This window comes from Henckelia pumila, unplaced genomic scaffold (assembly GCF_033568475.1).
Source record: "Henckelia pumila isolate YLH828 unplaced genomic scaffold, ASM3356847v2 CTG_466, whole genome shotgun sequence".
NCBI classification, from domain to species: domain Eukaryota; kingdom Viridiplantae; phylum Streptophyta; class Magnoliopsida; order Lamiales; family Gesneriaceae; genus Henckelia; species Henckelia pumila.
The window spans coordinates 5,303,874-5,369,252 of NW_027331833.1; the positions used below are offsets into that span (position 1 = coordinate 5,303,874).

General features: G+C 37.2%; 1 protein-coding gene and 1 long non-coding RNA gene across 4 annotated transcripts; both read right to left on the minus strand.

Moving 5' to 3' along the window:
• Positions 1–20,280: 20,280 nt before the first annotated feature.
• On the minus strand, positions 20,281–26,789 carry LOC140872427 (ABC transporter C family member 10-like). Its single transcript, XM_073275241.1, has 12 exons — positions 26,525–26,789; positions 24,050–26,170; positions 23,652–23,972; positions 23,492–23,578; positions 22,747–23,334; positions 22,488–22,652; positions 22,067–22,361; positions 21,763–21,977; positions 21,381–21,686; positions 21,184–21,247; positions 20,732–20,971; positions 20,281–20,636 (listed from the first exon to the last, which is right to left on the minus strand). The coding sequence occupies exons 2-12, from the start codon at positions 26,069–26,071 to the stop codon at positions 20,530–20,532; spliced, it is 4,410 nt and encodes a 1,469-aa protein (XP_073131342.1). The 5' UTR covers positions 26,072–26,170; positions 26,525–26,789; the 3' UTR covers positions 20,281–20,529.
• An 11,675-nt stretch (positions 26,790–38,464) lies between these two features.
• Positions 38,465–52,323, minus strand: LOC140872549 (uncharacterized). 3 transcript variants are annotated; one of them, XR_012147852.1, is made up of 6 exons: positions 52,170–52,323; positions 51,922–52,039; positions 51,438–51,800; positions 51,259–51,356; positions 50,280–50,366; positions 38,465–39,018 (listed from the first exon to the last, which is right to left on the minus strand). It is a non-coding gene; the product is annotated as an uncharacterized lncRNA (long non-coding RNA). The 3 variants fall into 3 exon arrangements; XR_012147851.1 differs by having other exon boundaries at positions 51,438–51,840; XR_012147853.1 differs by having other exon boundaries at positions 38,465–39,526; positions 51,438–51,840.
• Positions 52,324–65,379: the final 13,056 nt, after the last annotated feature.

A 65,379-nucleotide genomic window follows, 5' to 3' on the forward strand; every position in this document is an offset into this window, starting at 1 on the left:
ATATCATCAATTTCAAGCTGGGTAAATTCAACATTGTTGTTGATCGTGCTACTAGTTGTGTTATCCGACCTAATGCATTCAAGTTGAAAGAAGAGAGTGAAAGTTCAGAGGCACCAAAACAGAAGGATCATGTTGAAGGAAAATTTAGTGAAATGCGCACTAGCCTAAGTATACACTAGGAGGAACCACACAATCCAAACAAAGTGGTAATAGAAAAACCAACTTTTGAGATACCAAGCACATCAGACCATTGTACATAAAGACACATGTTAATGGTCGACATATTTCAAGGGTGCTAATTGAAAATGGTTCCGAAGTAGTCATTCTGCCTCCTATGGTGTTCATGAACTTGGGCAGGGAGGAAGATCTAATGCCAATAGAAGTCTTAGGCTCTACATTCACTGGTGAATTCACCAAAAAAATTTTGGTTATGGTGGAAAGTAAGTCTTCTATTTCAATGTTTTTTGTGGTTAACCCTTGTGTTCATACACTGGATATGTTAAGCCATGATTGGACATATGCATATCAGTGTATATAATCATCAATTCACAAGTTCCTGCTATTCTGGAAGCGCGATGAAGTGGAAATCATCTGAGTCAACTCTCAATCCTTTCAAGTTGATTCAAGTGTCCTGGAAACAAGGTATGAAACTGAGGATCTTTGTACAATTTTGTTGGAAGAAGAAGAAGAAGGACGAGCTGCCTAATTTCGTGTACATGGAAACTCTGAAATCCTATTTATTCATAAGGATTCTCAGTTGACACAAAGAAGAAGACCAGGTCAAAACAGTTAAAAGTTAGTAGAGTGGAGTCGGACACTCAGAGAACCATGTCGAGGAACTGACAGGAGTCAATTTTATGTGTTTTTATTGCATGGTTGTTGTGTCTTTTGCATTCGTTTTGCATCATTTTGTTTGTGTTGGAGTTATTTTACTTGCATTTATTGTTGTCCCATGCATGTTGTTCACTCCTCTAGTTGGTGGTTGATTTGGCAGGAAAACAAGCAAAATCACATATTTTGGGCAGAACAAGAGTACGCCCGGGCGGTGACTTTTTACCGCCCGAGCGCACAATTGAAGAAAAAAAAAATAACAAGTCAGCGCGACCCAGAGCTTGGTCAATCACTTTCTACCGCCCGAGCGCATCTTCGAGAGAAAACAAAGGAACTTGGCAGTGTACCCTAGCGCCCGAGCTGTCAATTCTTACCGCTCGGGCGCTCTCGCGACTTTGGAAATTTTTATTTTGCAGGTGTTTTACATGGAAAGGACTCTTGGGCACTATAAATAGAAAAAATTCCGAGAAATTTTTATATTGCGGGTGTTTTACATGGAAAGGACTCTTGGGCACTATAAATAGAAAAAATTCTGACGTTTTGACGGTTCGACTTTGAGAAGATAGAAGAGGAGGTGGCTGCTGGAGATTGGAGGAGTTCTTCATCTCGTTTTGAGTTTTTCTTCTTCCAAACTTTAAGATTTTATGTTGAAAAACTTTGTTAAATTGATTTTTATTATGAAATTCAGTAGCTAAACTTTATTTTGTTGGAATCTAGGGGATCCTACCTCGAAACATGGTTGTGTGATTAAATATTTTGGACGATTTCAGTTTACTTTATACTATTATTTGATTTTTTAATAGTTTATTATTCTATGTTGAGGAGTAGCTAACTTTAGCATAGTTTCATATGTTGTGAATTTTATCGAGAGATAAATTCATAATTAGGACGAGTGACATGATCCATGGACTTGAAATATGCATAGAGATATAATATTTAGTACATGTTGATAACCATAGGCCACCAGGTTGAAAGTTACGAGAATTAAAAAAGCGCAAGGCATTCGTTAATGATAAATAATCGGAGATATTTGATTATTTCATTAACTGGAATTAGATTGACATAACTTGAGAGAGAGTGTCGATATATTAGGAATTTCTGTCAAAAATATGTTTATAAAAGTGAATTTCAATCGTCCAGTTCAATTAGGATAGGTGAACCAAAATTCCAACAAATTTTTTCATTATCTGTCTTTTCTAAAAAAATCTTTTTTCTCTTTTAATTTAAGTGATTTTAATTAATTTTGTTAGTTTATAATTCGAGTCATAATTATTCTCAAAATTGCGTTACTTTGGATACATAAATAAGATAAATGAATTATTGTTGAATTAGTCCCTGAGGATGATACTCGTACTCGGTACATTTTACTATAACTTGATTCGTGCACTTGCGATAATTTCGAGCGGAATTGAGGATTATTTATATTGATTTTAAGTGTTAGTATTTGTTCGATCAAGTTTTTGGCTCCGTTGTTGGGGACTATTGATTACTTTAATTTGTTTTATTTAAATTTCTCTATACCAATTTTAATCACTATTTTCATCTGTTAACTACAGGATACTCTTGTAGAGCATGCAACATTCATTTGATTCGGAACTCATACCTCTTGACCCTGAAATCAAAAAAACCTTTCGCAGGAGAAGAAGGCAACAGAGAGAAGCAATGGCAGACGAGGAACAATGAAGGTTTAATTATGGATATGCTGAAAATGATGCACCACCTATTTACAAATCCATGATGGATAGTGCCTTGCCATCCATTGAGGATGCCAGACCAAGCATCATCATGCCAACATTAGAAGCAAACCATTTCGAGATAAATCCAGCTATCATTCAAATGATTCAGAACTCAGTCCAATTTGGTGGGACAACAATTGACGACCCGAATGCTCATATTGCAAATTTCCTGGAAATTTGTGATACTTTCAAGCAACATGGAGTTTCTGATGATGCTATTCATTTGCGCTTGTTCCTTTTTTCACTAAGAGATAAAGCTAAAGAATGGCTAACAAATTTACTTGCAGGTTCAATCGCTACATGGGATGATCTCGCAAAATATTTCCTCACCAAATACTTCCCACCATCCAAGTCGATGAAGCTGAGAACTGATATCACAAGGTTTGCTCAAGGCAAACAAGAATCACTCTATGAAGCATGGGAACACTATAAGGATCTATTGAGGACATGCCCATACCACAAACTACCCGACTGGCTCGTGGTGTAAACTTTCTACTATGGTATTCCTCACACTAATCGCACCATTTTAGATGCAGCTGTAGGTGGCAATCTGCTACGAAAATCACCAGAGTATGGCTACGAGTTGATTGAGGAGATGACATCTAGCAGTTATCACCCTCAATCTGAGAGAAATTCATTGAGTAAATCCACAGGAATTTATCAAGTAGATGTGTTTACTTCCGTGGCAGCTCAACTTGATGTTATGAATAAAAATATTGATGAGCTAAGTTTGGGAAACTCTACAATGAGCATTCAAGAAGTGTGGTGCGAAAAATGTAGTGCTGAAAATTTTACTAAAGACTGTCAGACTGGAAATTCATTCTATCAATATGAGGGAGTTATATTAAACCATGTAGGAAATCAAAACCGCCCTAGAAATGATCCTTTTTCGAATACATATAATCTAGGGTGGAAACAACATCCGAATTTTTCATGGGTAGGACAGAAAAACAGGCAGTATGGGAATCAGAATTACGGAAAACAACATCAAGAAGAAAAATCAAGTATGTAGAAGATGATGCAAAAGTTTATATCATCCACTGAGACCAGAATGCAGAATCAGGATGCTTCGATAAAGAATTTGGAGAATCAGATAGGGCAGTTAGCTAAAGCAATGTCTAGTAGAGATCTTGGTACCTTACCAAATGACACAGAAAAGAACCCTAAAGAACAGGTGAAGACCATCAAATTAAGACGTGGGAAGAAAGTAGAAACTGAGAGACAAGAACAAAAAGCGACAGAAGTCGTTGTTGTACCATAGAAAACAGCAGGTAAGTCCTCTAATTCTACACCACCACCCAAATCACAATCAAATTTACTTTATTCCACCACCTTTCTCTGCAGCTCTCAAGAAGGCCAAGCTAGATGCTCAGTTTGTAAAATTCCAAGAAATATTCAAGAAATTGAATATCAACTTCCCCTTTGCCGATGCATTGATGCAAATGCCCAGGTATGCCAAGTTCTTGAAGGAGATTCTCTCCAACAAGAGAAAATTAGAAGAGCATGCATTGGTAAGTTTAACAAAAAGTTGCTCAGCACTGGTTCAAAACAAGATCCCACCAAAGCAAAAAGATGCAGGGAGTTTTTCTATTCCTTGAATTATCAGAGATAATCATTTTCAAAAACTTTATGTGATTTAGGTGCTAGCATAAATCTGATGCCATACTCTGTTTTTAGGAAACTAGGTTTGGGGGAGCCAAAACCCACAAGGATGTCACTGCAATTGGCCGACAGATCTATAAAATATCCAATAGGGATAATAGAGGATGTACTGGTGAAAGTAGACAAATTCATCTTTTCGGTGGATTTTGTAGTACTTTACATGGAGGAAGATTTGGATATGCCGCTTATTTTAGGAAAACCTTTCCTAGCGACAAGGAAGGCACTCATAGATGTCCAAAAGAGAGAATTACCTCTGAGAGTGGGAGATGATAAAATTGCTTTTGATGTTTTTAATGCGCTTAAATGTTCACATCTTGATGAAGAATGTTTTCAGATAGATGTTGTTAACTCACTTGTTTATGGTTATTTGCAGGATACAATTCAGGAACCTTTAGAAGCTGCACTTGAATATCCTTTCCATGAGGATGACATCAATGAAGGAAAAGAAGAAATGATTGCTTATTTGAATGATAACCAACCTTGGCAAAAAGGTGGCAGGCTTAGACTTGAAGATTTAGGTGACATGAAGGATTTAGTCCTCCAGAAACCAAGTCTGGAGGAACCACCCACCGTTGAATTGAAACCACTACCTACTCATTTTAAATATGTGTTTTTGGGTGATAATAACAAATTAATTGTCATAATTTCATCTTCTTTGACAGATACCATGGAGGCCAAACTATTGGATGTTCTCAAAAATCACAAGAGTGTGTTTTCCTGAAAGGTAGCAGATATCAAAGGAATCAATCCATCTATATGATTGCATAAGATCTTAATGGAATAGAACATCAATCTTGTGGTCCAGCCTCAGAGAAGATTCAATCCCAAGATGCAAGAGGTGGTGAAGGCCGAAACGATAAAACTTCTGGATGCAGGTATTATTTATCCAATATCTGATACTGCATGGGTGAGTCCTGTTCATTGCGTGCCGAAAAAGGGTGTATAACTGTTATTAAAAATGAGCATAATGAATTAATACCTACTAGGACAGTTACAGGTTGGCTTGTGTGCATAGACTATAGGAAACTAAATGACGCAACCCATAAGGACCACTTCCCTCTCCCATTTGTTGACCAAATGTTAGAAAGACTTGCTGGGTATGAATTCTATTGTTTCTTAGATGGGTATTCGGGGTATAACCAGATTGCAATTGCACCTGAAGATCAGGATAAAACCAATTTTACTTGCCCATATAGTACGTTTGCTTATAGACGTATGCCTTTTGGTCTGTGTAATGCTCTTGCAACTTTTCAGAGATGCATGACTGCGATATTTCATGACATGGTTGAAAATATTTTGGAAATATTTATGGATGACTTTTCAATATTTGGTCAGTCTTTTGATGCATGTTTGAATAACCTGAATACTGTTTGATGAGATGCGAGGAAACGAATTTAGTGCTGAATTGGGAGAAATGTCATTTTATGGTTAAGGAAGGAATTGTGCTGGGACATCGGATTTCCGAGCAAGGGATCGAGGTGGACAAGGCAAAATTGCAAGTCATACAAAACTTGCCTCCACCAACGACGATTAAGGGAGTTAGAAGTTTTTTAGGCCATGTAGGTTTTTATCGGCGATTTATACAAGATTTTGCAAAATTTTCAAAACCTTTATTGATATGAATCTTGATGAGTAAGATTGGCAAATACGATTATAAATTAAATCGCACCCTCTAACCAATAATCAAAAGATCCAAAGAATTTTTCCCAATCATTGAAACAAGTAAAATTGATAGAATTTTGGATTTTCACCTTTAATCGACGGGACGATTAACAACAGAAATTGCAAAAATTGAAACCAAAGAAAACCTTCAGATAACTTGCATCTGACAATATTCAGTGAGAATTCAATTGACAAACGTTTCCAAGTAATTAACTGAGAAAGATTGATTTGAAAATCCAAAGCAAAGCTTTGAATAAAATTCTAGATAGAATTTTCAATAATTTGTGTATAAACTGAATCTTAATTATTATTGATGAAAATAAACAAAGTATTTATAGTTTAAAATCAAAAATAAAAGATAATGCAAAATATTGCCTAAAGATATCAAAGACATCATCTAGAAAGTTTTCTAGTAGGCTTAAAATACTCAAAATAATCAAAAGTTATCAAAAACCCATGCACACACACAACATGCCGAAGTGTGTGTTTTTCCCGAAAAAACTTGCTCGCTCGAGCAAACACAACCCGTGCTCGAGCAAGAGGTACTCTGTCCCGCAGATTCACTTGAGCTCGCTCGAGCGGACACAACCCACGCTGGAGCTAGAAATCCTCTGCCCGAAACTTTTAAGGGGCTCGCTCGAGCGGAAGAATAGTGCGCTCGGGCGAGAATCCTTCTGTTCGAAATTTATTTTCTTCATTCTTTTTGACTTCCAACACTTCAAGAATGCATAGGAAACTCCCAAATTGATCTTCAAGTGCTCCAATTCCATCTTGATAATTTAACATCAATACTTGAAGTGCCTTCTTGAATTTGTTAGCTCGGCTCCGCATTATTGGCCCACGTGGAAACTCCAATGGATCTTGAACTCTCCTTGCCACTCGATCCACATGCGAGCTATCCATGATCGCATCATCCTCCCCTTTTTGAAAATTATTTATCCTCAAATCTCGTTCATCTCCTACATCAAACAAAGATAAGTCAGAAACATTAAATGTGGTACTCACATTATACTCACCTGGTAGATCTAGTTTGTAGGAATTGTCGTTGATTCGCTCTATGACTTGAAAAGGACCATCCCCTCGAGGTAACAACTTTGAATGTCTCTTCTCCGAAAAACGCTCTTTTCTCAAATGCAACCAAACTCAATCACCGGGTTCAAAGACAACCTTATTTCTTCCTTTATTCGCTTGCTTAGTATACTGCAAATTCTTCTTTTCGATATTCTCATGTACTTTGTCATGCAATCTCTTCACAAATTCATCTTTCTTCTTTTCATCCATATTAACCCTTTCACTAATAAGTAACGACATCAAATCCAATGGAGTCAATGGGTTAAAGTCATAAACAACCTCAAAAGGTGAATAATTCGTAGTAGAATGCACACTAAGATTATAAGCAAATTCAATAAATGGCAAACAATCTTCCCAATTTTTCAAGTTCTTTTTAATAATAGAGCGCAACAATGTCCCTAAAGTTCTATTAACTACCTCAGTTTGTCCATTAGTTTGTGGATGACAACTAGTAGAAAACAAAAACTTAGTTCCAAGTTTACACCACAATGTTTTCCAAAAGTAACTTAAAAATCGAGTATCCCTATAAAAAAAAACAATACTTCTAGACATGCCATGCAACCTCACAATCTCATTAAAGAATAAATCTGCAAAATGCAAAGCATCATCTGATTTTTGACATGAAATAAAATGTGCCATATTTGAAAACCTATCAACCACAACATAGAAAGAATCCCTCCCATTCTTAGACCTCGGTAACCCAAGAACAAAATCCATAGAAATGTCTACCCATGGTTCTTTAAGTACTGGAAGTGGAGTATGTAACCCATGTGGTTGTGATCTAGACTTTGCTTTCTTACAAGTCACACACCGCTCATACATTTTCTTAACATCATGCTTCATATGTGGCCAATAAAAGTGCTAATGCAAAATTTGATATGTTTTAGCCACACCAAAATGCCCCATTAAACCACGACTATGTGATACCCTAACAAGGAATTCTCTAATTAAAGTCTTAGAAATGCATAATTTATCTTCCTTAAACAAATAGCCATCATGCAAGTAAAACTTATCCCTTGGACCATGCATACACGATGCAAAGATCTCACTAAAATCATCATCACTCGCATACAACTCTTTCACATGCTCAAACCACAAAAATTTAGAATCTAAAGTACTTAAGAGCATGTACCTTTGTGACAACGCATCCGCCACTACATTTTCCTTACCTTGCTTGTACTTGATGACATAAAGAAAGGTCTCCGAGAATGCTACCCATTTTCCATGTCTTTTATTCAACTTTTGTTGCCCCTTGAGATGCTTCAAAAACTCATGATCCGTATGAATCACAAACTCCTTTGGCCTCAAGTAGTGCTGCCACGTCTCGAGTACCCTTACCAATGCGTAAAACTCCTTGTCGTAGGTAAGATAGTTCAAGGACGCTCCACTCAACTTCTCGCTGAAGTACGCCACTGGCCTTCTCCCTTGTGTCAAAACGCCTCCAATTCCTAAACCTTATGCATCACATTCAATTTCAAAAGTATTAGTAAAATCAGGCAAAACAAGTAAAGGAGCATTAATCAAATTTTGCTTAATGATATTAAAATACTTCTCTTGCTCCTCGCCCCAATGGAACGGAACGTTTTTCTTGATAACCTCAGTCATGGGCGCCGCCAATATACTAAAATCCTTCACGAACCTCCTATAAAAACTCGCAAGTCCATGAAAACTTCGAATTTGACCCATGGACGTAGGCGTCGGCCAATCCAAAATGGCACTCACCCTTTCTTCATCAACTTTCACACCTTGTGTACTCACAACAAAACCAAGAAATACGAGTTCTCTTGTACAAAACACACATTTCTTCAAGTTAGCATATAAATGTTCAGCACGCAATGTGATTAGTACAACTCTCCAATGACCCACATGATCATCCAAAATTTTACTATATACCAAAATATCATCAAAATACACCACCACAAACTTTCCAATAAATGCACGCAAAACATGATTCATGAGACGCATAAAATTACTAGGTGCATTAGTCAAACCAAAAGGCATAACCATCCATTCATACAATCTATAGTTTGTTTTAAATGCGGTTTTCCACTCGTCTCCCTCTCTCATCCTAATTTGATGATAACCACTCTTAAGATCAATTTTGTTAAACACACTAGCACCATGTAATTCATCTAACATATCATCTAGTCTAGGAATAGGATGCCTATACTTGATGGTAATGTTATTGATAGCCCTACAATCAACACACATACGCCAAGAACCATATTTCTTAAGTACTAATAACACAGTTACAGCACATGCTGACATTGATTCACGCATAAAACCTTTATCTAGAAGTTCACTTACCTGTCGTTGCAACTCTTTAGTTTCCTCCGGATTGCTTCTATAGGCTGGACGATTCGGCAATGCACTCCCGGGTACCAAGTCGATATGATGCTCAATCCCCCTCAAAGGTGGTAATCCTTGAGGTAGCTCCTCCAGAAATAAATCATCGAACTCCTGCAAAAGAGAAACAACAGTGCTCGGAAGATCTCCGGCTATATCACTTGTGTTAAGGAGTAACTTCTTATAAAACATCAATACAAGTGGAATATGAGAATTCAAAACATCTCTCAACTAACCTTTTTGTGCCATATATATTTTTTTTCAGCCTCTTTTCTCTTAATTTTTTTTTTCATCTATATTTTTATCATTTTTTTTTCTAAGGCCATCTCACTTTTTTGTTCACTCTGTTTTTCGGCCTCATCTCTCTTTTTCTTTTTCATGTGATCCTTCAACACTTGCTTTGGAGTCATAGGCAACAATACAATAGATTCTTTTTTCATTAAAAAAGAATATCTATTTTTAAACTCATCGTGCACCACTCTCCTATCAAACTTTCACGGTCTCCCCAATAAAATATGACACGCTTGCATAGGGACCACATCACAAAAAATCTCATCAACATACTTGACAATAGAAAATGGCACCACAACTCTCCTATTAACTCTCACCTCCGCACAATCATTGAACCATTGTGGTTGAGGATGCTTCAAGAGAGGCAACCCCATTATTTCCACAAGTTTGAAAATTGCTACATTGGTACAACTACCCCCATCAATAATAAGACTGCACACCTTCCCATTCACAAAACAACGAGTATGAAAAAGATTTTCCCTCTGGATCTCTTCCTCCTCATGTTGTGTATTTAAAATTCTCTGCGTCACCAATAATTCACCAACAACAGCCCCAAACCCATCCTCATTATCAGGATCTAATAACGCATACATATCATCATAATTTTCCCCATCACTTTCAGACTCCACATCACCACAAGCATTAATAATCATCAACTTCTTATTAGGACATTGGCTAGAAATATGGCCAATACCTTGACATCTAAAACATTTAATATCTCTAGATCGAGTACTAGAAGTTTCAGATGTACCTTTTACTACTTGCTTTGGTTCCTCCAATTTGGTGTCAGATTTTGGTTTGTACACCGGCTTGTTATCCTCCCGTTTTGCAACGTTTGGACGCCAAGATGTCGACGATCCTCTACCGGAAGGTAATCAGCCATATCCTCTTCGCTTGAGCTGATGTTCCACCTTCATGGTCCTCTGCACCATCTCATCCAAATCAATACAGTGACGACGCTTCACTTGATCTTGTATATCTCTATTCAAACCACACAATAATCGAGCCATTGTAGCTTCATTATCTTCCTCAATTTTGGTCCGGATCATCGTGGTCTCCAAATCCTTGTAGTAATCCTCCACACTCCTTGGACCCTGCCTCAAAGTCTGTAGACGCCTGTACATTTCACGATAATAATGGTTAGGTACAAAATGCTTTTTCATGACACGCTTCATCTCTTCCCACGTCTCGATAGGCGGCTCTCCACACCTTCTTCTAGTGGTCACTAATTGATCCCACCAGATTAATGCATAATCTACAAACTCAACTACTGCCAACCTCACCTTCTTAAGATCAGAATAGTGATGACAATCAAACACAAACTCCACACGCTTCTCACATTCCAGATACGCCTCCGGATCATATTTCCCAAGAAACGCTGGAACTTTCATCTTAATGCTACTAATATTCCCATCCTCCTTACTGCCCTCCATATATTTTCCACGCACCGCTTCTCGCCTATATCTACCCCCATGTACTCTTCTTTCCCCATCCCAATCTCAACAAAACTCTCCTCATCATCTTCAAAATCATTCCCTTTCCTACTTTTTTTTCCACTACCACTACTCTCCTCCAATCTACTCATCCGCTCATGAAGAGGCTCCAACTCCGACCTCATCACTTCAGTAAATTGCCCCATCAACGCCTCCATTTGACCTTGGAAATTCCTTGGTTCACACTCTCACTAACATCTTTATTAGGATTTATGGTACCTGCATAAAAAATCGTTAGTAATAAATTTTCTCACACAAATTCTCACAGTTCTCTCCAAACGAATCACTCAATCACTCCTTTTTTTCACTCCAATTTGTGGTAAGGCTTTGCTTTGTAGAGTACAGGATCAAACCTTCAAGTTCAAAACTTTTAAACACTTGAAAATTGACTCATAAAGATTTCACAAACAAAAGTAAGGAATTTTATAGACAAATTAACTTTGACTCGCACCCAAGGATGAACAACGACAAAGGAATTGGCCACAAGTTACTTTTCGCTTCTTTTTTTATGAAGCTTTTTTTTTTGAATTTTTGAATTTTTCTCTTTTTTTTTGAATTTATAACTTGTAGCAAAAGACACGAGACTTGGATAACAAGTTTGAAATAAACGACATAGAAATTTGATATGAGATAGACGAAGAACGAAGAACAAAGAACAAAGAACGAAGAAAGAATATAGATTAAAGAAGGATACGACTTACTTGAATCAAAAACCTTCGCTTTGATATCAAATGATATGAATTTTGATGAGTAAGATTAGCAAACACGATTATAAATTAAATCGCACCCTCTAACCAATAATCAAAAGATCCAAAGAATTTTTCTCAATCTTTGAAACAAGTAAAATTGATAGAATTTTGGATTTCCACCTTTAATCGACGGGACGATTAACAACAGAAATCACGACAATCGAAACCAAAGAAAACCTTCAGATATCTTGTATCTGACAATATTCAGTGAGAAATCAATTGACAAATGTTTTCAAGTAATTAACTAAGAAAGTTTGATTTGAAAAGCCAAAGCAAAGCTTTGAATAAAATTCTAGAGAGAATTTTCAATAATTTGTGTATAAATTGAATCTGAATTATTATTGATGAAAATAAACAAATTATTTATAGTTTACAATCAAAAATAAAAGATAATGCAAAATATTGCCTAAATATATCAAAGATATCATCTAGAAAGTTTCCTAGTAGGCTTAAAATACTCAAAATAATCAAAAGTTATCAAAAACTCACGCACACACAACATGCCGAAGTGTGTGTTTTTCCCAAAAAAACTTGCTCGCTCGAGCGGACACAATCCGAGCTGGAGCGAGAAATCCTCTGCCCGAACTTTTAAGGGGCTCGCTCGAGCGGAAGAATAGTGCGCTCGGGCAAGAATCCTTCTGTTCGAAATTTATTTTCTTCATTATTTTTGACTTCCAACACTTCATAGAAGCATAGGAAACTCCCAAATTGATCTTCAAGTGCTCCAATTCAATCTTGATAATTTAACATCAATATTTGAAGTGCCTTCTTGAATTTTCTAGCTCGGCTCCGCGTTATTGGCCCACGTGGCAACTCCAATGGATCTCTAACTCTCCTTGCCACTCGATCCACATGCGAGCTATCCATGATCGCATCATTTATCTTCCTTATTAATGAAAGATGTCACGTTTAAATTTGATGCAAATTGTCTGCAGGCATTTGAACTTTTGCGAGAATGATTGGTGACTGAACCGGTGTTGACAACACCCAATTGGGACCTACTATTTGAGGTCATGTGTGATGCAAGTGACACGGCAGTGGGCGTCGTACTTGAAAAACGAGTAAACAAGGTATTTTGTACTATTTACTATGCTAGCAAAACTTTGAATGAAGCCCAATTTAATTATGCTACCACTAAAAAAAGAATTGCTAGCCGTAATGTTTGCTCTTGACAAGTTTCACTCATACCTTGTTCTCTCAAAAATCACTGTGTACTCTGATCACTCTACAATAAGATATTTATTGGCTAAGAAAGATGCAAAACCAAGATTTATTATATTGATCCTGCTCTTACAAGGATTTGATTTAGAGATAAAAGATAAAAAGGGAGTAGAAAATGTTGTGCCTGACCACTTATCTAGATTAGAGTGCATTCCTGATTGCTCACAAAATGTAACTGAAGAAATAGATGACTGGTTTCCAGACGAGAAGCTTTTTGTGATAGAAAATTCACCTTGGTATGCCAATTTTGCAAATTACTTAGTCACGGGCATACTTCCACATAACTCGTCTTTTCATCAAAAGAAAAAGTTTTTGTCAGATGTCAAACATTATTTTTGGGAAGAACCTATTTTGTTCAAAATTTGTGCTGACTCTATGATACGGAGATGTGTGGATGAAGGAGAGATGAGAAGTATCCTCAGTCATTGTCATGAACGTAAGGTAGGAGGCCACGCTGGGCCAATCAAGACGGCAGCTAAGGTACTTGAAAGTGGCTTTTATTGGCCTAGTCTTTTTAAGGATGCTCGTGCTTATGTCATTGCTTGTGATAGATGTCAGCGTACAAGTAATATCTCGAACCATCATGAAATTTCGTTGAATAACATTATTGAATGTGAGATATTTAATGTTTGGGAAATCGAATTTATGGGACCATTTCCAAACTCTTTTACAAAAAAATATATCTTGGTCGCCATCGATTATGTGTCTAAATGGGTTGAAGCAGAAGCTTGTGTAACTAATGATGCACGGGTGGTCACAAAATTTTTTGAAGAAAAACATTTTTAGCCAATTTGGTACACCCCGTGAAATCATTAGTGATGGTGGCACCCACTTTTGCAACAAAAGTTTTGACCAAATTTTGAATAAATATGGTGTCAAGCACAAAGTTTTCACTCCATATCATCCCAAAACAAGTGGTCAAGTAGAAGTGTCCAATCGAAAAATCAAACAAATTTTAGAAAAAACTGTGAACACGAACATAAAAGATTGGGTACTTCGACTTGATGATGCTATGTGGGCTTACAGGACATCATCTAAAACTCCTATAAGAACCTTACCATATATATAGGTTGTTGTTTGGTAAGGTGTCCCATTTACCAGTCAAATTAAAACATAGAGCATATTGGGCTATTAAAGCACTAAATTTTGAATTTGCTGTTGCAGGTGAGAAGAGGTTGCTGGAACTTAATCAACTAGAGGAGTTTCGAGATCAAGAATATGATATGGCGGTATCGTATAAGGAATGGACCAAGAGATTACATGACAGACGTATTCGCCACCGAGAATTCAAAGAAGGAGACGTTGTGCTTTTATTTAACTCTCGTTTGAGGCTCTTTCCTGGAAATTTGAAGTATAGATGGTCTGGCCCATACAAAATCACCAAGGTGTGTCCATCGGGTGCTGTTGAGCTAAAAGATGCTCAAAATGAATCATTCACAGTAAATGCTCAGAGGTTGAAACATTATGTGGGAGGTGACGTCGACTCGACTCCAATCACAACCACACTCGCTGATCAAGATTAGTTTGGGGAGGACTACAATCGAGCTCTAGACTCTAAATTGAGAACTCCTTCTCTATCCATTTTTCTTGCGTTTTGTCAGACTATTTGTTTTAAGTTGTTGCAATTATTTTTGTTCTTTTCGGAGCTTTGTTTGATTTTTTTTCACAAATTTAGTTGCGCTCGGGCGGTCGAAAACTGCAGCCCGATCTCCAGAGTGCACGACCTCTTGAAAAAATTTATGCGAATATATGCGCTCGGGCGGTAAAAAATTACAGCCCAAGCGCCAGCGTGCACTGTCCAAAATATATTTTTTTAACTAGGTGCGCTCGGGAGTCAAATTCTACCGCCCGAGCGGGAGAGTGAGCTGCCTCAAGATATATTTTTAAATCAAGGGTACGCTCGGGCGGTCAAATTCTACCACCCGAGCACGAGACACAATCAGCGATTAAAAAATCGTGGTCCCCTTTCTTTCTTTCCTATTTCCATCTTCCACCATTGCAAAACCCTACGCCCCCTTTTCTTCCGTACCCTAATTCTCGATTATTTTCATCAAATTCGCAGGTGCCCTAACGATTTTCTTGAGCTTGAGACGCGATGCCTCCCAACAAAGCTAAGATTTCATCTTCCAGGGCCTCTTCTTACTCCTCCACCATTATTGACGGCAAATTCATCTCCACGAAAGCAAAATCCAGGTATGAATCGGCCAAGCTTCATAGGAATCCTATTGCTGAGAGATGTATATAACTATCACCGGAATGAACCATCTATTTGGGCATTCATATACGGGGTTGGGCTCAGTACCAAAATGAATGCCAAAACGTCACCTTTTCCCATCTTGACTCAATGAATGCCATGATACGAGGATTGCTGTCCCACGTTGGTTTGGATCCCGCAGCCTTTCCAACACCACCACCGTATCCACCTCTGTTCCGTTTCCAATTTGCCGCACCAGCGCGTGATATACCTGAAGAACCTTATGAAGATCCAGCTGGAGACGCCGAAGACCACTAGTCAGGAGAGTTTCTGTTTTTAATTTCCGTTTGTTTTATTCTCTTTTACTGTGTCTAACATTTTGTTTTTCTGTGTTTTAAATTTATCTGTGTTATGTGTTGAATTTAGCAAGTGTTTTGGTAGGTAGCATTGAGGACACTGCTAGTTTTTAGTTTGGGGAGGTTGTCTTTTATGTTTATTCTTGCATCATGTCTTTTTCCTGCGTTTTGTTTGTCATTTAATGCATGTTGTTTATTAATGAATTCATAAAAGCCAATGATTACGAGTAGGACAAAATTTTTTCAAATTGTAGCTTGTGAAATAATAGACCTTTGGATTGAATGTGGACATTCCATTGCACTATAGTTCAACTGGTGAAGTGCACTAAGAAAGACAAAGTTTAAATGGCTAGATCATTGCACGGCACTAAGGGTTTATCAAACTTGAATCAATACTTTGTGATTTCAGTTGATTATACTAATGCACTGATGATTTTGGACAAGTTGAATGATTCATAGCGCACTCGTATTGTTTTTTTTATGATGATCCATTCGGGCTTGACTAAGGATTGAAATCCTAATCCCTAAGCCTAAGCTAAGTCTGCGGACCAAATGGGGCATGAAAAAACCGATCTCTTGCAAAAAGAAATCCAATTTTTTTTATAAATATATTGCATCCGGGCTATAGACGAGGGGATTGAAATTCGAATCCTATCAAAGTTATAGTTAAGTTTGTGGTTTAAATGGGGTATGAAATTTTTTTTTAAAATAATTCCATCCGGGCTTGACTAGGGATTGAAATCCTAATCCCTATGTCTAAGCTAAGTTTGAGGACCAAATGGGTTAAATTTACCGGATGTAAAATCCAATGGTGCGTAAAATAATATCTATGGATCATTCATTTGTGATTGTTTTTTTTAAACTCCAAAGGAGGTGAAAAGGTGGACATAACTGAGAAAACAGGTATATAAGAGATAGATTTATCTTGATGTGTCATTTAGATCTGTTAGCCCAAGTAAACTGAGTCTTATCGAAGTGCATAACACTGGAGCCACTACTCACACACTCACGTTCACATGAAAATCTAAAAGAAATATGATGATTTAACTCTAAGGTAGTGAGGTTATCTAAGACTTGAAAAGTTTGAGTTCATCCATTTTTTTTCCTTTTTGTGTGTCAATGTTATTTGTTTGTCTTTGCATTTTAGTTTGTTACTTGTTTTGCTCGAGGGCGAGAAAAAATTTAGTTTGGGGAGGTTGACAGGAGTCAATTTTATGTGTTTTATTGCATGGTTGTTGTGTTTTTTGCATTCGTTTTGCATCATTTTATTTGTTTTGGAGTTATTTTACTTGCATTTAGTGTTGTCCCATGCATTTGTTCACTCCTCTAGTTGGTGGTTGATTTGGCAGGAAAACAAGAAAAAGCACATATTTTGGGCAGAACAAGAGTACGCCCGGGCGGTGACTTTTTACTGCCCGAGCGCACAATTGAAGAAAAAAAAAGAACAAGTCAGCGCGACCCAGCGCTCGGGTGGTAGAAAGGTCACTTTCTACCACCCGAGCGCATCTTAGAGAGAAAACAAAGGAACTTGGCATTGTACCCCAGCGCCCGAGCTGTCAATTCTTACCGCTCGGGCGCTCTCGCGAATTTGGAAATTTTTATTTTTCGGGTGTTTTACATGAAAAGGACTCTTGGGCACTATAAATAGAAAAAATTCTGACGTTCAGAGGGTTCGACTTTGAGAAGATAGAAGAGGAGGCGGGTGCTGGAGATTGGAGGAGTTCTTCATCTCGTTTTGAGTTTTTCTTCTTCCAAACTTTAAGATTTTATGTTGAAAAACTTTGTTAAATTGATTTTTATTATGAAATTCAGTAGCTAAACTTTATTTTATTTGAATCTAGGGGATCCTACCTCGAAACATGGTTGTGTGATTGAATATTTTGGACGATTTCAATTTACTTTATACTATTATTTGATTTTGTCATAGTTTATTATTCTATGTTGAGGAGTAGCTATCTTTAGCTTAGTTTCGTATGTTGTGAATTTTATCGAGAGATAAATTCATAATTAGGACGAGTGACATGATCCATGTACTTGAAATATGCATAGAGATATGATATTTAGTACATGTTGATAACCATAGGCCACCAGGTTGAAAGTTATGGGAATTCAAAAAGTGCAAGGATTCGGTAATGATAAATAATCGGAGAGATTTGATTATTTCATTAACTTGAATTAGATTGGCATAACTTGAGAGAGAGTGTCGATATATCAGGAATTTCTGTCAAAAATATGTTTATAAAAGTGAATTTCAATCGTCCAATTCAATTAGGGGAGGTGAACCGAAATTCCAAAAAAAAATTTCATTATCTATCTTTTCTAAAAAAATCTTTTTCTCTTTTAATTTAAGTGATTTAAATTAAAATTTTTAATTTATAATTCGAATCATAATTATTCTCAAAATTGCGTTACTCTGGATAGAGAAATAAGATAAATAAGTTATTGTTGAATTACTCCCTGAGGATAATACTCGTACTCAGTACATTTTACTATAATTTGATTCGTGCACTTGGGATAATTTCGAGCGGAATTGAGGAATATTTATATTGATTTTAAGTGTTAGTATTTGCTCGATCAGGAACTAATCAGAGAAAAAGAAGATAACAAGACTAGGTCAAAGCCGTTGCAAGAAAGTGGGGCATGTTGAAGTTAGTGGGACAGTTAGTAGACCAAGTGGAATGGTGCATCAACTCAAGGAACTTGACAATTAAATAAATAATTTAAAAATATTTTGAATACAGGCCATGAATTAAAAGTTACAATTGTAGACCAAGTCAAACAAAATTGGAGAAAGTGGAGAGGTGACATGGCCCATGTTGCTGATTTTGTGGGATGACACTTAGAATGAACCGGCAGATTAAAAAACAAATACAAGGCGTTCTCAACACACACAGTCATTCACAATCAATCACAAAATTCAAGCTCCAAAAATCTCTCAATTTTCAGCAAATATTTCGGCAGATTTTCGAAACTTCATCTCTCTTTTATTTTTTCCGAAAATTGCAGCACAAATTTCCATCACTTTTTCTTAGTTCCCCGTAGTGTCCAGTAGCATATTTTATGTTTTTATGGCAATTTGTTGTCCATATTTGATTTTCTAGTGGCGACGTTAAGAGTTCGATGGCTATTAAGAAATTTCTTTCAATTTATTTCTCATGTTTTTTTTTATGCTTATCCGGTATAACTGAGACCGACGGTGAAATCGAAGCTCATTTTCGCTTGGTTTAGAAGTTAAATTTTTATTTTTTATTTTATTATCATTTTGGTACGCACGTGCCTGACACGCCCGTAACACACCCACTCGCCAATTTTTGTGTGCAAACAGTGTATTTTGGTTTATTCAATTAATTAATAAGTAATAAACACGCAAAAAAATATCAAAATATTGAGATGCATGTATTAAAGATAGAAGAAAACTTTTAAGAAACTCTTATTTGTTACATGACTAATGCCCTTGTAGTGCTGTCAAACTGGTCGCCAAGTCCGTCACGTCTTGGCCCGTTATTAAAACGGGACGGGACCACCAGAAAAAAACTCAATTCAACCCAACCCAACTTGTACTGAATTGCTGTCTAACCCGCCATTTTTTTCCTAAATGCCAATTTCTTTTTCTTTTTTTTAAATCATACATAAATTATTATAAATAATATAAAATTTTCAAAATTCATTAAACAATAACCACATATAAATCATTATAAAAAAAATATAAATGTTTCAAATTCTTCAATTATATATAAAACGTTATAAATCATACAAATATTTTAAAGTCAAATTAAATGAACCATTACTAATATAATATAAATCATTACAAATTTGTCAATCATCTACGGATCATATATCAAGAATCTTATAATAAGTTTTTTTTTTTGCCTTCTCACGGGAGGAATTTTCTTTAATTTGGAGAGTCCCTCTGAACTTGATGAGCAAAGAAGAATAGTGAACCAATTATCTGATAATATATTGTTTCCATATTTTGTAGGATTCTAATCATGGAAGGAATTCTAAAGGAGACAGAAGAGAGACGACAAGAGAGAGAGCAAAATACACAGAGAATAAACGCTGACTACTATAGGAATTCACGAGCTAAAGCTTTGTAGATCTGAAGAATTTCTGGAGTACTCGTCGCTGTTACACAGTGTTGCCGAGTAGTGTTGGAAACACTTGAAGAACATGCGAGTGAAACGTTGTTCTGAAAGTGGTTCTTTGGTTTTTGTTTTTCGGCATATGTGTTGAGAACTTCCTATTGGTTTTTCTATCTAGTTCTTACTAGTTTTTAGGAAGTTATTTATCTTCTCAATTTATTGAGAAAAGTAGTTTTTCATAAACAATCACTAGTTGATTTTTGTGTAAACTGATTTGTTTTCTAGTGATTATTTTGCCATGTACTTGCGCATAAATATCTTTGTGCTATTTACTTTTATTTAATTATTCCGCTGCGTAGTGTCTTTTGAAGTGTTGACAACACTTAGAGGTAACACTTTCTCTGAAATTTATTTCTGGTATTTCCGTTGTCGAGACTGTCAAAACTCTAACAAAGCTCACTTCAAGAATGAAGAACCATGTGTTGAAGATTTGATTAGACGTATTAAGATTCTTATTTTGCGTGGTATGTTTTCGAAGTATGATTCCGTTGGATCTCCACATAGGCAGTGTCTATGTGGTAGCATAGACTCTTCCATTACATAGCATTACAATTACATATCCTTATTTATAACAAAACTCAGCCAAACCTATGCCCACCCACACGAAACTCGGCCCAAACCTCGTACTTGTACATGTTTGATACAAGAATTTTAAGCAGAAAGGAGTTCGGTATCATACAATACAATAATTTCTTTGAGTCGATTGGCGAGATGGTGACTATGATGCATAATCTCAAATAAAATGTGGAAAGATAAAATTTTACAGTTTCTCAACTCACTCTAAAGAGTTATGGCGAGACCAATATTCCTTGACCAGCTGCCCGAACAATGAATCTTCATTTTTCATTAGTGTCATAGGATCATCATATTCCACAACTTCACCTGTTTAGCATAACAAACTCGCATCAAATCTCCAAATTTTCTTGCTAAAATGTTTCATATCATAAGCAGACTCAACTGAAGTAACTGAAGCTCACCATCACTAATGGCCAGAACCATCGTGCAGTCCATCACGGTTGGTATTCTGTGAGCAACCGTAATCACCGTGCAATCAGCAAATTCTGTTCGGATCGTTTTTTGCAAGATCATGTCTGTAGCATTGTCAATGGATGCAGTTGCTTCATCTAGTACCAGAATCTTGCTCCTCCTCAGTAAAGCACGGCCTAAACAAAACAGTTGTCGCTGCCCCATGCTCCAGTTTAATCCATCTTCTACTACTGCAGTCACAAAATTTTTTGTCGGTATCATTCTGCCGTTTGGACAAAATCATCAGTATCATTCAACCATTTGGATAAAGCACACTATCTATGATCGATATCACAGGATTTTGGATCAGGATTCTAGAGACTTTGTGTGTGTACGTGTTGGATTCGAGTCACTATAAGTGTGTGCATGTCAAAACTATATAAGCGGTTTTCCAACAGCTTACCTGGAGAGTCTAATCCCTCTTCTTTCTCCTGAACAACTTCTTTGAGCTGACATTTTCCAAGAATCTTTAAATTTGAACAAAAGCAAGAAAGTCGTCATCTACTTATAGTACAGAAACAATACTCGAAACAACAAAGCATCACAAATCTTTATAGAAACAATTTCAGGAGAAAAGAAATAAAGGCAATAAAATGTTACCTCCCACAGTTCCTGCTCGGTATGTTGTCCCAACGGGTCCAAATTGTACCTCACAGTTCCTTTGAAAAGGGTGGGATCTTGAGGTATAATCCCAAACCGAGACCTCAGATCATGAATCCCAATTGTTGATATGTTAATTCCATCCACAATAATCTTTCCTCCGGCAGGCTCCACCAGACGAAACAAGGCAGCAGTAAGAGTAGTCTTCCCGCTTCCAGTTCGTCCAACTATGCCAATCTTGTGTCCTCCTTCAAACGTGCAGCTAATCCCACGTAGAACAAGAGGTGAATCTGGTCTGTACTTGATCTGTTTCTCCACGTAACTAATTAGTATGTGATACTATACTTTTATTATGATGTAAACTAGATTCAAGAATCTGTACCTGTAAATTATGAATCTCTACTTTACCCTCAGTAGGCCAGTCGACTGGAGGACGATTCTGTTCTATTACTTCAGGGGCCTCACTTGGTATATGCATATACTGATCAAGTCTTTCAACAGAAACAATACAGTTTGCTAATGTGCACTGGTTGTTAATGGAAAACACTAGGGAAGCGTTTAACGAGAGACCATAAGACAGAGCCATTCCAATAAATCCTGCGACAGCACATGAAGGTGGGAAGTGTAAGGAAACATGGTATAATTCAAGTTTGAATATGACCGGCTATAACTAAGCAATATCGCACCAGAGGTAAATGTTCCGGTGGGAAGTAAAACCATGCAAAGGCCTGCAAAGGCAAGAACAGTTGCACTGAGGGTCTCTAGCCTTTGGATCAACCACTCATTTGCCGTGAAATAATGGAAAAAGGGGCTGCCGTTTATGTCAATCAATTCAAGATTCTTGGCAAAAAAACGATCTTCCTGTTGGAAAGCTCTAATAGTAACGACTCCAGCAATAGATTCAGTTAGATGGTTTGCGACAAAAGATTTTGTAGTTCCATTTATCCTCATCAACTCTTTAGCAGTGGAAAAGTAGTATCTCTACAAGAAAAATATGACAACGAAAAACAAGAATATCATCTAGTAAGATTCGAGCAATCAAGAAGTCGAAACCAGAGGTTTTATTACAAGTTTTTCTTTCTTGTTTATAAATTTGATGACAATTACCTGTAAGCGAATAGCCAGAAAGATCATTGGTATGGAGACGAACAATACTTGCCATGTGATAACAGCTAGTACTATCAAGCTAGCATAACAATTTGAGGTTGATCCAAATGTGAATATCAAGTTGAAGGGAACATCTAGATCAACTATACTCAAATCAGAGGAGACCTGTGTGAATAGCAAGTGTGCAAATAGAATATTAGTTTCACTGGTAATTTCACATCATAAAACGGAACATGGGGATCAAGTTTCAAAAACATACCCGGCTCAGGATCCTTCCTAAGGGCGTAGAATCATAGAACGACATTGGTGCACGAAATATAGAGATCAATAGCTGTGAAAACAAAGATCTTGATGACTCCAAGTTCAAAACAACTGTGGATATGGTTCGCGTGAGCAAAAACATTGATGCCACGAGTCCAATAACCAAATATACGACAATCAATCTCAAAGAGGAGACGTTTGGATCATCCACATTTGCAGCCATCCAAGAATTCTGAAATATCTGCCCAATAACAAAGGTAAGGTGGCCGAGAGCAGCAATGGAGAAGAAAAGAAATCCTTTGTTCTGATTTAAATACAGGATATAGGGCTTGAATCCAGTGTCCCCAACTTCCCTTTCTTCTTTCTTAATCAGCTGATCACCTCCCAAATTTTGATCTTTCTTTTCTACAGACGCCTTGTAAATCTCTTTAGAAGAAGCTTCACGATTTCGTGAAGCTGTTACCTGTGAAAGTCTCTCAGAACCTGCAGTTTCTTTATGCGCGTTAACAAGTTCCCTGAATTCTTGGCTCGAAGCTAGCAACTGCGAATAAGGAGAAGCCTGCAAAATTTCTCCATCGGACATCAACTGTACGACGAGGTATACCGACTGTTAGTGTTTAATCATTAATAAGTCCATGCAAAATCTATGAGATACTCCTTATTTTGGGATATAAGAGACAAATTTCTCATATTCGTGCATTAAAAGAACAAACAAAAATGAAAAGCATTAAGGACAACCTTACCAAAACAGAATCAAACATTGGAAGAAAATCAACTTGATGTGTCACGAGTAAGACCATCTTCGATGAGAGGGCTCCCATTATGTATTCCTGCGAAGCCTCGAATCAGCTTGTAATACATGATAAGTAAAAGTAAAGCTTGTAGATGAGGAAATGTTCTTACATTAAACAGGCTTGAGGCCGTCTGCGCATCGACAGCACTAAAAGGATCATCCAAAAGATATATATCAGAATCCTGATACAAAGCACGAGCGAGTTGAATACGTTGCTTCTGACCACCACTAAGATTAACTCCTCTCTCTCCTATCTCAGTCAAATCACCATATGGTAGCAACTCAAGATCCTTTATGAGTGAGCACCTTTTTAGTGCATCTTGATATCTTTCATCGTCCAGGGCTGATCCAAAGAGGATATTCTCCCGAATACTTCCTGTTCGAATCCATGCTGTTTGAGAGACATAGGCAATAGTCCCATGTACTTGAACCTGAAAAAACATATCAGTGAACCACAGATTAGTTTCAAATACACACTCGACTAATAGATAAAAGCGTGAAAACTCACAGTTCCCTCGGTTATTGGAACCTCTCCCAGAACTGAAGCGAGAAGAGTCGATTTTCCAGAGCCCACCTCTCCACAGATTGCAATCTTGTCGCCAGCTTTAACACTCAAACTGATGTTTTGAAGAGTTGGTTTCAATGGATTCTCATCCCACGACAGATTTGCTGACTTAAAAGAAATTTCACTAGTCGTATGAGTGTTCAGAGACTTAACTCTTACATTCTCGGTTTTGAGCTCAGGCGCCTCAAGAAACTTCACTATCCTGGAAAATGCAACATTGGCTTGAATAAACACTCCAATAACATCAGGAATACTTCTAACAGGGTCCTGAACCAGACGTAAAGTAGCCACAAAAGTGAAAACGTTGCTTGAAGATAATGGAACACCAAGGATATAGCAAGCACCAAAGGTAGCTGCAGAAACTAGTAAAGGAGATCCCCAGAAAAGGAAGGTATTGTAAGCTCTTCGTAGCTGAACAGCTGACAACCATTTCTCTTCAGCCAACCTAAGATTCTCTATTACATGCCGAAAATGAGTTTCCCATGCATATAATTTCAACACCTTCATGTTCGCTAGAGCCTCTGACATAGCCTTCAACCTTCCGTCCTGTGCCACCATAAGCTTCGTCTGGAACTTATGCTGTAACTTTGCGAGGGGAGTGTTGCAAAGAACGGTTACAATTATAACAGTCATGGATGCAAATGTTGCGAGTCCTACAGCTTGGAAGAGAATCATGATGGCTAAACAGAGTTGAAGGCTTGTTGTCCATATTTGATGGAACCAAAAGGGGAACTCTCCAATTCTGTATGCATCCACCGTAACAAAGTTCATTATCTCGCCACTTGAATAAATCATTTTAGCAGAATTCGATAACCTCAGTTGCTTCTGGTAAACAGCTGCTGTGAGTAGAGACTTCACCTTTAAACCAACTAGTCTGCTCCTGAAATACCATTGTCTTTGAGATACCGACTCGATGTTCTTCGTGAGAAAAAGTGTCACCACTAGTATATATCTCTCATATTTGAAACTTTCTTTTCCTTCGACAACCTTAATGAAGGCTTGGAGCAACAAAGGACCGGCAGAGATTGTAACAACTTTCAGAAATGCAAAGAATCCCGAAATGAGGATCTCTTTCCAATGACATAATAGGATCGTCTTTAGTACCGACTGCCCTTTTTCGTTCAAAATCTCGGTATATAACAAGTAGCATGACTCCGCACGATCATCCTCACGTAACTTGGGGATATCTTCCTCGTCCAGAGTTTTATCCCTCCCCTTTTTCATCAATGGATTCAACCACCAAAACGTGTACTTTCTCAAGAAGCTAGCTTTTGCGAATCCGGTCACATGGGAACCAGAACAAGTTTTACTTCCGCCATTGGCCGAGCCGAGCAATGGATCATAAATACCATTTTTTTCACCATCTTCATATCTGAAACCTTTATACGTACATAATACCAAGAAAGTAGAACCTATGAAGTACAAAACATCCGAAACCATCTTAACCGACACCTTCTTTTCCAGAATGGCGGTAAACAGAGATAACCCACAAGTGATCCCAGCAATAAGGAACCCAAGAATCGATATAAGCCTCACAGGGGATCTCAGAAAACGCTGCCCCCAAAGGCTCAAGGTTAGCCCCAGAAACAACCAACTCAACCCATGGAAAACGAACAGCATCCACCAATGCAAGGACACAAAAGCTCCGTTTCTTCTCAACTTCTCTTCCAAAATCCAGACTCCAAATGATAAACAAACGAATCCCAGAAGACCATTTATGATAGCCGACGCTATCTGCAATCTTGAAATGTTCCTAATATATGCAGAAATCTGCGAGGATTTGGACGATTTCTTGGACATAATAGTGAACAAGAGCATGACCAGGAGCACTAAATCAAAACAGATAATTAACGCGTGGTTGATGCAAGAAGAAGGGTTCATTACAGAGATGAAATCCACACAAGAACTCTCATGGCTACTCGAACAATTGGACCCACCGCAAAACACAGTCCAAAGATGATCCATCTCTGCTCCTCAACACTTGGTGTAAGAACTAGATATGAGAGGATCAATCCACAGCAGCCAGAATCAACATATAAATGAAGTTAAACCATTTTTGAGCCGCTGCCCAAAATACAAATTCTACAAATTAAGTCGGAAATGATATAAAATAAACCCAAACATGGGGGCAAAAAGCCAACAAAACCACGATCAAAATCAGTCACAAAGCAACGCATGTAAAGACAACGAAGTGAAAACGAAACTGCATGCGTGTACAAGCTCTTTTCTAAGAAGCATTTCAAAATAAACAACCTTTAGCAAATAAACACTCAAACTATGAACACGACATTGATTTTTAATTGAAAAAAAAAAAATGCATACCAAAATCTGAACAGGAGGATCACCAATAAAAATACACAATGGAATTGGATAATACAGACAAACAAACAACGAAAAGTTCAAATGGTATTCAAATACCGGGTAGATAGATATATACATAAAGAAGACTCGAAATCCCCCAATGAAGGAAGCATTTGCTTGTTTCAGAATAGAAAAGGTCGGATTCGATATAAATATATATAGAAATCAGATATATGAAGTCTATTTTCAAGAAACTATTATTCATTGTGAAAGGTGAACTGATATGATATACATCGCAGTTAAATTAAATGTTCGTGTCCGACTGGTTTTTTTATCGGATTTGGCTGCTTTTGAACGGATGACCATTAAATTGTCTTTGGAGATTGTCCGGACTGAACTCGTGACTAATTCGCGATCGAACTCAAACTAGTCACTTCGAGCTGTGATCTTAAAAACGCTATTGCATGAAATGATGGAGTCACGAGTTCTGATGTCAATATGTTTATTTTTTCTTAATCAAGAAATTTTACCCTTAAATTATACTAAGCACCTTGAATGCACGCATTTTTATATGTTTGTAGAATTTTTCAAAATATCGTTGTATTAGTTCAATTTTTATATAGAGGTAATATAATTATTGGAATTGTCAAAGGGATATTTGTTAAAATTGAGACGGGAGTAAAATGGTAATTATTGAACTAATAGGGTTTACATAATAATTACTTAAAATATCCGAAGTTGTAGCTGTGAAAATGGATAAAGATGTCCCTCAAAACTTGAGAAAGAGGTCAGATGATAACTACAAAAATGAATAGGACCGATTTGACGATTCACAGAAATATTCCTATCGATGCTGTTATATGGGTAAGTGGTAACGGTCCATTTTATAAATATATATATATAAATATAAATGACTTTAGAAATTGCTGTCGATATCTTTTTGTACGTATCAGTGAACTAACCCAATAGTTAAGGATGTAAACGAGCCGAGCCGAACTTTTGAATGTTCAAGCTCGATTCATTTATAACCGAGCCGAGTCCGAGCTTATTTAACGAATATATTCATGGCTCACGAGCTTATTCGAATTTTTATCGAGCCTAAACGAGCTTAATATATTTAAACATTAAATTTAAATATTCATTAAATTAATTAAAAAGTAAATTATATATTTGAAAAAATATATAATATTATTATTAAAATTTGTAATTTTATTCTAATAAATTAATTTTTATAGATTTTTCAATATTTTTCAAATGTATAGTGTAAATTTATAAATTAAATATCAATACTATTATTTTTTCGTCTAAGAGATGACTTACGAGCTTGTTAACGAGCCTGTTCACAAGCTAACGAGCCTGTTAACGAGCATGTTCACGAGCTAACGAGCCGAATATTGTAAAGCTCGAGATTGGTTCGTTTGCCTTAACGAGCCTCATTACACGAGCTCGAACGAGCTTTTAAGGAACCGAGCCCCGAACAGCTCGCGAACTGTTTGGCTCATTTACACCCTTACCAATAGTCGGTAAACGGTAGTCAGATAAACTGCACCGAACAAAATCTATGCAACAAGTTAGTTTAAGAAAGTGTTGTTGGAGTGAATTGAACACTCGTTCACTAACCAAAACTTACCTGTTCCACTAACTTGAACACCTCTTGCGACGATAACAGTCCACTTTTGATTCCATTCATGAATATCTCTCATAGAATAAAAAGTGATCGATAAATTTACCTTTATGAACAATGTCTAAAATATAATATCCACCTTTGCGAACATCTTTTATGGAATAAAAAGTGGCCGTCAGATCTAAGCATACATCCCTCTGGTCATATCACCCGAGGGAAATTTTTTATTAAGCATTTTTTAATTTTTATAATATCCACCTTTGTGCAGTAAGACAGTCGTTTGAGAAAATTTTTATTAAGCATTTTTTAATTTTTTTTTTATAAAATTTTGAAATTTTGTGAAGGAAAAGCTGATAAGCGCTTCTTACAAAATCTACCTAACACAAACTAATGATTTTTTTTTATTTTTTAGTTTAATTTTACCAATTTATAATTTTATTTTTTTAATTTAATATCTTGGTTAAAATAATAATTTTATTTTATAATTTGTTAAAAATTAAAATAATAATATTTGGGGGAAGATGAGGAGCAGGTACACGTGTTATCCCCCACATCTACAAACTCAAAAGCTTGGGGGGTGGGGGTAGGGGGTAGAGCTAAGGTAGGACTGGAATCACCATTAGGTGATCTTATTATCGTGTACTCTAATGTTGTACTTGAATACATGTATTTTAAATATATAGATATAGATAGATATAGATTTGAATTATTACAGTTTTCTTGTTACAACAAAAAAAATATCATATTTAATTCATTCATTACTTGAAATTCATCGATCCAAATTAATGTGAAATTTTATATAACATCAAACTAAAGAAGTGTATTTAAATTTTAGAGCTTAATTTTCTAAAATAAATACATTTGATAATTGATATACTTGAAATCCATCAATCAAAAGACAACCTAATACAGTATAATTTGTTAAAAATATTACATAGTTTTTCATACAGCATTCCATAATTTTCTATGTATAAACACAGCAATTTAATCATATTCTTGCAAAATCTATTAATGAAATATAAAAAATTAAACGAAATCTTTACTCTTATTTAAACGACAGATTTCAAAGATGGTACAGGTGGCATATATAACATATCAATAAGAATAGGACAAAATATCGAAACAATATATTAATCTGGTCAAAATTATATATATACATTTTCCCTTTTTTTTTTGAAAAAAGATATATAAATTAATTTAGGTTAAATATCCCAATCACGTGCTCACTTGTCCATGCCGTTCCCCCAATGAGAAAATTTTCTGGTAGCTAACTTTATATTGTTGTATGGTTGTCGTGGTGACGTCATTGCTCACGCCACCCATGCAATGAATGACAAGAATCACGCACTTTTTTTTTTCCCTTTTTAGTGAACCACTCTATCTGACTTGCTCACTCGTCCATATCAATCATCAAATCAGTTATTATTATTATTATTATTATTATTATTATTATTATATAATATGATACTATGTTTAAAAATCATCTCATGAATTTTTAATATAATATATTTGTTATGAAAAGTAAAATTTATTAAACTCAAAAACTCAAAATATTCTCAAACTCCACATTTTAAATTTATTTTCTCAAATTGTGTTTTTCTACACAAATGAAGAGACCTATTTATAGATCTCAATGGGAGATTAGTCCAAAAATTAAATCATCATCATCTACATCATCACACACTAATTTTCAAAATAATACAACTCAATTTTCAACAATTCTAATATAATATAATATATTTTCAACACTTCCCCTTGTGATGATGATCGTCATATGATGATTGTCTTTATTACGTGTTTTATGCTGCCTCGTTAAAAACCTTACTAGGAAAAACCCAGTGGGATAAAAACCATAGCAAGAAAAAAAGAGTGCAGCCACGTAAACTCCCCCTCATGTTAATATGAGTGATTCTTCACATATTCCGTAGATTGCGCATCCCAATGTTGTATATATGTTTTCTGAATATCGTCGTGGGAAGTGCCTTTGTGAAGAGATCTAATGAGTTCTCACTTGATTGAATGTAACAGATATCAATATCTTTATTCTTCTCAAGCTCTTGAGTGTAGGCAAAGAACTTTGGGGGGATATGTTTGGTTCTGTCACTTTTGATGTATTCTTCTTTCATTTGAGAAATACATGCAGCATTGTCTTCATACAACGTCACAGGCTTCTTGTCTACTGATAATCCACAAGAAGTTTGGATATGTTGTGTCATTGATTTTAACCACACACATTCACGACTTGCTTCATGTAATGCAATAATCTCGGCGTGATTTGATGAAGTTGTTACGAGTGTTTATTTTTGTGAACGCCAAGAAATTGTGGTGCCTCCACGAGTAAATACATATTCGGTTTGGGAACGTGCCTTATGTGGATCAGATAAATATCCAGCATCAGCATAACCAATGATACTTTGATTGGTGTCTTTTGAGTACAAAAGTCCCAAATCTGTCGTTCCTCGTAGATAACGGAATATATGTTTAATTCCGTTCCAGTTCCTCTTTGTTGGATATGAACATAATCTTGCCAATAAATTTACAGCAAAAGATATATCAGGTCTAGTGCAATTTGCAAGATACATAAGGGCACCAATGACACTTAGATATGGTACTTCTGGACCAAGAATAACTTCATCATCCTCACATGGACTGAATGGATCCTTTTCTATGTTTAATGATCTTACAACCATTGGAGTACTTAATGAGTTTGATTTATCCATATTAAAACGTTTAAGGATCTTTTCTGTATAATTTGCCTGGTGAACAAAAATTCCACATTCTTTTTGTTCGATTTGCAAACCCAGACAATACTTGGTTTTTCCAAGATCCTTCATTTCAAATTCTTCTTTCAAGTACATCATAACTTCTTGAATTTCTTAATTCGTTCCAATGATGTTTAAATCATCAACATATACAGCAATAATTACACATCCGGATGTTATTTTCTTGATGAAAACACAATGGCATATTGGATCATTTACATATCCCTTTTTCATCAAGTGATCACTTAGCCGATTATACCACATTCGGCCTGATTGCTTCAACCCATATAATGATCTTTGCAATTTTACAGAATAAAATTCTCTGGGTTTTGAACTTTGTGTTTCAGGCATCTTAAATTCTTCAGGGATTTTCATGTATATATCACTATCAAGTGATCCGTATAAGTAAGCTGTAACAACATCCATAAGACACATTTCCAAATTTTCAGACACTGCCAAACTAATCAAATATCGAAACGTAATTGCATCCATAACAGGAGAATACGCTTCTTCATAATCAATTCCAGGCCTTTGAGAAAAAACTTGTGCAACAAGTCTAGCTTTATATCTGACTATTTCATTTTTCTCATTTCGCTTTCAAATAAAAACCCATTTGTATCCAACAGGTTTTACACCTTCAGGTGTGAGGACTATAGGTCCAAAAACATTACGTTTATTCAGCGAATCCAATTCAACCTGGATGACATCTTTCCATTTGGCCCAATCATGACGAGTTTTACATTCACCAAAAGATTTTGGTTCATGATCCTCATTTTCATTTATGATGTCACAAGCCACATTATAAGAAAATATCTCATCAATATCTTCTATGTCTTTTCGGTTCCATATTTTTCCAGTATTAATATAATTGATAGAGATTTCACGATTCTCGTCAGTTTGTGGTTCTGACAGAACATTTTCATCATCAGGTGTTTCTTCTGGAACACCATTTTCTATTTTATGATCATCGTGCTTCTCTATGCCTTTTCTTTTCCGAGGATTTTTATCCTTGGAACCGACTGGCCTTCCACGCTTCAGGCGTTTAATGACATCATGAGTGTCTTCAATCTTTGGAATTTCAATTCGAGCTGGGGCATTTACAGCATGTATATATGATTTTGTCACCCCTTTTATATCTGCAAATGCATCTGGCATTTGATTTGCTATTCTTTGCAAATGTACAATTTGCTGTACATCTTTTTCACATTGTTTGGTCCTTGGATCCAAATGTAACAATGATGATACATACCATGTGATTTCTTTTTCGATGTGTTTCTTTTCTCCCCCTAACACTGGGAATATTTCTTCATTAAAATGACAATCAACAAAGCGTGCTGTAAACACATCGCCTGTCTGAGGCTCAAGATATCGAATGATTGATGAACTATCATAACCGATATAAATACTGATTTTTCTTTGAGAACCCATTTTTGATCGTTGAGGTGGTGCAATAGGCACATACACCATACATCCAAAAATTCTTAGATGAGAGATATTTGGTTCTTTACCAAATGCAAGTTGCAATGGGGAGAATTTATGATATGCACTTGGTCTGATGCGAATTAATGCCGCAGCATGTAAAATTGCATGTCCCCATATAGAAATAGGGAGTTTTGTTTTCATAATCATTGGTCTAGCAATCAGTTGTAGACGTTTAATCAATGATTCAGCTAATCCATTTTGCATATGAACATGAGCTACAAGATGTTCAACAGTGATTTCCATTGACATACAATAATCATTGAAAGTCTGGGATGTAAATTCTCCAGCATTATCAAGTCTTATTTTCTTGATTGTATAATCGGGAAATTGATTTCGAAATTTTATTATTTGAGCCATCAATCTTGCAAATGCCACATTCCGAGTTGACAATAAGCATACATATGACCATCTGCTAGAGGCATCGATCAATACCATAAAGTATCGAAATGGTCCACATGGTGGATGAATTGGCCCCACAAATATCACCCTGAATACGTTCAAGAAATATGGGTGATTCAGTTTGGATTTTAGCTGGTGATGATCTTATAATAAGTTTTCCAAGTGAACATGCTTTACATTGAAACTTATTATTCTGAAAGATCTTCTGGTCTTTCAGTGGATGACCATGTGTATTTTCAATAATTCTTCGCATCATTGTTGAACCAGGATGTCCCAATCGATCATGCCAATTTGTTAATATTGATGAATTATCCATCACCATTTTTTATTCAATTGGAATTATATGTGTATAATGCAATCCAGTAGGGAGCATTGGTAGTTTCTCAACTACAAATTTCTTTCCTGACTTATATGTGGTAAGACACATATATTTCTGATTTCCATCAGTCATTGTCTCAGTATCATACCCATGAGAATATATGTCATTAAAACTCAACAAATTTATTTTCGATCGTGGTGAATATAAAGCATCATTTATCAAAAATTTTATACCATTAGGTAACAAAAATTTCGCTTTACCAAAACCTTCAATCAAGTCTACAGGACCTGATATTGTATTCACCATTATTTTTGTTGGTTTTAGTTCCAAGAAATATCTTTCATCTCGCAGAATAGTGTGCATTGTACCACTATCCGGTATGCAAATTTCCATGATATTATTTTCATGTTTGCTCATAGCATTTTCCATATCAAACTTCACAAAAATGTAATAAAGAAAAATTAAGTACAATACAAATGTAAAATATAACATGCTTTATAATACAAAAATGCATGAAAAATACAAATTTGTTACAATCTAGTCCCACCAATTTTTAATCAATGTCTTCGAAATCATTCAAAAAATCTGCAGCACTGAAACTAGTTGAACCAATTAAATGATCACTATTTTCAACAAAATTGGTCTCTTTTCCTTTCCCCTTTATCGATTCTTTATAGAGCTTACAAAGGTGCTCGGGGGCTCGACAAGTTCGTGACCAATGTCTCGGAGTGCCACATCTATAACAAACACTCTCGGTTCTTTTTGAGTGATTTTCATTTTCACTCATGTTTTTATGCTGCCTTTTTAGTGGGTGGTGCGTGACGCTCTTTTGAGATGAGTTACTGAAATAACTATCTCGATTATTTTCATATCCACGACCGCGTCCACGACCACGGTCATTTCTACTTCCACGTCCACGCCCACGTCCTCGACCTCGTCCACGACCAAAATCTGGTCTATTCCTTTGATTTTGGTTTTCATTTTTCATTACGACATTTGCTTCAGGAAATGCCGTTGATCCACTGGGTCGGGATTGATGATTTCTTACTAACAATTCGTTGTTCTTTTTTGCCACAAGAAGACATGCGATTAGTTTGGAATATCTCGAAAATCCACGCACTCTATACTGTTGTTGTAGAGTTATATTCGATGCGTGAAAAGTGGAAAATTTTTTCTCAAGCATTTCCATCTTTGTGACTTCAAGTCCACAGAATTTTAATTGCGAGACTATTCGATACATCGCAGAATTATAATCACTGTCTTTTTTAAAGTCTTGGAATCTCAACGTATTCCATTCATCACGGGCGGTCGGAAGTATCACTTCCCTTATATGCTCAAATCTTTCTTTCAGCCCTTTTCATAAAGTCATTGAGTCTTTTTCTGTGAGATACTCACATTTCAACCCTTCATCAAGATGTCAGCGCAAGAAAATCATAGTTTTTGCTTTATCTTGTGAGGTTGATATATTATTTTCTTTAATGCTTTCACTTAGACCCAATGACTCAAGATGAATCTCAACATCAAGAGTCCATGTCATATAATTTTTTCCAGTGATATTGAGTGCAACGAATTCAAGCTTTGCCAAGTTTGACATGGTGGTACTAGAAAAATAACAATGCATTTTATTAGTTAATTTCCATTAATATGACAATACAAAATAATGGATAAACGATGAGTACAAGTAAGTGTACAAATAGAGAAAAAGCATGTGGTGGAAAATCGCTGGTGAGTACAAAACTCGTGAGCATGATGATCATAATCATTATGAAAAATATCCTTAGAAAAGCCAAAAACTCCATCTTCTTCTTTTTCGAAAAAAAACCGAGGAGAAAATGTTTTGAGATGACGAATGAATTTTGGTGTGATTGAAAATGAGTTTGAGTGAAAATATTTATAGGCCAAAAACTAGCCGTTTGTGACCGTTGGGGGTAAAGAAAAATCGAGTATGTGTTGAATAAAAATTTGTGATAATGATACAATGCATATAATGATAATCATAATTAAATAATTATGTATATCATATCACATTATTATAAGATCGGTGTCGTAGACAGCCTTTTATATAATATTGTGAAATTATACCAATATAGTTAGTATAAAGTCAGGTATAGTATATCATATCACATTATTATAAGATCGGTGTCATAGACAACCTTTTATATAATAACATGACATTATACAAATATGATTATAATGTTTAAAAACCTTAGAGGCTTTTATACTTGTCGTATCCTTTACCGGGAGTGTGGGATGTCGTCTTAACATCCTCCCAGGATTTATAACAAGTTTTTTAAAAAATTCATAACATGATATTATATATTAATATATACACAATAAAAATATATAAACAGTAAAATAAAAATTCTTACTTGTTGAATATTTTTGACTTCTTTTTGTATTTTGGAGCGTCGGAAATTATAGAAAACCTTCGAGCGATCGTGCTGATAACGTGTTGTGAAAAGTAAAATTTATTAAACTCAAAAACTCAAAATATTCTCAAACTCCACACTTTAAATTTATTATCTCAAATTGTGTTTTTCTACACAAATGGAGAGACCTATTTATAGATCTCAATGGGAGATTAGTCCAAAAATTAAATCATCATCATCTACATCATCACACACTAATTTTTAAAATAATACAACTCAATTTTCAACAATTCTAATATAATATAATATATTTTCAACAATATTAACATTTTTTAAAATGATATTTATACTCCAAAAATTTAATAATACACTTCATTTTTTTTATTATTAATATGTTTTCTTACAAAAAATACGCTTATAATTATTTCATATTTATAGGCGAACATGGGAATAATAATGAATTATGTCCCTAATGTTTCCCTAGTTTTCCAAAAATATACTAACATTTTATTCGTTTCCAATTATGTCTCTCTTTTAACAAAAATGTTCTCTGGTATGTCCTCCAGACTAAAAATTTTCTATAATACCCTTAAATTAAAATGTCATTTTAATTCTTTCCTTAGGCTCAAAAAATGGTATCAGAGCCTAGGTAATTTTATTCAAACTTTATATTATTCATTAAATCATATTTTTCTTTGTTGAGAAAGAGATTTTCAACAAACCATGGATTCAAACGAGAGTTTGAACCAGAAGGATTTCATTTACATGAAATCCCATAAACAAGTGATTCTATTTAAAATAGATTTTTACAACAGAAGTTAAAAAGACTTGGGTCTTTTATACGTTCTAAAGGGATTAAGAAATATGATTTCTAATTCTTAATTTTTAGAAATTACACCAGATTCCTCTAAACTCTCCGGAGATCTTAGAAAAATTCAAAAGACGGTACAATATTACAGCAATCAGCTGTATGAAATACCTCGGCAGATTGAAGAAATTCTTAAGAAACAAGAAGAAATTCTTGGAACACTAAAGGATATTCAAACACAAATCATAAATCTAGAACACACCTCTGGTTCTAGAAAAGGAAATACAGGAGGAAGGTTACCACTCTCGTTTGGTACCGAATCTTTGCTACATCAGAAAGGTAAAACCAAAATGGTAAAAAACCTTTAACTGATGAAGAAATGATGATTAATATTATAAAAGCAGTATTAGAGAAAAACACTATCTGATGACTACTTTAGAAATATTAAATCTCGAGAATCTACAAGATCTTGCAGATTCATTTGCGAATGGCTTTATTCCACCGGTTGTTTGGTTGTATCGATTCATTTTCGTTGTTTAGTGATTATTGCATTTTGTTACGCTTTAAATGCATACAAATCTCGTGTAATGAGATTAATTTTTTTAATGCATTAACAAGTCTCAAAATATTGTGTTTTAATGATTACAAAACTCGGTTAATTATTACTAACAGTTTAAAGTGAGAAATTTGCAGATAATAATATTTTTTTGTATGGACAATATTGGAATCAAGAACCGATAATAAAAAATTGGAGATAAAAATTTTAATGTTCGAATTTGCCCAGGTTCGGACCATCCGAAATATTATTCAAGAATTTAATATGTTCGGATGACAAGCTCGGAGGCCACGAAAGACTGGTTCGGACGATCCGAAGTTAGTTCGTACGACCCAAAGTTTTTCTGGAATTAAATATTGCTCGGAGGCACTCTCGGAGGCCACGAAATGCACACTTCGAACGCCCCGAAGCTAAGTTCAGAGGACCCGAACTCCTTTACGGCGACTGAAAATTTTGACAGAAGAAATTTGTCGGAATGAATTTAATGCAGCCATTCGGACGACCCGAAGACGAGTTCGGACCCCCCGAACAGTTCACCATCCGCAGAAATTTGAATTTGAATCAAAAGAGTTCAGATGACCCGAAGACCCATTCGGAGGATCCGAACCTGCTCGAAATTGCAACTATAAATAAAGACCATTCCAAGCCATTTGAGATATCCCAATTCACTCTCATCTCTTGCAAGCATATCATCTCATTCAAAGTGTTCTATCAAGAGTTATTCAATATATTCCCTAAAAAATCAAGAGTTGTTTGTAAAAATCATTTGTTAGTTGGTTGTGCGATCATTGTAAACACTTGAGTGTGAAGCCAAGTGTTTTGTGTGATTGTTGCGCCTATCCTTGGAGCCCTTAAGGACAAGAGTATCGAGTTGTATCGGCGCGGTAATCGTGTTGAGTTGTACGGCTATCCTTGGAACCATCAAGGCCAAGACGTTCGAAGTGCTAGTGAATCCTTGGTTAATCGATCTTAACCAAGAAGGGGAGACGTAGACGATTTATCGTCAAACTTTCCATAAACATCTCTTATTCCTTTTACTACTTTATTTACTTTACGCTTTTATTTACCGCATATATTATTGATTGCTTTAAGTCTTCCGCTTGCGTATTTGCATAATCGTTTTAAATTGCTAAAGTTGCCAATAGAAGCTAAATCCCCCCATTAGGTTCTAACAAGTGGTATCAGAGCCACATTTTTACAACAAAAATGCTGAAAGACTGGAAAAACGTAGTTAATTGGAGTTGTAAAATCGATGTTAAACGCTATGTAGTTAAAAGTGCGGTCATAGACTATGGTTTTAAACCGTATTTTTTTGTCGTAAAAGAATACGGTTTATAACCGTAGTCTTATGTCGTAAAAGACTACGGTGAAAAAAAGTAGTTAATTGGGGTTGTAAAACCGATGTTAAATGCTATGTAGTTAAAAGTGCGGTCATAGACTACGGTTTTAAACCGTAGACTTTTGTCGACCATAGTCTTTTGTTGAAAAACACAACGGTTTTAAACTATAGTCTTTTTTCATACAAACCGTAGTCTTTTCTGTTAAAACACAATGGTTTTAAATTGTAGTCTTTTGTCATTAAAAACTGTAGTCTTTTGTCATAAAACACAACGGTTTTAAACCGTATTCTTTTGTCGTAAAAGACTACGGTTTTAAGCCGTTGTCTTTTTATATTAAAACCAAATCCAACGCCCATTTAACGATCAATTTACAAAAACTAGTTGTCTATAATATTTAAAACGTCATAAAATGTGCAATTAGTTGATCAAAATTAGGTACAATTTCTACAAATTGATCATAATCTACGTACGTACCAACAACAAAAACACTAGTCATAAACCACAAACGTTCGAGTAAATTAAGTTTAAAACATCAATTTAGACAAAATGATTGTACCAACATTACACAGACAACTACTCCTCTGTTATATCAAGACATCACAAAAGATCTTCTTTCTCTTTGGGACGTAGTGAGGCCTCAAAGATCAGACATCACAAAACAAGGAATAGGCCTACAACATGAAAGAACAAATGTAGACCATTATTAATAAATTTATAACGACAGCAAAACTATGGAGCTAATTAAAGACGGAATCCAATAATATAAGACATCCGTAAATATATCTAAACACCCAGCCTTTTTTATTCATCAGATAATATAAGACATCCTATAAAGAATTCGTCCTATATCTCACTGATCTCAAGTCATAATCCCTCCCTTTCAGTAGTATCAGTAGCATGCTTCAAATCTGTGATATTAGGTAGTGGTCTTGGATATTCCCCTGGATTATTACTGCATCAAAATCCATAAAAACTAAAGATATAAGCAATAAAGTAGATAAATTAGCTGAGACAGAAACAACCAACCTTGTCCATGGTGCGGGTTCATTATCAAAACGAACAAGTAGATATCGAAAAATCTTAAATCTAATCTGGATTTCATATACACATATTTCATCTAATAATCATATTGTCATAACATGGAACACCCATATGCAATAAGGTAAACAAGTCAAAAATAAGAAATAAATAAGTAAATACATAGATAAATATAAACTCTAACAGTTATAAATGATTCTTTCACTATCTTCACCTAATAGTGTAAGTCTTAAGTCTATGGTCCCAGTAGATTTTGGTTGCTCACTTTGCCACTAGGTGTTAATCCTAGTGAGGTAATTATTAAGTATTTCATTAAAGTAATCAAACAACATTTACACTTACTGTGCAAGATGTTTTTGATTTTCTTGAAGTATGTTTACAGCCTCCTGGGGTTCCAAAATATTTGTTGGAGCAACAGAATGCTACCAAAAAAAAAGGTAAAAGTTGGGCAAATATTTCCTCACAGAAAAGTATGCAGAGTGACACATGATTAATGTAAAACAAGGAGAAAAGCATGTCTGGCATAATCATCTTTCCCAAGTCTTCACGAGAAACTTTAGAATTATAAATGATTTTTTCAATATCTTCACCTAATAACCAAATCCACATTTTAAATAAAACATGTTTTTTATCCTTTAAATAAAAACAAGTGTGCTAGATTGAAATATATGATTGAGCATGGAATTTTGAGCAGCATAAATCAGGGAGAAAAGCATGTCTGCAAAATCATCTTTCCCAGGCCATCCACCGGGTAAAACCCATCTGATATTTGTCCATCCAAAGCAACCAGATTGCAAAATTACATTAAAATAAAATCAAATTCATATTCTCACAGCTTCAACACATTTGTTTTCTAATACCAAGCAATTTCAAATATCCTAATCACACAATCAAACAAGTAAAATCAACGCATGCATGTTCTGCGCAACTCAATTCATCATTATATTCAGTTTTTAGACTTGAATGCTACGAATAGGTAATTAATTCATAGCATCTAACAAAAAAAAAAGAGAAAAGAATTTAATTACGGTCAGCAAATAATTAGGATAAATGCAAACCAATTCAAAGAACATCATGCTACAACAATCATGCCCCAACAAAACTTCAATCACCTCAATGTTACAAAACAAAAGATTAAACACCCAAAAGAACACATCCATTCAAACCCAAAATAGATATTAAAGAAAATAGAAACTGCAACGACCCTAACTCTCTAATAAATAAATATGCGGAAATTTTTTTTTTTTTTTTTTTTTTTTATACTACTAAATAAATATAAGTACATATATGCCCATACATATATGCACCAAATAAAAATACTAAAAATAAATTCATGACTAAATAAATAAACAATTTGAATACTTAAATAAAATGCATTCTTAAAAATAATTAAACAAACTGAGTCAACCCTAGAATTAAAAATATACTGCATAAATAAAATAAATAAAAATGTGCATGCACTAAAATATTTAATAAAATATTTCAAACACCTCAACCCAAATAAAATAATAAAATGTATCATAAGACATCAGCACGGTGACTCAGAAGCTGTCACGGTCACGGGGCTACTGCAGCACGGCTCATACATCCTCACCACCGGTAGGAGTAACCTGTTCCTCTACGTACTCACCTGCACCATATCAGTGTAGTGAGCCTAGAGGCCCAACATGCATACTAACAAGGGTTTAAAATAATTTAAATCAATTTAATACTAATACATACATATACATGAATGAGCATGCTTAAAAATTACTTAACATAAATTACATAATTAAACATACATAACATACATAATATCATACATACATAAGTTGTTGAGCATTTATTTTCTGAACATCGAATGGTCCTATCCGTAAGTGTGACCCATAGTGCGACTGATCAGTCTAGGAAACCATCGTACGAGGCTGGTGGCGAACCACCCATACATAAATGGCAGAAAACTGCCCATACATAAATGGCAGAAACTGCCCATACATAAATGGCCACACTACTTCAATTTCCACCTAAAATATTTTATTTGCTCAACCATAGAAATTTAATCATAGCATAAAAAATGGATTTCATGAATGCATGTACTTAAATAATTTGTGTGTCCTTCATATATATTTAATTTAATTTTTCTTACTAAAATATAAATATTAAAATAACTTAAATGCATAAAAATAATTAAATATATAATCAGGACACATGCAATTTTTCTCATGGATGGTTCTGGACTGCTGGCCCTACACTCAAGCCCATTAACACTTAAACTGGCCCAATGGGCCCAAAAACCCAAAGACTGGCCCATTAACTTTTATGGGCCCAAAAGCCCATAAAATTAATGGACTAACTTAATTAAAATTTTAAAAGTTCAAATAAAATTATTTGGGAGTCCAAATAATTTTATTTTAATTTAACTGACTAAATAACCCATTAATTCATAAAATGTTTTAAAAATAAAAAGACTCGAGCCCGGCCCACCAAACCCGGACCCGGACCCACTTAACCCGACCCACTAACCTACTGACCCGACCCGAGCCCCCACGACCCGACCCGGTACTCTGAAACCCTAAACCCGAACCCCTTTTCCTAACCTAGCCTCTCGGCCGCCGAGGGTTTGGGCAGCAGGCCTTCAACGCCTGCTGCCGCCCTGCTCCGGCCACGACCGGCCGGAGCGCCGCCGGCAGGACCTTCCCAGGGTCCTGCCGGTTCGAGCCACACCAGGCCCCTGCCCCCATGCACGCCCAAACCCCCAAGCCGCAGCCCTTTCTCCCAAACCCCAATCGTGCGCAGCTGCAGCCTTCTAGCCAAAACCTGATCGGCCGAGCCCTTCTCAGCCCCAAGCCCTGCCATGGCTCGATCCTTAGGCACCCTAGGACCTCACCTGACCGAACCCTCAGCCCCGAACCAAGCCATGCCAACAAAATTTCGTGAACCATGAATCATGCACGCAAACAACATCCTTCAACAAAATTTTTTCTGAAAAATAGTTAAAGAAATTCGATGCCCACTTATCCTACATATTATACACTGATATAATGTTAAAATGAGAAGAAAATCATGCCTTTCACCGTAGGTAAGGATTTAACACGCGTAGGACGGACTTCGGGACGCCGGAACGACGATGGCTTGCTTGGAACCTTAAAGACCGGGGCTATGGTGTTCTTGGAGCTTGCTATCTGACGAAGAAGGTGAGGAAGAAGATGGAGGTGACGGCTGATGCTAGGGGAGAAGGAATGGATCGGCTAGGGTAGGGTTTGGAATATAATATTTTAGGTTAATTAGAATATAGGTTAACTAATTAAATAAAAAGGTTTTAAAATAATTAAAATACAACCTAACTCTTAAATAAACATTTAAAAATCTGAACACCTAAATAAAATCTCGAAATAATAATTTAGGGGAATTTTAAAAATACTAAAAAGTCAATATTTTGATTAATTTTGGATAAAAATGACCCCTAAAATTAAATAAAATTAAATACTTAAAATTTTGGGATAATAAAATTCAAAATAATATTTTAAGGCTCCAAAAAGGCTCATAAAATAAATTGGGTGGAAAGTTGTCATCTCGTCCGTCCACGGTCCCGTCTACGCGATTAAACAATAAAAATACTAAAAATCATAAAAATCACTAATTATGGGTTAAATGCTTAAAAATAACTTAAATCATGCATAAATACTTCACATAATTATTTAACCCATAAATCATAAATTTAAATAATTAAATATCCTAATTATGCAGGCGGATTTATGTAATTAAAAATACCGGGTGTTACAATTCTCCCCCCCTTAAATTGAATTTCGTCCTCGAAATTAAAGTACTTACCCGAACAACTCCGGGTAGCGAGTCCTCATATCCTCCTCGGTCTCCCAAGTAGCTTCCTCCTCCGAGTGATTCAGCCACTGGACTCTGACCATCGGTATGACCCGTGTCCTAAGCCTCCGCTCCTCTCTAGCCAAGATCCGCACTGGTCTCTCCTCGTATACAAGATCCGGTGGCAACTGTAAGGGCTCGAAATCCAACACATGCGATGGATTGGAGACATATCTCCGAAGCATGGATACATGGAATACGTTGTGCACTGCCGCTAGCCCTGGAGGTAGAGCTAAACGATAGGCCAACGTGCCAACTCGCTCCAAGATCTCGAATGGCCCTATGTATCTCGGATTAAGCTTGCCTCTCCGCCCAAAACGCGCTACTCCCTTCATAGGTGACACCTTCAAGAATACGTGATCACCTACCGCGAACTCCAAATCGCGTCGTCTGGCATCCGCATAACTCTTCTGCCGACTCTGCGCAGTCCTCATCCTATCTCGAATCTGCGTCACTATGTCAGCTGTCTGCTGCACAATCTCTGGACCCAACAAAATCCTCTCACCAACCTCATCCCAATGCACCGGAGATCTGCATCTCCTCCCATAAAGTGCTGCATATGGAGCCATACCTATAGACGACTGAAAGCTGTTGTTATAGGTAAACTCCACTAAAGGCAGTCTAGTCTCCCAAGATCCTCGAAAATCGATAACACAAGCTCTCAGAAGATCCTCGAGAACCTGGATCACTCTCTCGGACTGACCATCTGTCTGGGGATGAAATGCTGTACTGAACAAAAGCCTAGTCCCCAAAGCTGTGTGCAGACTCTTCCAAAATGCTGAGGTGAATCTCGGATCTCTGTCTGACACAATAGACACTGGTATGCCATGCAGTCTAACAATCTCTCTGATGTAAAGCTCTGCATACTGTGTCAAAGTGTAGTTAATCCTTACCGGCAAGAAATGAGCTGACTTGGTGAGTCTATCCACAATCACCCAAATCGCTGTACACCCTCTGGTACTCCTCGGTAAGCCAACTACAAAGTCCATTGTAATATTCTCCCATTTCCATTCCGGAATAGGGAGAGGTCTAAGAAGTCCCGCTGGACGCTGATGCTCTGCTTTGACTTGCTGACAAGTCAAGCACTCTGACACCACTCTCCCGATGTCACTCTTCATCCCGGGCCACCAATACAATAGCTGCAAATCTCGGTACATCTTCGTACTTCCGGGGTGAATGGAGTACGGAGATGCATGAGCCTCTGCTAGAATCTCGGCTCTCAACTGATCAACGCTCGGTACCCACATCCTACCACGGTACTGAACGATGCCATCCTCCACTGTATACAAGAGACTACCTCTGGCCTCATCTCTCTGTCTCCATCGCTGTAGCTCCTCATCAGTGGACTGTCCCTCTCTAATCCGATCTCTCAAAACTGGCTGCACCGTCAACACTGACAAGCTCGGTGCATGGCCACTCGGATAGCACTCCAAACCAAATCTCTGAATCTCGGTCTGTAGTGGTAACTGCACAGTCAAACATGATACCACTGACGACTTCCGACTCAAAGCATCTGCCACTACATTAGCCTTACCCGGATGGTAGCTAATGTCACAATCATAATCCTTAACAAGCTCAAGCCATCTGCGCTGCCTCATGTTCAACTCCTTCTGGGTGAAGAAGTACTTGAGGCTCTTGTGGTCGGTGAAAATCTTGCACTTCTCGCCGTAAAGATAGTGCCTCCAGATTTTCAACGCAAATACCACTGCTGCAAGCTCCAAATCATGCGTCGGATAGTTCTGCTCATGAATCTTCAACTGTCGCGACGCATATGCGATAACTCTGCCACTCTGCATAAGTACTGCGCCCAAACCAAGCTTGGACGCGTCGGTGTACACCACTAACTCCTCATGTGGCACTGTCATAGCTAACACCGGTGCTGAAGTAAGTGCATCCTTCAGCTGATCAAAGCTCCTCTGACAATCTGGACTCCAACTATACTTCGCGTTCTTCTTGGTCAAGGAAGTCAAGGGTACTGCAATAGAGGAAAAACCCTTGATGAACTTCCTATAGTATCCTGCTAAACCCAAGAAGCTACGAATCTCCGAAGCATTCTTTGGAATCCCCCAATCCCTCACTGCCTGCACCTTGGACTGATCCACTGCGATCCCATCCCTAGAAATAATGTGGCCTAGAAACGCCACCTGCTCCAACCAAAACTCACACTTACTGAACTTTGCAAACAGTCGATGCTCCTCAAAGTCTGCAAGGCTGTATGCAAATGCTGTGTATGCTCCTCAATGCTCCTCGAGTAGATCAATATGTCATCAATGAATACAATGACAAACTGATCTAGATACGGCTGGAAGACACGATGCATAAGATCCATAAACACTGCTGGAGCATTGGTTAACCCAAAGGGCATCACCAAGAACTCATAGTGCCCATATCGTGTCCTAAAGGCAGTCTTAGACACATCTGAATCTCTGACTCTCAGCTGATGGTAACCAGATCGCAGATCAATCTTGGAGAATACCGAAGCTCCCTGCAACTGATCGAATAAATCCTCTATCCTCGGTAGTGGATACTTATTCTTCACTGTGACTCTGTTGAGCTCTCGGTAGTCGATGCACAATCTCATGCTGCCGTCCTTCTTCTTCACAAACAACACTGGAGCTCCCCATGGAGAAAAGCTAGGACGAACAAAACCCTTCTCCAACAACTCCTGAATCTGCTCCTTCAACTCTCTCATCTCTGTAGGAGCAAGTCGATACGGTGCCTTAGAGATAGGCACAGTATCCGGCAACAACTCAATACTGAACTCCACCTCTCTCACTGGTGGAACTCCTGCAACATCGTCAGGAAAAACATCTGGATAGTCACGTACCACCTCTATATCTGATAAAGATCTGCTAGAAACATCGGAGGTAGTGACCACACTAGCAAGAAATCCCTGACATCCATTGCGCAACAGTTTCCTCGCACGAACAAGTGATATCATCTGAGGAATATTGCTTGACTGAGATGCAAAGAAAGTAAACATCTCACCTCCTGCTGGCTTCACTGATACTGTCCTACGTCGGAAATCAATCGAAGCTCCATTAACTGATAGCCAGTCCATACCCAAAATCATGTCAAACCCAGTCAATGGAAGAACCACTAGATCTGCTCGGATGGAGTGTCCCTGCAGCTCCAATGCCAGATCCCTGACGACACTAGTGGTAGTGATAATCTGACCGGATGGCATGGTAACATCGTAACCACTGTCTACAACCTCTGGTGTAATGCCTATCTGTCTGATAAAATCCCGGGAGATAAACGAATGCGTGGCTCCTGAATCTAGCAACGCAAACGTGGAGTTGCCTCCAACTAGAATTCTCCCTGCACGCAGAAGATTCCCAACAATTCATACCACTATGCTCCCAAGGTTAAAACACTAAAATCCTTAATTCTAATCACAAAGAAACAAAATTCTTATTCTAGCATGCTGATAATTAAACTCATGTAACAGGCATTCAGTTATAATTGCAATTAAACAAAAGCAAAGAATTGAAAAAGTTCTAGGGGTTAAGTATACCGGTGATCAAGGAGGTATCTGGATCTGCCTCCTCAGCCTGCATCACATACACTCGCCCACTAACATTCTGCCTCTGCGGGCAGTTGGCAATCTGATGCCCTGGCTCCTTGCAACGATAGCAGACTCCTGCTCCCAAAAGACACTGCCCGGAATGCATCTTCTGGCACTTCGGACACACTGGATATCTCCCTGGAGTAGGGGCCCCGCCCCTAGTCTGCTGCTGTGGCTTCCCCTGAGGCCTCTGCTGAATCGGGCCCTTAGATGGCCCTGTAGACTGCTTCTTCGCAGGTGGCTGCGAAGATGGTCGCTGATACCCTGTATGCGTAAACTGTCTCTTACTCTGTTGCTCTCTCTGGATCGCTGTCCGACCCTCCTCAGAACGCAAAGCTCGGCTGACTGCAGACTCATATGTGAAAACGTCTGCCATGCGTACGTCATGCCTGATCTCTGCCTTCAGGCCCTCAACAAACTGTCGCAGCTTCTCCTGCGGACTCTCAGCAATCATGGGCACAAAACGACAGCCCCTCTCAAACTGGCTCACATAATCCACCACAGATCGGTCCCCCTGACGGAGACTCATGAACTCACGGATCATGCGGCTACGCACGTCCTCAGTAAAATACTTGGCGTAGAAGATACGCCTGAACTCAACCCACGTCAATGTCGGTAGATGGACCCCTCTAACTGCACCCTCCCACCATGAGGCGGCATCGCCTCGCATCATATATGTAGCACAGCTCACCCTGTCGGCGTCTGTGATCCCCATGTAGTCAAAGATGGACTCAAGTGAGCGAATCCATCCCTCCGCCACCAACGGATCGGTGGTCCCCAGAAACTCCTTAGGCCCCTTCTTCTGGAACCTCTCTGCGACGTCCTCCTCGTGGGACAGTCTGGGACGGGCAGCCTGCTGCTCCAACAGAGCAGTAATACCCGCCATCATCGTGGCACTGGCCTGCTCCAGTGCTGTCATGGGGTGCTGCTGAGGTGGCGGTGGAGGTGGAGGTCCCCCACGTCGGTTCACTGGTCTGGGAGGCATTCTGCACCACCACATATTTATTTACGTAAATCGCCTTGCATAACTAAGTGTTTAAAAATTAAGGCTAACTTAAATTCTAGAAATTTAAATCATACTATAAACATTTAAAACTTACAGACCGGTAGCGTGGATTTCTGAGCTTGCATAGCAGTAGTGACCCCTCCAAGGACCGTGCTTTGATACCAACTGCAACGACCCTAACTCTCTAATAAATAAATATGCGGAAATTTTTTTTTTTTTTTTTTTTTATACTACTAAATAAATATAAGTACATATATGCCCATACATATATGCACCAAATAAAAATACTAAAAATAAATTCATGACTAAATAAATAAACAATTTGAATACTTAAATAAAATGCATTCTTAAAAATAATTAAACAAACTGAGTCAACCCTAGAATTAAAAATATACTGCATAAATAAAATAAATAAAAATGTGCATGCACTAAAATATTTAATAAAATATTTCAAACACCTCAACCCAAATAAAATAATAAAATGTATCATAAGACATCAGCACGGTGACTCAGAAGCTGTCACGGTCACGGGGCTACTGCAGCACGGCTCATACATCCTCACCACCGGTAGGAGTAACCTGTTCCTCTACGTACTCACCTGCACCATATCAGTGTAGTGAGCCTAGAGGCCCAACATGCATACTAACAAGGGTTTAAAATAATTTAAATCAATTTAATACTAATACATACATATACATGAATGAGCATGCTTAAAAATTACTTAACATAAATTACATAATTAAACATACATAACATACATAATATCATACATACATAAGTTGTTGAGCATTTATTTTCTGAACATCGAATGGTCCTATCCGTAAGTGTGACCCATAGTGCGACTGATCAGTCTAGGAAACCATCGTACGAGGCTGGTGGCGAACCACCCATACATAAATGGCAGAAAACTGCCCATACATAAATGGCAGAAACTGCCCATACATAAATGGCCACACTACTTCAATTTCCACCTAAAATATTTTATTTGCTCAACCATAGAAATTTAATCATAGCATAAAAAATGGATTTCATGAATGCATGTACTTAAATAATTTGTGTGTCCTTCATATATATTTAATTTAATTTTTCTTACTAAAATATAAATATTAAAATAACTTAAATGCATAAAAATAATTAAATATATAATCAGGACACATGCAATTTTTCTCATGGATGGTTCTGGACTGCTGGCCCTACACTCAAGCCCATTAACACTTAAACTGGCCCAATGGGCCCAAAAACCCAAAGACTGGCCCATTAACTTTTATGGGCCCAAAAGCCCATAAAATTAATGGACTAACTTAATTAAAATTTTAAAAGTTCAAATAAAATTATTTGGGAGTCCAAATAATTTTATTTTAATTTAACTGACTAAATAACCCATTAATTCATAAAATGTTTTAAAAATAAAAAGACTCGAGCCCGGCCCACCAAACCCGGACCCGGACCCACTTAACCCGACCCACTAACCTACTGACCCGACCCGAGCCCCCACGACCCGACCCGGTACTCTGAAACCCTAAACCCGAACCCCTTTTCCTAACCTAGCCTCTCGGCCGCCGAGGGTTTGGGCAGCAGGCCTTCAACGCCTGCTGCCGCCCTGCTCCGGCCACGACCGGCCGGAGCGCCGCCGGCAGGACCTTCCCAGGGTCCTGCCGGTTCGAGCCACACCAGGCCCCTGCCCCCATGCACGCCCAAACCCCCAAGCCGCAGCCCTTTCTCCCAAACCCCAATCGTGCGCAGCTGCAGCCTTCTAGCCAAAACCTGATCGGCCGAGCCCTTCTCAGCCCCAAGCCCTGCCATGGCTCGATCCTTAGGCACCCTAGGACCTCACCTGACCGAACCCTCAGCCCCGAACCAAGCCATGCCAACAAAATTTCGTGAACCATGAATCATGCACGCAAACAACATCCTTCAACAAAATTTTTTCTGAAAAATAGTTAAAGAAATTCGATGCCCACTTATCCTACATATTATACACTGATATAATGTTAAAATGAGAAGAAAATCATGCCTTTCACCGTAGGTAAGGATTTAACACGCGTAGGACGGACTTCGGGACGCCGGGACGACGATGGCTTGCTTGGAACCTTAAAGACCGGGGCTATGGTGTTCTTGGAGCTTGCTATCTGACGAAGAAGGTGAGGAAGAAGATGGAGGTGACGGCTGATGCTAGGGGAGAAGGAATGGATCGGCTAGGGTAGGGTTTGGAATATAATATTTTAGGTTAATTAGAATATAGGTTAACTAATTAAATAAAAAGGTTTTAAAATAATTAAAATACAACCTAACTCTTAAATAAACATTTAAAAATCTGAACACCTAAATAAAATCTCGAAATAATAATTTAGGGGAATTTTAAAAATACTAAAAAGTCAATATTTTGACTAATTTTGGATAAAAATGACCCCTAAAATTAAATAAAATTAAATACTTAAAATTTTGGGATAATAAAATTCAAAATAATATTTTAAGGCTCCAAAAAGGCTCATAAAATAAATTGGGTGGAAAGTTGTCATCTCGTCCGTCCACGGTCCCGTCTACGCGATTAAACAATAAAAATACTAAAAATCATAAAAATCACTAATTATGGGTTAAATGCTTAAAAATAACTTAAATCATGCATAAATACTTCACATAATTATTTAACCCATAAATCATAAATTTAAATAATTAAATATCCTAATTATGCAGGCGGATTTATGTAATTAAAAATACCGGGTGTTACAGAAACAATACTCACGTGATCAATAACTGCTACAGGCTCTGAATGCTTCACATTCTGATTTGCCGAGTTCCATGTCATTGCCTTTAAACGAGGGACACTTTCCTACACAGCAATAAATCATCCAACAAAAAAAAATAAAATTAGGATATTGATATTACAAGAGAAAAAATATGTTAACCTAATAAGAATTGAGTTTTCTTTCTCGATATGTCCTTAAATGTGAGAGATGCAAGAGATTGGAGGCATTCTGTTAAACACACCTTCGAATAAATACCCAAAGGCACACCAATAGCTTCAAAAACGTGCAAGGAGAATTAGTACTTAGTAGCACTATAAAAGTATGCCATGAGAAGTCTTTATGTGAAGGATGGAAGGATAGAAGTATTTCAAGATGGGTGTTAAACTGTGAAAGTTTAAAAATTGTTAATCATGTATCATCACGCCACACGCTAGCATAGCAAGCCTATATGCTATTTGAGTATATGCATAAGTTTACTCTCCTACGTTTTTCTTTACAAAAATATTGTGTTTGCATCAAAAGATACCAGTTTTAATTGCACAAAATTGCTTGGTTTTTTCCTAAACCAAGTATCCACATGTCAATTAGCTATATTTATTCATTTTTCCAAGTATTCCTAAAAATAAAAGCTATGCCTAAAACACTAAAGTTCATTCAATCAAATGCAGCTTTTGCGCTATCAATAAATATGCTCTCCTTACAACAAGAAAATAAAATAAAAATAGTCCTAAAGTAAAACAAAAGAACAAAAGAAAAACAAGAATTCATAAAAATAATCTATTCATCATACGAATTGTACATGTTTAGAAAATTGGAAACCAGCAAAGGAGACAATACAAACAAAAATCTCACAAAGAATTCTTAGTAATTACTAAATTATAAACACAAAAATGCAAAAAATTTATCCAATCAAATACATATACATCCTTAAAATCGAAACACACAAGATGGAATAGAGCAAGCCGCTATACTCACCAGAAAAATCCAAATCCCTGCTGAAAATCGTTGAAAATGGGTTGGGTAGGTTTGAAACTATCGTAAGGTTGAACACCAAAATCTCACGACCCAAAGCCCTGAGAATCAATCTGAAATCAGTCATAAATTGGAAATACTAACTTACTCTTAGAAATAAAAATGAACAAAATCGAGAATACCAAAAAATAAGCAGGAATTGAAGCACATTTGCACGCGCAGAAACAGCCCTCGAGCAGCAGCTTCTCACTAACGTGCACTTGTTGCAAGGGAAGCGCATTCGCATGCGCAGACAACATACTGATATATTCTTGACCCATTCCCTCGAGAGTCAACTCTTTATGCCCAAAACCCTTGCGATTGTAATTCTAGCTCCTAGTAAAGTTGCGGTGGGACACCTTGGCATCAAAATCCAACTCCACTGAGGCGGTAGAAGAGGGAGCAGCTTCCCTTGCAGCCGTGCACCAGACGAATGCCGGCTTTCATTTTCAAAAAATCCTGGAATCCGGCGAGAAGATGTCGGCATGAGAGGAGATACTAGAGAACTGCATAGAGATCGGCATAGAGAAGGGGTGAAGAAGCTCGCTGCACGTTAGTATTAAATATAAATATTCATTACAAAAGTAAACAGTCGAGATATTAGCAAGGACTTATCTGGATGCATACCTCAGCAGCTCCGTGTACCAAAATAGCATCTTTCTTGAAATCCATAAGGGAAATAGTAGATAAAGTCGAAAAAGGAGAGGAAGTTCATAAATCTCTCTCAAACTCAAATCCAAACAACCTACAACCATAAAACACCAAAATCGATAGGGAACCGGCCGGAAAACGCAAAAATTTCAACAATCGAAATGAAAAATCGGGAATTTTCTTATGGAATGGGTATCGAGAGATAGCTTGCGACGAGATCTTACCAAATATGTAGTCAACTGAAAATTTCTGTCAAAGAGGCGGAGGTGGAAAGTTGGAGATTCAAATCGTCCATGCTTGGGCTGAAGAAAAGGGGATGGCGTTTTTTTTCTTTAACGAGTGGAAGAGAAATTAAATTTTAAGTTACCCAAAAATTTTAACGAGCAAAGAAAAGGGGATGGCGATTCAAATCGTTATTCTTTTTACTCCGGCAATTATAGTTTTAAGTAAAGTATTATTAAAAATTATTAATGAAGCCTGTGTTTTTTAAATTTTGAATATCGAAGTTGATTGTTCTATATTTCTTCGTAAATAATAATTGCCGAAGTAATAGACGAGGAAGTAAAAGACAAAATTCTACTAGTGTATAAGCAGCCTTATAAAAAAATTAAAAAGGCTCATAGACTACAGTTCAAAATAATCGTAGCCTAAAAATGCTCATAAACTATGGTACAAAATAACCGTATTCTATTTATAAAAAAACACGCTCAGAGACTATGGTTCAAAATAACCGTAGTCTATTTATAAAAAAAAAAACACGCTCATAAATTACGGTTCAAAATACCCGTAGACTATTTATAAAAAAACACGCTCATAGACTACGGTTCAAAATAGCCGTAGTCTATTTATAAAAAAACACGCTCATAGACTACGGTTTCAAATAACCGTAGTCTATTTATAAAAAAAACACGCTCATAGACTACGGTTCAAAATAACCGTAGTCTATTTATAAAAAAACACGCTCATAGACTACGGTTTTTAAAAACCAATGTTGTAGACCACAAACAACAACGGTTTTTACAAAACTGTAGAGGTATATTTTAAAAAAACGCCCATTAACTACGGTTTCTGTAAAAACCGTAGTTAAATGTAAAAATACTACGGTTTTATTAAAAACCGTAGTCTTTTTACTGTAGTCTATTGCCAAATTTCTTGTAGCGAGCGATTATGCTCAAGGGCAATCAACCAATCGTCCTCCTCTTTTCAACGGCATAAACTACGGATATTGGAAAATCGAATGTCCCTATATATCCAATCCGTAGACTATGACCTTTGGAAAGTAACAATGAAAGGTCCTTATATACCCTATGAAAGAGGTTGAATGTCCCTAGATATGAACGAGTAAAACCGGATCTCGATGTGCTCCTCCGCAAAAATTATTTGGGACAAATTAGAGATATGTCACGAAGGAACCAACCAAGTCAAGAGATAAAGATCGATCTTCTTCAACTCAAATACGTGACATTTGAGATGGATTCCAATGAAGACGTAGATACAATCCGGAGGCTTACTCAAATCATCAACGAGCTAGCCCAACTTGGAGAACAATATCCATCCAAAAAAGTTTGGAGGAGAGCTCTACGCGCCCTACGCAAGGAGTGGGATGCCAAAAGAACGGCCATCATTGGGTCCAACAAAGGCGACACCGCATCCTATGATCTTGATCAACTCCATGGGACCCTAAAAACCCACGAGTTAAAAGTGTCTACAAGGAAAGAATCAAAGAAGGAGGATGAGAAGACCAAGGCAAAAGGGATTTTCTTATCCACCCAATTCGAAGAAGATAATGATGATGATATGACACTCTTCGCAAGAAAGTTCAAATGATTCATGCGAGGAAACAAATTCAAGAAAGAGAAGAAGTCGGACAAGGAAGTAACATGCTACAACTGTCAACAACAAGGCCACTACGCAAATGAGTGCCCCCTCAAGAGTAAAGTTGATAAAGGCAAGAAGAAAGCCCTAAAGCAACTTGGAGCGACAACGATGATGACGAGGAGGAAGCTAACATCTGCCTCATGGCTAGGAGTAATGACGTCGTCTCCGACAATGATGATGAGGTACCTTCCTATGATGAGTTAATACATGCTTATAAGCTTATGTTTGACATGACTAAATCACTTAAAAATGAAAATAGAAACCTCAAAAATGAATTAGAAACTAAGGAGCATGAAAACCTAAGATTAAAGGATGACATAGCTCACTTAGAAAAATAAATTGATAAATTCAATGTTAGTAGTAATAAATTGAATAATTTACTAAGCATGCAAAAATTTAGCTTTGATAAGGGTGAAATAGGGTATGATAAGAAATCTATAGACTTTTCTAGCCTTATTGCTAAAGCAAAAATGAGATCACCCCCTACATGTTCTTACTGCTGTAAAATAGGTCATGCTAGACACAAATGTGGATCTTAGAAATATCAATATGATAAAAAGAGCTATATGAAATGGAGTCCTAAGAGTACTTAACAACTTATCAGTTGTCATTATGAGAACATGATCTAAGGGAGTTCATCATAGACCGGTTTAAACTGCCTTGACTTGCGACTGGTCTTCCTGATGAACGCTACTCTGTCCAAGGAAATAGGTTTTTAAAGAGGCCATAGCCCTACCTACTACTGGGAGCACTCTTGGAAAGTATCGATGATGTCGCTATAAGAGACAAAACTCTTATAAATCCATTTTGTATCTCTCTTTTCTAACACTGTGGACCCAAAAGAACTAAAGGGTACCAAAATCAATTCTTGCAGGGAAATAGGAAAACTGTTCTCCCTAGCATATGGTATCTAGACAGTGGATGTTCTAGACATATGACGGGAAACAAGGAGCTATTTCAATCGGTCAAACAAAAGAAGAAGGAAACTGTCACCTTTGGAGACAACATCAAAGGAGCAATTGAAGGAATCAGCTCAATAGATATATCTAAATCCTGCTTGATTGATGATGTACTCCTAGTGAAAGGACTTAAGAATAATCTACTAAGCATAATTAAATTATGCGATAGAGGTTATGAAGTCAAATTCACTCCCCAATACTGCACAATATCACTCACATCTGACAAATACATAAATTTCAAAGGATATAGAAGTGAAAATGTTTACAAGGTTTCTTTAAATAATTTATCTTTGACAAATATTAAAAGCCTTGTATCCTTGAATGTTGATGAAACATTCTTTGGCATAGACGATTAGGTCATGTTGGTCCTAGTACCATTGAAAAACTTTTTAAACTTGATCTAGTAGTTGGTATGTCATAGCTCAATTTAAAATTAGATTTTGTTTGTGATGCATGTCAGCTTGGCAAACATACAAAAGAATCTTTTAAAAGCAAAAATTTTGTATCTACTTCTATGCCCCTTGAACTTCTCCACCTAGATATATGTGGTCCCTCGAGGAACGCTAGCCTAGATGGAAAACTTTATGCATTTGTCATTGTGGATGATTTCTCACACTTCACGTGGACATTATTTTTAGCCCACAAAAATGATGCCTTTTATTATTTTAAAACTTTTGTCAAACGATTTGAAAATGAGAAATATCTTTCAATTAAACAGATCTGTAGTGACCACGGAACTGAATTTTAAAATAAAAATTTTACAATTTTTTTGTGATGAAAAAGACATCTGTCACAATTTTTCTTGTCCGAGGACTCCTCAACAAAACTATTTTTCTTGAGAGGAAAAATAGGACACTTGTGGAGATTGCAAGGACCATGATATGTGAGCATTATCTACCAAAGTATTTTTGGGCCGAAACAATGAACACTGCCTATTACATCATCAATCGTGTATCAATAAGGTTCGTTCTCAAGAAAACTCCATATGAATTATGGAGAGGGAGAAAGCCTAACATTTCTTATTTTCGGGCTTTTGGATCAAAATGCTACATTCATAATAATGGTAAGGATAATCTCGGTAAGTTTGATTTCAAGTCCGACAAAGGCATCTTTCTCGGATATTCTACCTCAAGTAAGGCTTTTAGAGTATTTAATAAACGTACTTTACTTGTTGAAGAATCTATGCATGTTGTATTTGATGAATCTATGTCTGTAGTTTCTCGTACTACTAACAATGATGTAGAATTACTCGAAGAAGAGATGACTTTCTCAAGCCTAAATGATATAGATGTTTATGTTGAGGAAACTCCACTACCGAAGGAATGGACGCTTCACAAATATCATCCTATGGATCTTATCATTGGAAGTCCTTCGAAGGGAGTAACCACTCGATCATCTCTTAATAATATTTGCAATCATCTTGATTTTGTATCGCATGTTGAACCTAAGTGCATTGATGATGCTTTGTTAGACGATGCTTGGATTATTGCTATGCAAGATGAATTAAATGAATTCAAGTGTAATGATGTTTGGTATCTTGTTCCTAGGCCGCATGATAGATCTATTATCGGTACTAAATGGGTCTTTAGGAATATACTTGATGAGCATGGTACTATTACTAGAAATAAAGCTAGGCTTGTAGCAAAAGGATATAGTCAAGAAGAAGGCATTGATTATGATGAAACATATGCTCATGTTGCCCGACTTGAATCTATTCACATGCTAATTGCTTTTGCTTGCTCTAGAAATTTCAAGTTATTTCAAATGGATATTAAGAGTGCATTCCTGAATGGTGAACTAAAAGAAGAGGTTTAAATTGAAAAACCTAATGGCTTTGTTGATTCTTTATTGCCTGATCATGTGTATAGACTAAACAAAGCTTTCTATGATTTGAAAAAAGCTCCTCAAGCTTGGTATGAAAAATTGTCTACTTTCCTTCTTTCAAATGATTTTTTTAGAGGAAAGATTGACATTACTTTATTTACCAAAAATGTCAAAGATGATTTATTGATTTTGCAAATTTACGTTGATGACATAATTTTTGGTTCTACTAACGAAACTCTCTGTCAAGAATTCTCCAAGCTTATGCAGGAACACTTTGAGATGAGCATGATGGGGGAACTTAACTATTTCCTCAGATTGCAAATCAAACAGTGCAAGGATAGGTTCTTTGTGAACCAAAGCAAGTACATCAAGGAGATTCTAAAGAAGTTTGGGATGGAGAACACAAAATCATCATCCACACCGATGAGCACAGCAACCAGACTTGACAAGGATGAAAATGGTAAATCTGTAGATCAATCCTCCTTTCGTAGTATGATTGGCTCCTTACTTTATGCTACTGCTAGTAGGCCAGACATTATGTTTAGTGTTTTCTTGTGTGCACGATTTCAATCAAGTCCAAAGGAATCATATTTGTTCACCTTAAAACGCATTTTCAAATATCTTTCAAATACTCCAAATCTCGGCTTGTGGTATTCGAAAAATTCTTTCTTTGATCTAAAAGCTTACTGCGATGCCGATTTTGGTGGATATAAGGTGGACAGGAAAAGCACTAGTGGAACCTGTTTCTTTTTAGAAAACTGTTTAGTTTCTTGGTTTTCAAAGAAACAAAATTGTGTTGTGTTGTCAACGACCGTAGCCAAATATATGGCTGCCGGTAGTTGTTGTGTGCAAATTCTTTGGATAAAGCATCAATTGCTTGACTATGATGTCTCTTTTTCAAAAATCCCTATTTTTTCTGACAATACTAGTGTCATATGTCTAAAAAAGAATCCGATTCAACACTCTCTCACTAAACATATTAATATTCGTCATCATTTTATTCGTGACAACATCGAACAAAATGAAGTTGAACTTCAATATGTTGACACGAAAAATCAAATTGCCGATATTTTTACAAAACCACTAGATGAAAACAGTTTTATTCGTTTGCGTGGTGAACTTGGCATGATTGAGTTGTAATCACTTGTAGACATAAAATAAATTTCATGTCACATTAAGGGGGAGCTTAATATTAAATCTGAAAAAATTTAATTTTGGATAATATAAATCAATTGTATTTATTCAAAATTAAAAAAGCTCACATTTTATGTGAATTATTTGGCTTAAAACTTTATTACAAAATATAATTAAAGAGTTATTTTTGAAAATCCTATCTTTGGCCAGTTCTGGCCCTCCAAACACTAGTTCGGATCACCCGAAATGCTTCGCGCCTTTTCAGTTTAAAACTTTCAAAATTCCCTCCAAAATGGCCAATTTGGACCCTCCGAACCAAGCTTCGGGTCATCTGATCCCTGAGCGGTAAAACTTCAAAATTTGACCGCCTTGCCTTCGGGTCGTCCGAAACCATTCGGACGACACGAACTCAATTTGAACTGTTTGGACGCTTCGAACTCAATTCGGGTCGTCCGAAACCTATTAAAGCCTGTCAGATAAGATCAAATCTTATCACCTTGGTAAATAGGATCGGGCCGTCCGAACCCTCTGCTGTAAATACCCCCTCGGGCCATCCGATTTATTCACACCAAAAACTCATCTCTTCTCTTCCTTAGTCCAAAATCTAGCCTACAAAATGCCTTCCAAACGTCGTCGTGATCAAGCTAGTTCTAGTCGCCCAATCCCTATCCATGATCCTAACCTACCTGCTGTTTCAAATCCTATCCCGGATGATTACCCTTCTCGACCTATTTTACCCGTTCGTATTTTTTATGGCGCCTATCTTGCGACGTCTCATCTCCTCTTGCTGCCCCTTATTGCTGCCCAGCATTGGAAATCCTTTTTCCAGCCCTCCATTCCAGATTTTATCTTCCCCACTCTTATGTATGAGTTCTATGCCAACCTAGAACTCAAACTTGGCGATGATCTTCACATTGCTACGATTGTTTAGAGTCGGCATGTTCGTTTTTCAGTCTCCAACCTTGCTGAGTGGTTCCAACTTCCTATGGAGGGACCCAGCCTCTACTTTGGTCAGGGATGGACTCTGGATGATCCTACTTTTGATCGAGATGAGGTCCTTTCTACTATTCTTGGTCGTCCAGCCACTGCTACCAACGATCTTCTCCTTTTGAAACAACTTCGTCCTGATTATCAAATCATCCAAAAGTGGAGACTCCTCCACCTGCAAATATCTTGATCTTTACGTTATCTATCACATTGTCTCCTCCCATCCTTTCAACCTCCCTCGCTTCATTATGCAAGTCATTTATCATGCGGCTAAAGCCACGAGGAAGGTCACTCTTCCTTTTGCTCGTCTCATCAACCGCATTTTAACTCACTTTGATATCTCTTTTGATCACTTGGATCCCCTTTCCATCAATGATTCCCACACTTTCAACCATTCTTCGATCACCAAGATGGAATTGTCTTGGAACCCTGTTTTCTCTCATTGGGTTGATGACCCAACTCGTGCCTTTAAAAAATACCTTCCGGATAAAAACTTTTCAATTCCTTATTCGAGTCATTCGCCCTCTTCTCAGGCTAAAGGATTTCCCAATGGACAGTCTGTCGAAGAAGGACCTTCTTCTTCTGGCTTTCAGACCTTTTCGGCCAATATTGCCGAGCTTCCATTCGAGATTCTCGAGATTCCTGCTACCCCCTCTCACCAGTCTGGTCGTCTTTTCGAGACTCTTCTGCATATTAAAGGGAATCTAGCCAGCCACTTCGCATCTTTTACTGCCGCTATGGATGCACTGACTGTGAGAGTTGCCTCGTTGGAGACTCGCTTTGATGTCTTCATCTCCCGATATCCCCCGCCGCAACACGATGATGACTCTTAGATTTTATTTTGCATTTTAAGTTGTATTTGCATTATGATTTTTATGTCAAATTCAATTTTATTTTAATGAAATTATTGTGCATTTATTTTCTCTTCTTTAATTAATTGATTTTTTTATTATCGCAAAAAGAGGGAGAATTAATTTGGTTAAATAATTAATTATTAAATTGAGGGGGAATTTTAATAATTAATGCTTAAACAACATTTGATTAATTGTTTAATATATTTATTATTGCTCTATTGCTTATATTTTATTTCTCCTATTTAACCAAGTTTTGTGATCATAAAAAAGAGCGAGATTGTTATGCCTTAAACGCATACAAATTTTGTGTAATGAGATTAATGTTTTTAATGCATTAACAAGTCTCAAAATATTGTGATTTGATGATTATAAAACTCGGTTAATTATTAATAACAGTTTAAAGTGAGAAATTTGCAGATAATAATATTTTTGTGTATGGACAATATTGGAAGAAAGAACCGATAATCAAAAATTGGAGATAAAAATTTTAGTATTTGAATTTTCCTAGGTTCGGACGGTCTGAAAAGGGTTCAGACCATCCGAAATATTATTCAAGAATTTAATATGTTCGGATGACAAGTTCGGAGGCCACGAAAGACTGGTTCTGACGATCCGAAGTCATATCGGACGATCAAAAGTTTTTTTGGAATTAAATATTTCTCGGAGGCACTCTCGGAGGCCACGAAATGCACACTTCGGACGCGCCGAAGCTAAGTTCGGAGGACCCGAACTCCTTTACGGTGACTGAAGATTTTGTCGGAAGAAATTTTCCGAAATGAATTTAATTCAGATTTTCGGACGACCCGAAGATGAGTTCGGACCCCTCGAATAGTTTACCAGCCGCAGAAATTTGAATTTGAATAAGAAGAGTTCGAATGACCCGAAGACCCGTTCGGAGGATCCGAACCTGCTCGAAATTGCAACTATAAATAGAGGCCATTCCAAGACATTTGAGATATCCCAATTCACTCCCATCTCTTGCAAGAATCTCCTTTCATTCAAAGTGTTCTATCAAGAGTTGTTCATTATATTCGCTCAAAAATCGAGAGTTGTTTGTAAAAATCATTTGTGAGTTGATTGTGCGATCATTGTAAACACTTTAGTGTGAAGCCAAGTGTGTTGTTTGATTGTTGAGACTATCCTTGAAGCCCTTAAGGCCAAGTGTATCTAGTTGTATCGGCATGGTGATCGTGTTGAGTTGTACGGCTATCCTTGGAGCCATCAAGGCCAAGACGTTCGAAGTGCTAGTGGATCCTTGGTTAATCGATCTTAACCAAGAAGGGGAGACGTAGACGATTTATCGTCGAACTTTCATAAACATCTCTTATCCCTTTTACTGCTTTATTTACATTACGCATTTATTTACCGCATTTATTATTGATTGCTTTAAGTCTTCCGCTTGCGTATTTGCATAATCGTTTTAAATTTCTAAAGTTGCCAATAGAACCTAGGTTCTAACACATTTTATGTTTTTTAATGCATTCCTAATGTATGATTAGTAGGTGATCCCAGAGCGGGTCACTACATTTACGGTATCCGAGCATGCATGATATTTTGGGATTTAGGAAAACAGTCTTGAGGTTAATATCTGTTGCCTTTTCTAGAGATGGCAAACTTCGGCGATGAAGTCATGGGAGGGTAGGACGTTGGGGTGACAAGGACGCGAACACCATTGTGGAAACCTTCAGCACCGTGATGGACTCTGTCGCTTTGACATACACAAGTTTGTGCAGACGGTTAGTTGGAGGCGAGAATTCGGAGGATGCAGTGAACTGGGTGGAGTAGATAGAGAGCTGTTTTCATGTATTCCATTTCAGTGAGGTGCAGCACACGGAAGCTGTCAACTTCTTGATGGAGGGATGTGCTAGAAAGTGGTGGAAGTCTACATCTGCATCCATAGTTCATGAGCATAGTGCAACTACTTTGGCAGAATTCAGCACCGCATTTATGAAGCTGTACTTTCCTCCTGCATTTCTCCAAGCCAAGACCATGGAGCTCCTAAACTTGAAACAAGGCAGTATGACTGTTGATGAGTATCAACAAAAGTTCTTTGAGTTGTTGCATTTTGGCCCGCACATCGTTGTTAGCTCGGAGGCCAAGTATGATCAATTTCTCCAAGGCCTAAATCTGGAGATTTTCGATTGAGTTTTTGTTTGAAATGATCTGACATCTTACGAGGAGTTGGTAAACCAATGTCGATAGACAGAGAATGGTATACAACGTAACCGAGAACTTCAGTTTTCTCGTCCAGCTTGTACCTTGGGACCCAGGGCCCAATCTTTCAAGACTTCTTCTTCTTCTTCTTCTTCTTCTTCTTCTAGTAGTATTTCCATTTTGGGAAGAAGGGGAAGTGCGAGCATTGTGGAGGACATCATTTTTCTGACGTGCCGTAAAGCGGCATGAGCTTGCTTCCGTTGTGACGAGGTTGGCCACATGAAGAGAGATTGTCCAAATATAGTTGGAGGATCAACGTCTGGTTCTCATGCTTCGCTACTGCAGAGGTCACAAGTCAATGGGAAGCACTAATCTGAGACCTCGTGTTCCAGGGCAGGTGTTTGCACTGACTCAAGATAAGCTCAGGAGGAGAACGAGAGGGTCATTGCTGGTACATTTCTTTTATGTGTAATTCCTGCATACGTTCTCATTGATAAAAGTGAATCACATTCTTTCATTTCTTCACGGTTTGTCAAGCGTCATAGATTATCATATGTGTCTCAGGACGTAGTTCTTTTGGTATCTCTACCCCTATCGGCCATTCAGCTTTGGCCAAGAATCTAGTGATGGGTTGCCCTTTAGCATTCGAGGTTTTCAAGTTGATAGCAAACCTGATGATTTTAGCGATGAAGGATTTCGATCGTATCTTGGGTATCGACCTTTTGACTTTGTACAGAGCTAATGTGGACTGTTACCAGAAGATTGTTCAGTTTAGTCCGATGGAGGGCGATGGTTGGTTTTTCTATGGTGAGGGAGCACGAACTCATATGCCTTTTGTATCAGCTCTGAGAGCTTGTTGTGCTTTGGAGGCGGGCGGGGAAGGCTACCTTATCTATGCAATTGACATGTCCACTGGGAGTAGGGCTCTTGAGGAGTTACCGGTTGTTCGTGAGTACCCAGATGTTTTTACTGTTGAGATCCTAGGTTTCCCTCCAGTCAGAGAGGTCGAGTTAGGATTTATCTTGTGCTAGGGATGGCTCCAATTTCTCGTGCACCTTATCGCTTGGAACCTTTAGAAATGAGGGAGTTGCAATAGCAGTTGCATGACTTATTAGACAAGGGATACATTCATTCGAGCATTTCACCTTGGGGAGCACTAGTGTTATTCTTCAAGAAGAAAGTTGGTTCCATGTGTCTTTATATTTGATTACAGACAGTTGAACCAAGTGACGATTAAGAACAATTATCATTTACCGCACATCGATGATCTGTTTGATTAGCTCCAGGGTACTTCCATGTATTCCAAGATTGACTTGAGATTAGGGTATCATCAGTTGCTAGTCCAAGAGGAGTACATGTCGAACACTGCGTTTCGTACAAGATATGGTCACTATGAGTTTATAGTAATGTATTTTATATCGACGAACGAACCTGTGGTCTTCATGGATTTGATGATTTTTTGGGATTATTTGTATAAGTTTGTCGTGATGTTTGTCAAAGATATACTGTTCTACTCGTGCAATGTTGATGAGCATGCACAACACTTGAGGGTTGTACTACAAATCCTACGAGAGAGTTAGTTTTATGCCATGTACAACAAGTGCGAGTTTTGGATTGACCGAGTGGTGTTTCTTGGTCATGTCATTTTTTGGATGGTGTTTCAGTGGATCCGAGTAAGATAGAGGCTATTCAGAAATGGTCGTGTACGACAAAAGCCTCTGAGATTCGTTGTTTCTTGGGTTTAGCAGGGTACTACCGACGGTTCATCGAGAATTTCTCACAAATTTCTAGACCGTTAACACAATTGACAAGGAAAGATGTTTCTTTGTCTGGTCGGCTGAGTGTGAGCACAACTTTGATGAGTTGAGGAGGCTCCTGAATACTGCATTTGTAATTGCTTTGTCGTTTGGTTTCGGAGGTTATGTGGTTTACACAGACGCATCTCTTCAAGGTTTGGGTTGTGTGCTGATAAAGAATAGACATGTTATTGCCTATGCTTCTAGACAGTTGAAAAAGGCACAAAGAGAATTACTACCCAGTTCATGACTTAGAGCTTCTTTGCACTCAAGATCTGGCGACATTATTTTTATGGTGAGCACTTTGAGATCTACTCTGAGCACAATATTTTTAACTATTTGTTCACTTAGGCTGATTTGAACATACAATAGCGTCGTTGGATGGATCTTCTCAAGAATTATGATTGTGAGATCAAGTACCATCCAGGTTCTGCAAACCCAACAGCAGACCTGCTTAGTCGTAAAGTGTATGTCAGTGCCCTTCTCACCAGCGAAGTTTCTTGTATAGTTCAGGAGTGGTGTTTTTTTGGTTTCAATTTTCGTCACAAGAAGGAACATCAAGGGATCCGAGTTTTCTCAGCGTTAGGTGAGCCAACATTGTTTGCCCTCATTCGGAAATTTTAGTTTTCATATCAAAAGACACAGAAGTTAGCCAAACTTTCTCAAGCAGACAACACCTCTGGATTCCATTTCCAGTCGGATGGATTGTTGTGTTTGTCTGGCAGAGTAGTGGTGTCTAATAATTCAAATTTGCGTGAGGAGATTATATCTCAAGCCCATCGTAGTAGATTCACCGTGCATGTAAGGTCCAAAAAGTTCACTAGCTTAATCACGATAAATTAATTTAAATTATATGATTTAATGCATGTTATATAGAAGATTTAATTGATATGTTTAATTATGTGATTTATTATCATGCCTGAAATTTTATGTGTTATGATGTTATTTTTTTTTAAAAAAAAATTTAGGTTTGGTATTTGATTCTGGACAGTAGGACGAAACTAGCCTACGAGCGAGAGAAAAATATTTTATTTAAATAAAGTTTAAGCTGATGCAGTGTATTTTATTAATTGGGAGAGTAAAGTTTTTAAAACTTTTAATTGTAACTAATGGGTCGTGTTGGGAACCCATTAGTCACTAAATTTATTAAGCGTTCAAACTCTTTCTTAAATCTCATTTAGAACGCTTTCATTTCTCCCCCAAATATCCTCTCACATTTCAAACGTTGCATCCAAGGATAGGGTTCTTCGATTCTCGAGGCTAGACCATCCTTCCGTCCAGGTTAAATTCAAGCAATCGCTTCAGGAAAGTTTTTAATGTTTTGAAATACATTCAAGAATATATGTATTTTCAAAGTAAAACCCTATGTGAATGATTGACGATCTATGCATGATCTTGAAAATTGATGATTATGATGTTAAACGTGAAGCGTGAGGTGTTTTCGATGTCTTTGGTGTAGATGTATTGAGTTTTTTATGGATTTTGAAGCATAGTTGCAGAATTTTGGTGTAGATGTATAGATGTATTGGATCACTATTTTGATGCTGGTAGTTTTGGGACAAAACTTTTTCAAGTTTTGAAGTTTTCATGTCTAGGAATGATTTCTTTTGAGGTGTCAATTATTTTATGGTGAAAGAGAGTCATTTAGAGCCGAAAAATTAGAAAGAAAGGGTGTAAGGGAGACTGTGCGTCGCTGCCTAGGAATTTTGGCAGCGAGCCTCTCGCTCGAGCGTTAACGCATGGCTCGCTCGAGCGACGTGTTTCTGCGCTCGAGCGAGCAGGGTTCTGTCTCAAAATTTTTAAATTTGCATCACAAGTCTATAATTCAATTTTATGATCTTCTAATTT

What these genes read in the sequence shown, in the direction of transcription:
- LOC140872427 (XM_073275241.1), bottom strand. Translation starts at nt 26,071, where the DNA reads ATGGATCATCTTTGGACTGTGTTTTGCGGTGGGTCCAATTGTTCGAGT. An exon ending in TAGAGATTCATAATTTACAG is followed by an intron (nt 21,687 to 21,762) that starts GTACAGATTCTT and finishes GTGGAGAAACAG; the next exon opens with ATCAAGTACAGACCAGATTC. An exon ending in CCGAGCAGGAACTGTGGGAG is followed by an intron (nt 21,248 to 21,380) that starts GTAACATTTTAT and finishes TCAAATTTAAAG; the next exon opens with ATTCTTGGAAAATGTCAGCT.